Raw genomic sequence first — 72,089 nt, 5'->3', positions numbered from 1 at the left:
ACATGGCAAATTGCGCTGTTCACAAAACGTTGCTGTTTTCAGCACTTCCACTACTTCGATCCTCTTGAAACTCACCTGGACAGTCACTTGTTCCAGCGATTCACAAGAATCTCAGCAAGGCAGAACAAAATCGAACCACTGCACTCTTTGAAGAAGAAGAAGAAGAAGATGGTCTACGACTAGTTTTCACCCAAACACATGCGCCCGCAAATCACCCAAAAAGGCCAAATTTCTACTAATTCTGGACCAAACCTTGCCAACATCATTATGAACGAGCCTGCATCGGGCTCGAGCCCTAGACTCAGCGTGAACCATACCAACTTAAACCCAAAAACCCTAGTAAATTGCACTAAACCCTAGATATGCTTTGTCTGTCTGTGTCAAAGAGCCTAGTTATGCTACATCAGGAGGATGCTTGACTCAGTGGTGCCTGCCTTGACCGTCTGTATGGCCCTGCCGCAAGCATGGGCCAAAAATCCGTTCCGCTCAAGAATTTGTGATTTTTCGGTAACTTTGGGAGATTTGCGAAATATCGGAAAACAGCAAATTTTCCAAACATAACGGATGTTTGGCCCAAGCTTGAGGCAGTGCCATGCAGACGGTCAAGGCAAGCACCACCGAGTGAAGCAACCTGATGTAGCACACCTAGGCTTTTTGTCAGACAGACAAAGCATATCTAATTGTATGCAGAAAGCCACATAGCCCCAATTTTACATGAACTGCTGTCTAGAGTGGACTCTGCCTGGCATAACAACAACAGTACACTGCCTCGCCCTCGACCACTACATACCACGAATAGACAGACATGTAGTTCTGCTGTAGTAGTTGTTGTAGACTGGTTTACCTGTTTGCCACTCATGAATTGGCCATAGTTGTTCCGTAAACCGACGCAGATGATCCATCCATCCCAGTGAGTGACTGTAAAGAAAAAAGATATATTATTTAATCAATCATCATGGTATATTGGAAAGTGAGTCCGCTCCAAGGACATTTTGCATATTGTGAAATGCAACATAGTGGCCCCTGAATTTGTAGTAAGATTTGGATTAAACAAGGTAAAAATAACAGAGTAGTTGACATGAGTTACAATTACTGTGTAAAAGATTAAATAATAACTAAGACAAGACATATGATTCATCATTTCATGCACAAAAAACAAACAGCAATTGGTTTCATCAGAGCCAGATAGCCATTGCTGTCCACTGCATGCCATCTTCTTAATTATTCATTACCTGTTCTACTTTGTGTCTGCATCTTCTTCGGAAAGTGAGGGTCCACAGGGCAGACTCTCCTGTCAATATCAGAAGTAACTCTGTCAGCAATCAGCAAGCATGTAGTCAGTCAGTAATTTCAGTCCCACTTGAGGGGACTCGTCGTAATCCATCCATCTGCCTTGAGTGAAATGGATGGGGGGAGTCTGTAGGAGGAGTATAGAGGAGCATGATTGAGTTGTGAACTTGTGAACCTCAGGAATGCAGACTGTGGCACCTTCAAATCAATAAGGAATATAAGATGAAGACAGTGCTGCTGATGGACTTGTTGTGATGAGGTGATTAGAGTTTTGTTGTGGTAAAAGTTGCAAAACAAAGAAAGACACACAGGAATAAAAGTGAATAAGGATGAAAAAAGAAAATAATTTTCATGCCTCGGTGTCAGGGAAGTAGAGCTCGTCCTCAAACTCCATGAATTGGGACGGGAGTAGGTCAGGTAAGAGAGAAGAACTTCCGTCACCTAAGTCGGTGTCCTCTTCTTCCTGCGTGCAAGACAAATTATTTAGAGCCAGGTTGGTGATCAGTGGCCAAAAAGGCATTTTCCTGTACCAATACAGCAATGGGTTCTTATTAACAAAAACCTCAATTGGGTCTTCCAGATAGGCCTGCACCATCGACTCAATGTTCTCCACGGTTGCTCCACTTTGCATACCATCTGTGGCCTTTGCAGCACTGGAACGAGCAAACCCTTGATGAGTTAGCCAATCCGCTTCTGACAATAATATGGCTCGGCCCGGTGCAGATGAGGATGATGATACAGTTGCTGCTGGTGTCGTTAACGGCTGTGAGGAAAAGTGACTCCCTTCGCCCACAGATTCAGAAGTGGAACTTGGACCCAGATGGCCTTCTGATTCAGTTGGACTTCTGCCGGCTCCTTGAATTTTCTGCCGATCTCTTTTTTAACCGAGTGTCTGACACAGCTAGCCAATGTTTGTACTTTGAAACATCTGCTTCATCAAAAGGAATGAATGCTTTGCTGGCCACTGCCTTTCTGTACCGTGGATCCAAAATAGTGGAACAAATGTAATGTTGTTCTGTATGTATGTTTTTAAGCCTTTCATTGTCAACTAGGTGGCTTAATAAACTCTCTGCCAAATGATATGCGTCTTGCTTTTCACCATCATCTCTGAACGTTGAAGACACCGCCTTCAGTTGGTGCTCTAGCATGACCACCAAATGGATAGCTTTGCCCAAAGAACAGTCCTCCCTGCTGACTTCACGCGTGAAGACCTCAAAAGGACGAAGTATGTCTGTCAGGCTTTTAACTAGCTTCCATTCCTCCAACTCTAGCCTCATGTCTTTCATAGTAGGACCCTGTCGAAAGACATACTCATTGATTACCATGCACTGCTCAGACAGACGCTTAAGCATGTAAAAGGTTGAGTTCCAACGTTTTGCCACTTCCTGGATGAGTCCTTTGACTGGCAGTCTACGTTCATATTGAATGCCCCTCAGCTGCTTCCGGGCCTTAAAAGAATGGCTGAAATGTGTGCAGATACTTCGGCAGGTGGTCAGTAACTTCCTGACTGTGCTTTCATTTTTCAAGAAATCTTGCACTGCGATGTTAATACTGTACGCCAAACACGGCACTCTGAAATAGTCACCTTGCAGCATGGCCTTAACTATATTACTGCCATTATCCGTGGAAAAGTAACCAACTATGCGATTTCTTGGATGCAGCCATTCAGAGACCTTACTGTTAAACTCCTTCAAAATGTTTTTTGTAGTATGAGATTTCTCCATGGCAAACATGGCTAATGTTGCATGTTTCCGAGTAGCTTGAAAAAGTGTGTCTGGGTCAACACCTGCACTTGACTTGTCTCTAACCCCTGCAAAAGAGACCCAGTGTGCAGTGATGCACATGTAATCAAGGGCTTGGCAACTGTTCCACATGTCTGTTGTCAAGGGGATAGTGTGAACAGCACTCTTCTGCAAAGCTGCCCCAATCACCTCCAGCACATCTTGATGTAGTGCTGGAACTAGATCATAATTCTAGAAACCCCACCCCTTCCACGAAATAAAAAGGGAGAAGGTCCAGCGCTAGCATTTTAGCCAGCTTTGCGTTATACAGACGTACCGTTGGCTGGTTGCGTTCAATTGGCGCCTCCGACTAAAGCATGCTTCTAATGGTGGGCTGGACTGTTTTACGTGATGATGATGATGATGATGCCGACTTCAAACCAGTTAGGCTCATTGATGGAGTTTTCTGCATTGGTGTCTGTCCCAGACTCTTAGTGTGCCTCATACATGTTGCAGGGGTAGAGGGTGTGGGCGCTACCACTGCAGTGCTGATGCCAGGGGTAATGGGTGTACCAGAAAAAATGTTGCTCGATTCTTGACTTCCCCCTTGAACAATCAGCCCCTCATCAGCATCAGATGCAATGTGAATGGATACATTTGGATCAGTTCTACTTTGTTGGGCTTCCTCGATCTTACTTAGTTGCGAATACCACTGGATAGGGTGGTGTTTTTTGAGTTGACCTCTCTGGCCTCCGGTAACATAGTTGGTACCAAGCTTACCCTGACTAACGGATACTTTACAAATCAAACAAACAACCATGTTTTCCGCCTTTGCGCTAACAGTAAAGAAGTCCCAGACTGGTGTCTGCTGGTGGTGGAGATGCTACTTTGACTTTTAATGCCAGATAAAGTGGAGGATGGGCGTGGCTGAATTTGTTTCTGTTTTTCACTTACAGCACCACTACTTGAGGTTAAGCTGGATAGAGGTCACTGCCGGCCCTTCTGACTAAAAAAGATGGAAGCTGTAGGTCGTGTTGGTGTTGTAGTTAACTGCGTTGGTGGTGGTACCAGTGCCACGCCGCCCATATCCCGCTCAGCAGCCATTCGGGATATGGTCAAAATGTCTGTCTGCTGCATGCCCGCTGGGGCTGGAGTGACGACTGTGATGACTGGGTCGTCGTCAGACTGTTCATCAGCAGAAGAAATCATCATAAACAAAAGGAATCCACTAGGTGGACGGCGGTTGTTACCACAATGGTGGGGAGCAACCAGTGTTGTTAAAATACCCCTCACACACCAACAGGCCCCTTGGTGTCATGCTTCATCATCGGGGTCTTCGCAAACCTCTACGGAATGCGGCGTGCTACGACTTCACGACTACGCAGGAGCACTTTATGAGTGAACTATGTGTTTGGTGTGTGAAGGTACCAATAATGTGAGTGGTGAGGTGAAAAGTGAGGAATTAAAAAATACCTGGCACGTGAGTGCTGAAAAAAATTTTTATTTAGTCTCCGGCTGGTATTATTAAAAAAAGTGCTAGAGTGGTTGTGGTTTACTAATTAGGGTAACCCAACCAAATTAGTGCGTCGACATGTTTCGGAGTACTGGAACTCCTTCTTCAGGACGGGAATATGCACTACTTATCCCCACCTTACTCACATGTGTGTAGATATTAAAAATTGTGCTCTACAAAAATAGATATGGTGAATAATGTACCTATCTATGTTGGATGTACGGTCCGTTGCGCCCAGTTGGCGGTTCAGGATACCTGTAAACAGAAAGGTTATGTAAAACAAGATGGCACATATTGTTGTGTCCATACTGTGCTAAAAAACACAGAAGGGTCATAAGGAACAAAAGTGAAGGTCCAGGAACCCTAAAAAAATTTTTACTACTAAGCAAGATAATACATATTTTTATGTTACTACTGTGTAAATACACAGAAGGGTAACAAGGAACAAAAGTGAAGGTCCAGGAACCCTAAAAAGAAAAAAACGAACTACATATAGATTGAGACACACACACACATTCAAAATATCAGATAGGTCTTAGAGGGTATGGTTTGTGACCCAAATGCGTAGCTTACTTATTAATAGAGGTCCAATGGCCTCATGAGCCACAGCGTGTTGGGGCGTGGTCCGTTCTACCCGATATGGCAACCTGTGAGGTATTTAAGGGAATGGATCAAAAGGTAGTAATACCTCGGTAAAAATAGATCACACACCTTCAGGTTTGTTCATACATCCATACACACTCACGGTTCTGCACAGGGCTGTCTGGCTTGTTCCCCCTCCACGCGGCTCCGACGAGTGAGGTGGTGAACTAGGGAGCGAGTTTAAATAGTCTCAAAAGACCTCAATTAGCCCCTAATGGAAAACGGAAAAAGCCCATACTTGGTCCGGTCCCCTGGTTTGCTATCCGCATTTGCGTGCACCGGGAAGGGTGTTCCCGTGTGAATGCGCATGTGCGGAGGAGCAGTGTTGCGCATGCGCCCATGCTCTTTCGGTTAGTGGCAGCACTGAGTCGCTTCGCGCATGCGCGAAATCTAGATCCAGTGTCTGCCACCGCGCGCATGCGCAGTGACGGTGTTGTGGCCTGTAATCGACTCGATTTTGCTGAGAAACCTCATGTATTACCAAGGGGCGAGTTGTGATCCCTATGGTGACAGCGAAAAGTATAAGCCGCCTATACCCGGGGGTCCTGATAAAATTATGACCACATGCATTTGGGGTAAAACAGCAAATATTTAAGAAATATTAAGAAAAGCCTGCAAGCCATGAGGTAGGCAAGATTAAAAGGCAAAAACCTGAACCCCTATCAGCCAAATAGGAACATCATGGTTTTACCTGGATGTCCTCCAGTGGAATGAATAAATGGTATGGGGAACTGATTGAAGGGCAAGATGGTTTACAGATCTAAGGGTGCTGGTTTTATTAAACGCAGTTTGCTTCTGAGCTCAGATGTGACCGGGTTGAATGACTCCATTCCATGGAGCCAATTACGCTAAATAATAACCCCCTTTTTCTGCTCAAAAAAATCAGAGACCTTTCAACCATCAACTCCATTGCATGAAGCAAACTGCGTTTAATAAAACCAGCACCCTTAGATCTGTAAACCATCTTGCCCTTCAATCAGTTCCCCATACCATTTATTCATTCCACTGGAGGACATCCAGGTAAAACCATGATGTTCCTATTTGGCTGATAGGGGTTCAGGTTTTTGCCTTTTAATCTTGCCTACCTCATGGCTTGCAGGCTTTTCTTAATATTTCTTAAATATTTGCTGTTTTACCCCAAATGCATGTGGTCATAATTTTATCAGGACCCCCGGGTATAGGCGGCTTATACTTTTCGCTGTCACCATAGGGATCACAACTCGCCCCTTGGTAATACATGAGGTTTCTCAGCAAAATCGAGTCGATTACAGGCCACAACACCGTCACTGCGCATGCGCGCGGTGGCAGACACTGGATCTAGATTTCGCGCATGCGCGAAGCGACTCAGTGCTGCCACTAACCGAAAGAGCATGGGCGCATGCGCAACACTGCTCCTCCGCACATGCGCATTCACACGGGAACACCCTTCCCGGTGCACGCAAATGCGGATAGCAAACCAGGGGACCGGACCAAGTATGGGCTTTTTCCGTTTTCCATTAGGGGCTAATTGAGGTCTTTTGAGACTATTTAAACTCGCTCCCTAGTTCACCACCTCACTCGTCGGAGCCGCGTGGAGGGGGAACAAGCCAGACAGCCCTGTGCAGAACCGTGAGTGTGTATGGATGTATGAACAAACCTGAAGGTGTGTGATCTATTTTTACCGAGGTATTACTACCTTTTGATCCATTCCCTTAAATACCTCACAGGTTGCCATATCGGGTAGAACGGACCACGCCCCAACACGCTGTGGCTCATGAGGCCATTGGACCTCTATTAATAAGTAAGCTACGCATTTGGGTCACAAACCATACCCTCTAAGACCTATCTGATATTTTGAATGTGTGTGTGTGTCTCAATCTATATGTAGTTCGTTTTTTTCTTTTTAGGGTTCCTGGACCTTCACTTTTGTTCCTTGTTACCCTTCTGTGTATTTACACAGTAGTAACATAAAAATATGTATTATCTTGCTTAGTAGTAAAAATTTTTTTAGGGTTCCTGGACCTTCACTTTTGTTCCTTATGACCCTTCTGTGTTTTTTAGCACAGTATGGACACAACAATATGTGCCATCTTGTTTTACATAACCTTTCTGTTTACAGGTATCCTGAACCGCCAACTGGGCGCAACGGACCGTACATCCAACATAGATAGGTACATTATTCACCATATCTATTTTTGTAGAGCACAATTTTTAATATCTACACACATGTGAGTAAGGTGGGGATAAGTAGTGCATATTCCCGTCCTGAAGAAGGAGTTCCAGTACTCCGAAACATGTCGACGCACTAATTTGGTTGGGTTACCCTAATTAGTAAACCACAACCACTCTAGCACTTTTTTTAATAATACCAGCCGGAGACTAAATAAAAATTTTTTTCAGCACTCACGTGCCAGGTATTTTTTAATTCCTCACTTTTCACCTCACCACTCACATTATTGGTACCTTCACACACCAAACACATAGTTCACTCATAAAGTGCTCCTGCGTAGTCGTGAAGTCGTAGCACGCCGCATTCCGTAGAGGTTTGCGAAGACCCCGATGATGAAGCATGACACCAAGGGGCCTGTTGGTGTGTGAGGGGTATTTTAACAACACTGGTTGCTCCCCACCATTGTGGTAACAACCGCCGTCCACCTAGTGGATTCCTTTTGTTTATGATAGTTGCCAGGGGAGACAGAATCCACTTTTCCCTCTCCATCCCTCCTTTGTTAAAAATCATCAGCAGAAGAAGACACCACTTCTTGTTCGTCGTCATCACACATAAGTCGAAGCCTTGCGGGAACCTTCCTTTTAGGCTTAGCTACCTTTGTCGGCTCATGGCAAGCCTCACTCTCAGACTGCATTTGTGGGTTCCAATCAGGATCAAGGTTATCAGAATGAAGGGTGCTTGAAGTAGAACTTGTAGTAGTAGTAGCCCTCCTTGGCCTTTTTCTTGCTGGGGATCTGGAAGACAATGGACCATCCTCAGGAGTAGTGGCTTCCTCAGATGATAACGCTTGAATAACAATTTCCTGATGTGCCCCTCCTTCTGGAAGAACAAGCGTTGTAGGCAGTTGTGCCGCTCCATGAACCCCTAGTTGCACCTCTCCATGCACCTGTCCATGCGCCTCTCCTTGCGCCTCTCCTTGCGACTCTACTTGCACCTCTCCTTGCGCCTCTCCTTGCCCATGTACTTGCGCTTGTACTAGTTGCACCTGTGGTTGTCGTTGCGGCTGTGGTTGTTGAAAACTCGTCAGCTGAGTTACACCCGGCGTTGATTGGATGGTACTTTCTTGTGATGAGCCAAGATCACTGGTCGATGGTGATTGAACAGCAGCACTCATGTTCTTGGACCTAACTTGGCGTGGTGGCACTGAGCCCAATGAAGCGGAGGTGCTGCTTCCATCTTGGTCCCCGGCGGACACCGCTGCTGCTGCAGGTGTAGGTTTTTTTCCCCCAAAAAAGGTGTCGGTGGGCACACCAGTCTCCTTGGTAGGTGGTGCCACTTGCTTCTTCTGCTCCTTCTTACTGGCAGTGGCACTGGCAACATTTTTTCGCTGAGGCGCCACTGCCACCTTTCTTTGGGGCCATCTTCTTCAGATGTCAGAACAGCAGGCCGCAGTTGCACGAGTTGCAGAGTTGTCTTGTCTGTGGCCACACGTGATGTCATGTGACATAGTGCTGCACACACCGCTGCAGGACTTCTTCCTGGCACTGGTGGTTCTCTTGTGCACCTAAAAGCAATGGAAGCCAGAGGAACATCAGTTATACACCCCAAAAAGTCAATAAACACACAAAAATCACCACAATCCCATGCCATCCATGCCCTCAATGATGTTTAAATTCAAGACACCCCACAGAAAGACTAGGCACATGCACCACTGTGTACCCCTGGGCATAATGGTTGAAAGCAAGGCAAACTGGGAGCAGGCCTGAGCACACTGACTGGCTTCAAAATGGCCCCTCGACCCCCACCACATGACCAGGCCCTGCCTGTCCCAGGCCTCAAAATGGCCCCCACCCACATGGCCAGGCCCCAACAACAGCCCAAAAAGTCGGTAAACACTCAAAAATCACCACAATCCCATGACATCCATGCCCTCAATGATGTTCAAATTCAAGACACCCCACAGAAAGACTAGGCCCATGCACCACTGAGTACCCCTGGGCATAATGGTTGAAAGCAAGGCAAACTGGGTGCAGGCCTGAGCACACTGCCTGGCTTCAAAACAGCCCCTTGACCCCCACCACATGGCCAGGACCTGCCTGTCCCAGGCCGCAAAATGGCCCCCACTCACATGGCTAGGCCCCAACAACACCACAAAAGTCGAAAAACACACAAAAATCACCACAATCACATGCCATCCATGCCCTCAATGATGTTTAAATTCAAAACACCCCACAGAAAGACTAGGCCCATGCACCACTGAGTACCCCTGGGCATAATGGTTTAAAGCAAAGCAAACTGGGTGCAGGTCTGAGCACACTGCCTGGCTTCAAAATGGCCACTCGACCCCCACCACATGACCAGGCCCTCCCTGTCCCAGGCCTCAAATGGCCCCCACCCACATGGCCAGGCCCCAACAACACCCCAAAAAGTCGAAAAACACACAAAAAACACCACAATCCCATGCCATCCATGCCCTCAATGATGTTTAAATTCAACACACCACACAGAAAGACTAGGCCCTTGCACCACTGAGTACCCCTGGGCATAATGGTTGAAAGCAATGCAAACTAGGTGCAGGCCTGAGCACACTGCCTGGCTTCAAAATGGCCCCTTGACCCCCACCACATGGCCAGGCCCTGCCTGTCCCAGGCCTCAAATGGCCCCCACCCACATGGCCAGGCCCCAACAACACCCCAAAAAGTCGAAAAACACACAAAAATCACCACAATCCCATGCCATCCATGCCCTCAATGATGTTTAAATTCTGACACCCCAAAGAAAGACTAGGCCCATGCACCACTGAGTACCCCTGGGCATAATGGTTGAAAGCACGGCAAACTAGGTGCAGGCCTGAGCACACTGCCTGGCTTCAAACTGGCCCCTTGACCCCACCACATGTCCAGGCCCTGCCTGTCCCAGGCATCAAAATGGCCCCCACCCACATGGCCAGGCCCCAACAACACCCCAAAAAGTCGAAAAACACACAAAAAACACCACAATCCCATGCCATCCATGCCCTCAATAATGTTTAAATTCAAGACACCCCACAGAAAGACTAGGCCCAGGCACCACTGAGTACCCCTGGCCATAATGGTTGAAAGCAAGGCAAACTGGGCGCAGTCCTGAGCACACTGCCTGGCTTCAAAATGGCCCTTAGACCCCCACCAGATGGCCAGGCCCTGCCTTTCCCAGGCCTCAAAATGGCCTCCACCCACATGGCCAGGCCCCAACAACTCTCCAAAACGTCGAAAAACACTCAAAAATCACCACAATCCAATGCCACCCATGCCCTCAATTATGTTTAAATTCAAGACACCCCACAGAAAGACTAGGCCCATGCACCACTGAGTACCCCTGGGCATAATGGTTGAAAGCAAGGCAAACTGGGTGCAGGCCTGAGCACACTGCCTGGCTTCAAAATGGCCCCTTGACCCCTACCACATGGCCAGGCCCTGCCCGTCCAGGCCTCAAAATGGTCCCCACCCACATGGCCAGGCCCCAAAAACACCCCAAAAAGTCGAAAAATATACAACAATCACCACATTCCCATGCCATCCATGCCCTCAATGATGTTTAAATTCTGACACCCCAAAGAAAGACTAGGCCCATGCACCACTGAGTACCCCTGGGCATAATGGTTGAAAGCACGGCAAACTAGGTGCAGGCCTGAGCACACTGCCTGGCTTCAAACTGGCCCCTTGACCCCACCACATGGCCAGGCCCTGCCTGTCCCAGGCATCAAAATGGCCCCCACCCACATGGCCAGGCCCCAACAACACCCCAAAAAGTCGAAAAACACACAAAAATCACCACAATCCCAAGCCATCCATGCCCTCAATAATGTTTAAATTCAAGACACCCCACAGAAAGACTAGGCCCATGCACCACTGAGTACCCCTGGCCATAATGGTTGAAAGCAAGGCAAACTGGGCGCAGGCCTGAGCACACTGCCTGGCTTCAAAATGGCCCTTAGACCCCCACCAGATGGCCAGGCCCTGCCTTTCCCAGGCCTCAAAATGGCCTCCACCCACATGGCCAGGCCCCAACAACTCTCCAAAACGTCGAAAAACACTCAAAAATCCCCACAATCCAATGCCATCCATGCCCTCAATGATGTTTAAATTCAAGACACCCCACAGAAAGACTAGGCCCATGCACCACTGAGTACCCCTGGGCATAATGGTTGAAAGCAAGGCAAACTGGGTGCAGGCCTGAGCACACTGCCTGGCTTCAAAATGGCCCCTTGACCCCTACCACATGGCCAGGCCCTGCCCGTCCAGGCCTCAAAATGGTCCCCACCCACATGGCCAGGCCCCCAAAACACCCCAAAAAGTCGAAAAATATACAACAATCACCACATTCCCATGCCATCCATGCCCTCAATGATGTTTAAATTCTGACACCCCAAAGAAAGACTAGGCCCATGCACCACTGAGTACCCCTGGGCATAATGGTTGAAAGCACGGCAAACTAGGTGCAGGCCTGAGCACACTGCCTGGCTTCAAACTGGCCCCTTGACCCCACCACATGGTCAGGCCCTGCCTGTCCCAGGCATCAAAATGGCCCCCACCCACATGGCCAGGCCCCAACAACACCCCAAAAAGTCGAAAAACACACAAAAATCACCACAATCCCAAGCCATCCATGCCCTCAATAATGTTTAAATTCAAGACACCCCACAGAAAGACTAGGCCCATGCACCACTGAGTACCCCTGGCCATAATGGTTGAAAGCAAGGCAAACTGGGCGCAGGCCTGAGCACACTGCCTGGCTTCAAAATGGCCCTTAGACCCCCACCAGATGGCCAGGCCCTGCCTTTCCCAGGCCTCAAAATGGCCTCCACCCACATGGCCAGGCCCCAACAACTCTCCAAAACGTCGAAAAACACTCAAAAATCCCCACAATCCAATGCCATCCATGCCCTCAATGATGTTTAAATTCAAGACACCCCACAGAAAGACTAGGACCATGCACCACTGAGTACCCCTGGGCATAATGGTTGAAAGCACGGCAAACTAGGTGCAGGCCTGAGCACACTGCCTGGCTTCAAACTGGCCCCTTGACCCCACCACATGGCCAGGCCCTGCCTGTCCCAGGCATCAAAATGGCCCCCACCCACATGGCCAGGCCCCAACAACACCCCAAAAAATCGAAAAACACACAAAAATCACCACAATCCCATGCCATCCATGCCCTCAATAATGTTTAAATTCAAGACACCCCACAGAAAGACTAGGCCCATGCACCACTGAGTACCCCTGGCCATAATGGTTGAAAGCAAGGCAAACTGGGCGCAGGCCTGAGCACACTGCCTGGCTTCAAAATGGCCCTTAGACCCCCACCAGATGGCCAGGCCCTGCCTTTCCCAGGCCTCAAAATGGCCTCCACCCACATGGCCAGGCCCCAACAACTCTCCAAAACGTCGAAAAACACTCAAAAATCACCACAATCCAATGCCATCCATGCCCTCAATGATGTTTAAATTCAAGACACCCCACAGAAAGACTAGGCCCATGCACCACTGAGTACCCCTGGGCATAATGGTTGAAAGCAAGGCAAACTGGGTGCAGGCCTGAGCACACTGCCTGGCTTCAAAATGGCCCCTTGACCCCTACCACATGGCCAGGCCCTGCCCGTCCAGGCCTCAAAATGGTCCCCACCCACATGGCCAGGCCCCAAAAACACCCCAAAAAGTCGAAAAATATACAACAATCACCACATTCCCATGCCATCCATGCCCTCAATGATGTTTAAATTCTGACACCCCAAAGAAAGACTAGGCCCATGCACCACTGAGTACCCCTGGGCATAATGGTTGAAAGCACGGCAAACTAGGTGCAGGCCTGAGCACACTGCCTGGCTTCAAACTGGCCCCTTGACCCCACCACATGGCCAGGCCCTGCCTGTCCCAGGCATCAAAATGGCCCCCACCCACATGGCCAGGCCCCAACAACACCCCAAAAAGTCGAAAAACACACAAAAATCACCACAATCCCAAGCCATCCATGCCCTCAATAATGTTTAAATTCAAGACACCCCACAGAAAGACTAGGCCCATGCACCACTGAGTACCCCTGGCCATAATGGTTGAAAGCAAGGCAAACTGGGCGCAGGCCTGAGCACACTGCCTGGCTTCAAAATGGCCCTTAGACCCCCACCAGATGGCCAGGCCCTGCCTTTCCCAGGCCTCAAAATGGCCTCCACCCACATGGCCAGGCCCCAACAACTCTCCAAAACGTCGAAAAACACTCAAAAATCCCCACAATCCAATGCCATCCATGCCCTCAATGATGTTTAAATTCAAGACACCCCACAGAAAGACTAGGCCCATGCACCACTGAGTACCCCTGGGCATAATGGTTGAAAGCAAGGCAAACTGGGTGCAGGCCTGAGCACACTGCCTGGCTTCAAAATGGCCCCTTGACCCCTACCACATGGCCAGGCCCTGCCCGTCCAGGCCTCAAAATGGTCCCCACCCACATGGCCAGGCCCCAAAAACACCCCAAAAAGTCGAAAAATATACAACAATCACCACATTCCCATGCCATCCATGCCCTCAATGATGTTTAAATTCTGACACCCCAAAGAAAGACTAGGCCCATGCACGACTGAGTACACCTGGGCATAATGGTTGAAAGCACGGCAAACTAGGTGCAGGCCTGAGCACACTGCCTGGCTTCAAAATGGCCCCTTGACCCCACCACATGGCCAGGCCCTGCCTGTCCCAGGCATCAAAATGGCCCCCACCCACATGGCCAGGCCCCAACAACACCCCAAAAAGTCGAAAAACACACAAAAATCACCACAATCCCATGCCATCCATGCCCTCAATAATGTTTAAATTCAAGACACCCCACAGAAAGACTAGGCCCATGCACCACTGAGTACCCCTGGCCATAATGGTTGAAAGCAAGGCAAACTGGACGCAGGCCTGAGCACACTGCCTGGCTTCAAAATGGCCCTTTGACCCCCACCAGATGGCCAGGCCCTGCCTTTCCCAGGCCTCAAAATGGCCTCCACCCACATGGCCAGGCCCCAACAACTCCCCAAAACGTCGAAAAACACTCAAAAATCACCACAATCCAATGCCATCCATGCCCTCAATGATGTTTAAATTCAAGACACCCCACAGAAAGACTAGGCCCATGCACCACTGAGTACCCCTGGGCATAATGGTTGAAAGCAAGGCAAACTGGGTGCAGGCCTGAGCACACTGCCTGGCTTCAAAATGGCCCCTTGACCCCTACCACATGGCCAGGCCCTGCCCGTCCAGGCCTCAAAATGGTCCCCACCCACATGGCCAGGCCCCAAAAACACCCCAAAAAGTAGAAAAACACACAACAATCACCACAATCCCATGCCATCCATGCGCTCAATGATGTTTAAATTCTAAACACCCCACAGAAAGACTAGGCCCATGCACCACTGAGTATCCCTGGGCATAATGGTTGAAAGCAGGGCAAACTAGGTGCAGGCCTCAGCACACTGCCTGGCTTCAAAATGGCCCCTTGATCCCCACCACATGGCCAGGCCCTGCCTGTCCCAGGCCTCAAAACGGCCCCCACCTACATGACAAGGCCCCACCCAACACCCCAAAAAGTAGAAAACACACAAAAATCACCACAATCCCCACTGTCATCCATGCCCTCAATGATGTTTAAATTCAAGACACCCCACAGAAAGACTAGGCCCATTCACCCCTGAGTACCCCTGGCCATAATGGTTGAAAGCAAGGCAAACTTGGTGCAGGCCTGAGCACACTGCCTGGCTTCAAAACGGCCCTTTGATCCCCACCACATGGCCAGGCCCTGCCTGTCCCAGGCCTCAAAATGGCCCCCACCCACATGGCCAGGCCCCAACAATACCCCAAAAAGTTAAAAAACACTAATAAATCACCACATTCCAGTGCCATCCATGCCCTCAATGATGTTTAAATTCAAGACACCCCCCAGAAAAACTAGGTCCATGCACCACTGAGTACCCCTGGGCATAATGGTTGAAAGCAATGCAAGCTAGCCCCTTGACCCCCACCACATGGCCAGACCCTGTCTGTACCAGGCCTCAAAATGGCCCCCACCCACATGGCCAGGCCCCAACACCACCCCAAAAAGTCGAAAAACACTCATAAATCACCACAATCCAATGCCATCCATGCCCTCAATTATGTTTAAATTCAAGACACCCCACAGAAAGACTAGGCCCATGCACCACTGAGTACCCCTGGGCATAATGGTTGAAAGCAAGGCAAACTGGGTGCAGGCCTGAGCACACTGCCTGGCTTCAAAATGGCCCCTTGACCCCCACCACATGGCCAGGCCCTGCCCATCCAGGCCTCAAAATGGTCCCCACCCACATGGCGAGGCCCCAAAAAGACCCCAAAAAGTCAAAAAACACACAACAATCATCACAACCCCATGCCATCCATGCCCTCAATGATGTTTAAATTCTAGATACCTCACAGAAAGACTAGGCCCATGCACCACTGAGTACCCCTGGGCATAATGGTTGAAAGCAAGGCAAACTAGGTGCAGGCCTGAGCACACTGCCTGGCTTCAAAATGGGCCCTTGACCCCCACCACATGGCCAGGCCCTGCCTGTCCCAGGCCTCAAAATGGCCCCCACCCACATGGCCAGGCCCCAACAACACCCCAAAAAGTCAAGAAACACACATAAATCACCACAATCCCATGCCATCCATGCCTTCAATGATGTTTAAATTCAAGACACCCCACAGAAAGACTAGGCCCATGCACCACTGAGTACCCCTGGCCATAATGGTTGAAAGCAAGGCAAACTGAGTGCAGGCCTGAGCACACTGCCTGGCTTCACAATGGCCCTTTGACCCCCACCACATGGACAGGCCCTGCCTTCCCACGTCTCAAAATGGCCCCAACCCACATGGCCAGGCCCCAACAACACCCCAAAAAGTCGAAAATTACTCACAAATCACAACAATCCACTGCCATCCATGCCGTCAATGATGTTTAAATTCAAGACACCCCACAGAAAGACTAGGCCCATGCACCACTGTGTACCCCTGGGCATAATGGTTTAAAGCAAGGCAAACTGGGTGCAGGCCTGAGCACACTGCCTGGCTTCAAAATGGCCCTATAATCCCCACCACATGGCCAGGCACTGCCTGTCCGAGGCCTCAAAATGGCCCCCACCCACATGGCCAGGCCCCAACAACACACCAAAAAGTTAAAAAAAACCACTCAAAAATCACCACAATCTAATGCCATCCATGCCCTCAATGATGTTTAAATTCAAGAAACCCACCAGAAAGACTAGGTCCATGCACCACTGAGTACCCCTGGGCATAATGGTTGAAAGCAATGCAAACTAGCCCCTTGACCCCCACCACATGGCCAGGCCCTGTCTGTACCAGGCCTCAAAATGGCCCTCGCCCACATGGCCAGGCCACAACACCACCCCAAAAAATAAAAAAACACTCAAAAACCACCACAATCCAATGCCATCCATGCCCTCAATTATGTTTAAATTCAAGACACCCCACAGAAAGACTAGGCCCATGCACCACTGCGTACCCCTGGGCATAATGGTTGAAATCAAGGTAAAATGGGTGCAGGCCTGAGCACACTGCCTGGCTTCAAAATGGCCCCTTGACCCCCACCACATGGCCAGGCCCTGCCCGTCTAGGCCTCAAAATGGTCCCCACCCACATGGCCAGGCCCCAAAAACACCTCAAAAAGTCAAAAAACACAGAACAATCACCACAACCCCATGCCATCCATGCCCTCAATGATGTTTAAATTCTAGACACCCCACATAAAGACTAGGCCCATGCACCACTGAGTACCCCTGGGCATAATGGTTAAAAGCAAGGCAAACTGGGTGCAGGCATGAGCACACTGCCTGGCTTCAAAATGGCCCTTTGACCCCCACCACATGGCCAGGCCCTGCCTGGCCCAGGCCTCAAAATGACCCCCACCCACATGGCCAGGCCCCAACAACACCCCAAAAAGTTGAAAAACACTCACAAATCACCACAATCCAATGCCATCCATGCCCTCAATGATGTTTAAATTCACGACACCCCACAGAAAGACTAGGCCCATGCACCACTGAGTACCACTGGGCATAATGGATGAAAGCAAGGCAACCTGGGTGCAGGCCTGGGCAAACTGCCTGGCTTCAAAATGGCCCCTTGACCCCCATCACATGGCCAGGTCCTGCCTGTCCCAGGCCTCAAAATGGCCCCCACCCACATGGCCAGGCCCCAACAACACCCCAAAAAGTCGAAAAACACACAAAAATCACCACAATCCCATGCCATCCATGCCCTCAATGATGTTTAAATTTAAGACACCCCTCAGAAAGACTAGGCACATGCACCTCTGAGTACCCCTGGGCATAATGGTTGAAAGCAAGGCAAACTGGGTGCAGGCCTGAGCACACTGACTGGCTTCAAAATGGCCCCTCAACCCCCACCACATGACCAGGCCCTGCCTGTCCCAGGCCTCAAAATGGCCCCCACCTGCATGGCCAGGCCCCAACAACAGCCCAAAAAGTCAGTAAACACTCAAAAATCACCACAATCCCATGCCATCCATGCCCTCAATGATGTTTAAATTCAAGACACCCCACAGAAAGACTAGGCCCATGCACCACTGAGTATCCCTGGGCATATTGGTTGATAGCAATGCAAACTGGGTGCAGGCCTGAGCACACTGCCTAGCTTCAAAACAGCCCCTTGACCCCCACCACATGGCCAGGCCCTGCCTGTCCCAGGCCGCAAAATGGCCCCCACCCACATGGCTAGGCCCCAACACCACCACAAAAAGTCGAAAAACACACAAAAATCACCACAATCACATGTCATCCACGCCCTCAATGATGTTTAAATTCAAGACACCCCACAGAAAGTCTAGGCCCATGCACCACTGAGTACCCCTGGGCATAATGGTTTAAAGCAAAGCAAACTGGGTGCAGGCCTGAGCACACTGCCTGGCTTCAAAATGGCCCCTTGACCCCCACCACATGGCCAGGCCCTGCCCGTCCAGGCCTCAAAATAGTCCCCACCCACATGGCCAGGCCCCCAAAACACCCCAAAAAGTAAAAAAACACACAACAATCACCACAACCCCATGCCATCCATGCCCTCAATGATGTTTAAATTCAAGACACCCCACAGAAAGACTAGGTCCATGCACCACTTACTACACCTGGGCCTACTGGCTAGTGAGGCTTTTTAGGCACTCCAAAATGTAAAAAAAAATCAACATATAACTGTGAGCTAAAATTCCATGACATAAATCAGAATTAGGTTAAAAGAAAAAATCACAGAAACAGTTGTATCTTGCACCCATAACTATCCCTGGGCCTACTGGATACTGTGGCTACCCTCAATAAATATTTTTTTTAAGTTGTGAAAAAGTTTTAAAATTGTAGTTGTAGCTACTGCAATGCCCAAAACAAACAGCACCAACTTACTTGTAAAATCTCAAATCCAAAAGTGATCCAAACTCCAAAGTCCAAAAAGTCCTCAAATACAAATATCTAGCAGCAGCCACAAAAAGTAATCCTTCCAGCTCCAGATCCAAATCAAAAGTGACCAGGACATGGACTAAGCACTGGGAGGAGACTGCTGGACAGGAACAGGAAGTTGGAGACTCTGGGGCACTTCCTTCCTCCCACTCCCCCAAAAAAATGGACTCCTGCACCAAAATGTACAGCCAAATGTCAATCTGAGGAGTTATTCTGATCAAAATCATCATTTTCACAAGGTGTATGCTTCCTGCTGTGGATTTCTTGTGCAGAATTGCAATTTTTGCAATTTCGGGAACGCGAGCCGTTCAAATCTCACGCCGGAAGTCAGCTGCGCGCCGCATCTGCGTGTTCGGCATTGTTTACTCCCACAATGCGTGATCGCGGGCCATTATGACGTACTCGCGTTGTCAAACTCTCGATGTGCAAGATGGCGAGCCGCGATAACGTAATTGCGTTCGAAAAACTCTTGCGCGATCACGCAGCGAGATCGAAAATGGCGCAGCACACTCAAACCGGGAGAAAAACAACTCGGCGGACTCAGATTCATGGTAAGTCAATGCCGCGAGCGCAATATTGGATTTTTCGAGCGCGACCACTCAAAATAATTCGCAGCTTGCGAATATGCGGATTTTTGGCCAAATTTGCGTGATTCGCGGATCGCGAAATCGTCAAAAATCAGCAAATTCGCCCACGAAACGGATTTTAGGCCCATGCTTACTTTTAATGAACAAATCTTTTCCCTGAACCCACAAAGTCATTCTCTGGTACAGATATGCCCAGCTGTTCTGCAATCAGGGCTTACACACCGTCTATGTACTGGTTTATAACTCAATGTCCCACTCCTGATTGCAACGGACATCGTCATCGTTTGTTTCTTGGTTATCTATTTTCTACTTATTTAACTAATTTGTAAAGCACTCTGATATCCTCTAGGGTCAAGTTTGTGCTATATAAAACTTTATAAATAAATAAACTAGGATGGAAGCTTTATCATAGCGGCCCAAGGGAAAGCAAATCATGGGTCTAATAGTTCCCAGCCAAAATTTGGCTAAAAGGGATGTTTCCTGAGGGATCAAGACCCACATCAAGTATGGCCCTCAGCTTGATGGCATTTGAATGATACCATGTTCATGCAGCAAAGGTTTCCTCAGCACCTCTTGCACCCTAGCTGTCACGCTATGACTTACAAAGAGCTTATTAACTCTGAAACTATCAGCTTTAGTCAAGCAGTGGGGTGATGTAATGATGTAGTCATTTTCAACCAATTTAGGGCTTTAGAGCTGGGTTGACCATAATTTAACCAATGCGATGATAGTACACTTCGAACAGTTCATGTAATCTCTACTAATCTCCCAATTGAAAATAGTTACAGCTAAACACGTTCTAGGTCTCCTCTCTGACATCTCTTGGAGTAAAGATATGACACTGGTAACTTTGGACATAACTGTCCTGTATACCAGTATAAGAAGGGAGTGTGGAGTGAGATCTATAAGAAACATTTTGATTACACGGTCAGCAAGCACATGGGAACATACAGAGGTGCTCAAATCAATGATAGAACTGATTCTTGACAATAATGTCTTTCTTTTTCAAAACAGATTGTACATACAAAAACAGGGTGTGGCCATATGTTCCAGATTCTTGCTCTCGTACGCCAACCTTTTCATGGGTTGGCTGGAGGAGAGATGGATCCAGGGCCCACCTGGCTCTAGGTGGTCTGACTCCATCTTATTTTGGGGCAGATACATAGATGATTGCTTGATGATCTGGACAGGAGACATCACAAAACTGACAGACTTTGTCAACCATCTCAACAACAATATGTCAAACTTCAGGTTTACCTATGAACATAGCAAAGAAAAGATAGCTTTCCTTGATATAGAATTATATATAAAAAAACGATCAAATATATAGCAGACTATACCGAAAAAACATGGCTAGCAATGCTATTCTGCAAACCTCGAATGCCCATCCTAGACATCAAATTGACGTGATCCCCTTTGGAGAATACGTACGAGCAAGACGCAACTGCAGCTCAGAAATATACTTCAAAGCTTGTACGGCTTCAATGACACAACGCTTTAAACAACGAGGTTACTTCAAAGGTACTCTAAATAAAGCACTAAAGAGGATTGAACAGACTGATAGAAAAGATACCTTGAGCGAACACACGAGAAAAAGACAAACAGTCACCAAAATCAGAATGATCACCAACTACAAGAATCTGTCTAATGTCATTAGCAAAAGTATGAATAGTTACTGGCACATTCTGAAAGAGGACAGCACACTGACTGGTGCAATTGGGAATAGACCGTAGATTACTTATAGGAGAGGAATGTGCCTCAGGAACATCCTCAGTCCCAGTTATCCACCACCAAGAAGGGACTCCAATTGGTTGACCAACCTCTCAAATGGATTTTATAAGTGTGGTCGCTGCTCAATGTGTAAATGGGCGCCTAACAAAAAACTTGAGTTTAATGGCCCAGAAGGAAAATGGTACTCAATCACTACTAATATCAACTGCAACACACACTTTGTTGTCTATATAATAGTGTGTAGATGGCACAAAATATATGTGGGGAGTACTATCAGGCCATTACGTTATAGAATTCGGGAACATATGCGGGGAGTCAAACAGGGTGACGCTAGATATCCAATTGCAACACACACTGCTGACGACTGCCAATCACAAGGACCACATAAGGATTTTTCTTTCTTTGGGATTGAGCACTTGCCCAGACACCCGAGGGGGGGCAACAGGGAACTACAATTACGTAAGAAAGAAGCTTCCTGGATACTCAGATTACGAGCGACTGAACTAGGGATGAACATTGACCACAAGATGCATTATTTTTTGGGCAGATAATCTACCTCGCTGGGTATTTTAATGTATGAAAACTGTACTGAGCAAGATGAAATCAAATGGTAATCTGATGTCACAAATTTTAATTATGTATACGTTCCACCTAATTATAACAATCATAGTTAATCTGATGTCACAATATCTTAAAATCATGAATATATATCACCAAATGTAGACTGTGATATGCACAATGTGATTATGTCACTCACATTGCATAGTCATTGTCCTTGTAGTTACTTATCGGACAGAACATACACATAATCAACAATTAAGAACTTAGTGGGAAGAACTTAGTGAGAAAACCTGTTTACTATAAAAGTGGTATGTAAATGTAAGGAACTAGAGAGTTTTCTTTAGGGTTATAATTACCCATTGCCACGTCAAACTTAATAGGACCTATCGCTAGTTTACCAACTTCAGAATCTCAATTGGAATTGGGGTAAAAAATCTATTACTAAAACTTTTAGTTGGTAAATACTTACAATTTTAATGCCCTAATCGGATTAGTAATTTTCGAACACATTTTTAAATAACATTCCATACTGAAAACTACATTCAAAGATAGCGCCTACATTAGTTAAACACATGACCATGTATACATGGTCATTTGATCCTCCAATGTAACTACATACTCGGGAATATCGCGCGCATACCGAGACTTGCACTCGAGAACTTGGCGTGAGGAAAGTGGACGAGAGACCAGCGCCTGTCATCCGGAATGAAGGTAAGGGGAATGGGCTGTGCGGTTACACCGCGTTCCGTGTAAACGGCATACTATTGTTGTGGTTAAAGCCATCATAGCGTTCTGTGTGGTTGAAACCGCGTACATTGGATATTAGATACCATCCATTAGTTTAATTAAGCGGTTACAACCATGGCATTTACAGGGCAGTACACGATAACCGAAGACTGCTCCTCTTTTCATACATTATGTGGGAATTTACTCACTTTACGAACAGGACTATTCTTTCCTGTTTTCAGATTACGCTTGGCCAAAACACAAAGCGGTTTAATAATCTGGCATTATTTATTATATATGATACTGGCACATTAGAATCTACTTTGTACTGATGTAGAGTACATTTCTTTGCTGCCCAAGTACTATTCAAGATGGTTTTTTTTTTTTCTTCAGTTTGCTGTATTTTTGAACGATGACGGTGTTTGGGATGACATATTCAGTAATACTGGGCATTTGAATTTTGTGTTTAGATTCTGGACTTATGGCTATTGTCCTTTGAATAATATTTCCTGCACCTTTTTGGGAACCCCCATAAAAAGTTTAAACTCACGCCAATGGACCATGTGGCCTGGAATTATTGCTATATGAGAGGTATTTGTCCATTTTAAAAACACCTATTATAATTGTATAATGATTAGAAATCTCTTGGTATAATAGTTATTTACACAGATACAATTTTTGTCCTTTGAATTTTCAGAAGATAAATATGATCATACGTACAGGTCAGTGTATGGTTTTTGTCCTTTGAGTGACTGGAGTTACACTATGCTATCTCCACTTGCTTTCGGTGTTTGATTTAGGTAGTATAAGGATTTGGTACTACTTTGTTTTGTGAATGTCCCTTTAATGGGTATATGAGAATGCTTCTGGTGATGTATTGATAATGCCTAACACATAACCAACCTATTTTCTCATGAGCACTTTCTGATTGCTGACAACCCTAATCTTGTCAGCATGTAATGTTGCACTGCATGCGTATCTAAAACCTCTTCTTGAAATGTAATTTAACCTTTTGGATTAAATTAATAGCGCTGGGTGTATGTCCCTGGGACGCACTATTGTCAGTACTTACACACAATTTGTGCTTCTAAAGTGTAATTCATTATATGAAATTCTTACAATATATCATATATGTTTTAACCTAGCTGTGAACAAGTTGCATGCTCTAATTTGTACAAGAAGCAACAAAACACGTGTTGGCTTGGCTTGGAAAGATGTGAAACCCGAAATTCGGGAAGTCTGTGTAAAAGAGAAGAAAAGAACTGATACAGACCATCAACTGTGTTGTGTCATTTACTAATTTCTGAAAAGATTGTATTTAATGATTACGTGTGCTAGGGTGTCCTAATTTGAAAATAGTTAGATATTTGGCCTAAACAGAAACCCAGAGCAATAATGGTGTGACCTTGATTAGATCAGAAGCATAGGCCTAACCCAGCTCCACACCAGAAGTAAAAAAAGGTGCGGTGTTTATGAGGTTGAATTGGCTTGTTGCTTACTCTGTTGGCAAAATCAGATAGGGCCTCAACAGAATGATTGAAGTGTAATCTTTGGTTTGCTACCTGTGGCAACCACAAACATGTGAAGTCAAATGTAATTCCTGAGTGAAGGAAGTTAGTAATCTGCTTGATACACCTAACCCTGATCCAAAAAGAACCTGCTTTGACTGCTCTTGAGCTACATATCATGCATTTGGTCTTGGAAATATTAGTTTGCAAATCTAAATTATCCCTGAAAGCAACAACGCTATTAATTAGGGACCTCAATCTATTGGGACTATGAGACAACAAAAAAACATTGTTAGCATACAGCAGAGCAGGTACTAAAGTGGACTTGATCTTAGGCAGATCCTTTCCTGAGGTTTACAGGCATTCATTTAGACCATTGATGTACAGGAGGAACATGATGATTGCCAGGATACAGACTTGGCGAAAACCTCACTGTTACTTGAAAGAATCTGTGCAATCGCCTCCTGGCCCATACCTTACAGTTACACTCACTCCACACTGTGGTGCCATAGAGCAACAACAAACTTATCGTCAGGCCCTAGGTCTGACAGAATTTTCTATAATTTACTGCAATTAACTCTGTCAAAGGTGCTGCTTATGTCCATACACCAAAGAAGCAGTGCCCCCCCTTTGGCAGTCATGTATTTGTAGATGACTAGTGAAAGATCAAGACATTGTTCCATGGTTCCCGAGTCCCTCTCTATAACACATATTGCACTGGAAAGATCACATGATTACAGCCAGCCCAACTCTCAATCGTACTGAGGACAATATGTCCAGTGTTTTTGACCATGGAGTCTAACAGAGAAATGAGTCTATAGCATTGGAGGTCTTGTCTACATTCTTTTTTGTAAATGGGAATGATCAGAGCTGTATGTTAAGAACCTACTAATAGCAGCGCCAGGCGTGGCTAGTACAGGTAAGAGCAGTGGGGCAGGGCGGGAAGAGAGTCAACATATGGCTGGTAAGTGGTTTTATTTATTTACTTTTCCTTTACTGTCATATGTCGGCTCCTCCCCCCCACCACTCACTCACTAATACAGCCACTGACATATCCATTAATAAACCTATACAGTTATTTACCCCTAAAGCTTCTCACACACCTACTCACTCACCCATTTCTTCAATTACACAGCAACTTACTCACCTATACAGTTACACACACTCACTCACTCATACATATACTAACGCATACTCACTCACCTATACAGTCACTGTCACTGACACAAGCACACACTCACCCATACAGCCACTCTCACACTCACTCACTCACCCATACAGTCACTCATATACCCCATCACTCACCTATACTACTTTTCACATACCCAGTTGCTCAACCGTACACTACTAAGACATGCACTCACTCACCAACACAATCATACACACAAACACTCACCCATACAGAAACTCAAACACCCACTCAAGACACCCATACAGCCACTGAGACACAACTGACAAACACATACAGATGTTCACACAACCACTCACTCACCCATACATTCACTGGGACACCTAATCACTCACTTATACTGTTAGACAGGCACATACTGAATCATCCAATCAGGCACTAATACACCCACTGATTAACCAATACACCTTGATATATAATTGAACACTCAAACTTTTAAAAACATTTGCAGTCACCAGATGATGTCATTAGTGATTTAATTTGAGTTGTTATCAGTGATGTCATCAATGATGTCACTGACCATGCATGTCATGAGTGATGTAATATGTGAGGTCATAAACTGTGCATTGCAAGGGGAACACGTTATAGTTAGCTCGCTAACTATTACGGCTGAATTTCTCTGGTTTTGTGCGAGTGAAATCTGACTCTAATTATAATGTCCCTGTAACCTTTGGTTTTTTCTAGGCCTTGGCGGTAAATTCCGTTCCGCTCGAGGAATTTGTGGAATTTTGATAATTTCGCGTTCCGTGGAGAAATTGTCCAAAATTCTGCGTTCCACGACTTCACAACATTTTTTACTTGCTCGCGTTCTCAAAATGTGTGTTTGCAAGATATTTCCCCTCGAGCACACAAACAGCAATTGCGAACAGGAAAAAAGCATCACGAACAAGCAATTCCGCGTGTTCGCAAAATTTCTGCGTGTTCACTGAGATTTTTTACTGTTTCGCGGAGATTTGCGTACCGCCAATATGCAAATTCCTCCCACCCCTAGTTTTTTCAGTGAATTTCCAAGATCTTTTCAATTCCATTTCCTAACTATAACGTCCCTGAAACCTTTGGTTTTTATGTGAATTTCCAAGGTTTTTTACATGCTAATTCCTAAAAATAACATCTCTGTAATCTTTGTTTTTTTCATTGAATTGCTATGGTTTTTAACTAGTAGTAGTGGTTGCAGATTGGTGGAGAAAGGGGGATGGGCCTCCACCCAGCTCTGAGGAATCCAGCTTTGTAGAACTTCAAGGTAGGCTCTTCCCCCCAAGGTCTCTCAGGAGGAAAGTGGACTTCATGTGTCAGCCAGCAGTGCATCATGAATAACATTTGCAGAGTGGGGAGAAAGGGGCATGGCCTCCAGAGACCTCTTAGCAATTCCACTGTATGGGACTTACTGGAGATAAAAGGAGGGGTAGTTGGCCTCCAAAGATGTCCTTGGGGACAACTACTCCTCCTGTCACCTCCAGTAAGTCCCACATAGCGGGATTGCTGAAATCTGGTAGGAGGCCATGCCCCCTTTCTCCACCAGTCAGCAAACGTGCCTCCTGATGCACTACTAGTTGGGGGATAAAGTCCCCTTGGCTCTTGAATGTCCTTGGAAGCCAACTAGCCCTCCTGTTACCTCCAGTAAGACCCACCCAGGTAGATTGCTGAGAGGTCATCAGAGGCCAGGCCCCCTTTATTCACCATTCTGCAAAAATGCCTCCTGGTCCACTACTCAGAGGAAGAAGTCCACTTTAGCCCTGAGGCCCTCAGGAGGAAAAGGGACCTCATCCCCCCACCAGCAGTGCACTGAGTGATGCATTTGCAGAGTGTTTGAGAAAGGAGGCGTGACCTTCAACCCCCTCCTAGTAAACCCCACTGAGTGGGGCTTACTGGAGGTAACAGGAGATATTGTTGGCCCCTACGCACCCTCAACAGACAAGGGGACTTCATCCCCCAACAAGGAGCATGCCAGGAGTCACGTTTGCAGAGTAGTGGAGAAAGGGTACAGAGCCTCCAGCGAGTTGCAGGCTTTTTTGTGTGCTTTTTGTCTTACTATTTTTTAGGAAGGAGGGGGCACATGGCTGCATTTCCCTGGACCATATTGGGCCCCAGGGACTGAACCTTGTTTTATTAAATTAAAAAAATGAGAGGGGGATAGTGCACCCCACTCCCGAGCAGATTTCAGACCTGGGTATACCACCCCCCAGGGCCCGGTCTTTATTTCTTTTATTTATAATAGGAAGAGAGGGGGGTCAGGCGGCCCTCCTTCCAGGCTATTTTCGGCCCCAGGGACCCATCCCCCGGGGCTTCCACATTTTAAAAAAAATTGGGAGGGGGCCACGCAGCATCCCTCTAGGGCATATTTTGGCTCCAGGAACCCCATGCCCCAGGGCCCTGCCTTTCTTTTTTTTTTAATTAGTATGAGAAAGGGGGTCGTGCAGCCCCTCCCAGGCTATTTTTGGCCCTGGGGACCTCCTCCTCCGGGGCATGTCTCATTTTTATATTTTAAAAATGATGGGAGAGAGGCTTTGCGGCCCTCCTCCCAGGCTGATTTAACCCCGGGGACCTCATCCTCCTGGGCCGACCTGTAGTGTGGGTGCCCTGGACCCAACCCAGGACACCTACATTTCCACATTAGGGAACACAGGGGGAGCCTCAAAGGCCCCCATGGTCCCTACCAGCTCCCCGCCTCCTGCGGGAGCTGGCATTGCTTTGGGATCCAGGGAGTTGCTGACATACAGCTCCCAGGATCTGAAAGCAATGTCTGTTTCCCTGCTCACTTCACAGTCAGCAGGGAAACAGACACCGCTGTTTTTTTCTGTAAACTAGAGCATTTTTGGTCTGACTTTCTGAAAGCAAAACAGGTTTGCTAAGGCCTACCAGGAGTGGTGCGCCCACCAAGCAATAGCAAACTGCAATGTCTTGGGCGTGGGCACCCTTGGTCAATGCTCGCACCAGCCCTGGAGGGGGGTGTCCCCAGGGCTATCTTCAAATACTTCAATGTGTAGAGGGGAGCTGAATCAGACAAGAAAACACAAGAAGTATGGCAGTCAACGCAACACAATGCAGAGTAGAAGTGCCTCCAGAAATAAGTTGAATTTTGAAGTCATCAAAACCAGTGAAATCTTGTCATAGAAATTGCTTGATGAAAGGGTGGTTCTCCGTAAGATATGCATTTTTCATAAGATGAATAAAGAAATGCTATCCTATTGCAGCAGCTTTGTATATGTCCACACAAACATAACTTTTGTCTTTTATTTTATGCAGGTCAATCTTGCTGCGCAGAAGCTTGTTATTCACCCTACATAGCAGTGAAAAACTGCTGCACCTTTCACCTTATATTATAGTCATGTGTTTAAGTGTAAGTTCTGAATGTGTAATTGGTGAGCAATGCGGGTATTATTATAAGAAATGACATGGTCACAATAGGAACATTTAGAATGCCTCTAAAGTAGTTTCAGGAACAATGCTTTCAGTCACCAATTGATTATTGTGGTGTTCATAGCACGCTGCTTATTTGGGTTTAGGTTGCTAGATGAAATAAAATGGTGGGCACGATTCCTGACAGGAAGAATGCACCGGTCCAAGTGCTAAAAGAATGCGGTGTTCACCACTTACAGTGTCAAGTTGGAGCCACCTCTGGAGTCATGAGACATTCCTGCACCATATACCCTTGTTTTGGAGGATTTCGGGGAAGCACCATCTGAAAGAAGGCAAACGGCCCTCCCAAACCGTCGTGCAGTTGTGTTAACAGGCAGCCATTCTCTGCAGCATCAAGCCAAACCCACTCTCCTCCCCCAGTGCAGAGATTCCTAATACCACCAACACCAACAGAAAGGAATGTGGGGAACAATGCAAAATTATGTTATTTGTTTTTATCATCTAACTTGGTCTACTCAACAAACAGATTGCCAGGATCAAAATACTTCAGAACAAGACAGCCAGAATATGCCTTAACATTTGCAAAGAGGACCATATCAAACCCGCCCTTAAAGGTCTTCATTGGTTTCCAGTAGATGTCAGAATGAAATGTCGGATCATGTGATCCACCCATAAGGCATGCTGGGTAAAGACCATGTATACCTGAGGAATTTGTACCTCGCTGCACGCCAATCAAAATCCTTTTACTCAAAGCCCTCTTATCTGATTAAACAACTGTCATTCAAATGACAAATCTGAGAGACAGATCACTGGGTATGGAAGGACCTAAGCCTAGGAACATGCTTAATCCACACTTGAGGTATGAACCAGAAACATTTATTTTAGGATATCTCTGAAATTGACATATTCAGACTGACTTCTAACCCAACTCAGTCCTGGAGAGGGCGCATAATAAATAGTTTTGGACCTGTTCCATTTACCTTGTTCATTGAACTCTCATTGCGAAGTTATATTTGCATAACTTAATGCCCTAAGAAGGTACAGAAAGGCACCACAGGGAGTTTTATAAAACTCTTTAATAAACTGATTACCATGTAAAGAAATTAAATGAAATTAGATTCATTTAATATGTAAGTGTTAGAAACTCCAGTGCAAGAATTTTCAGAGCCCTGGGCAAAACAAAATTTTGCCATTGCGAGTCTGTAATTCCTATAATATGTCGGGCATTTGTTACAATCTGGCTCCCCTTTGTAACCATTTGGAAGGAGGACATAAGGTACCTGTCTTCTGGGGCCTTAATTGTAGAAATGTGCCAATGCCTGATATGTGACTTGCTGCTTATATGTTTGGTGTTTTAAGATGATGCCATGAAAACAGAGAGCACATACAGAGCAGTGTTAATAATTCCGTCCATCAATTGTGTGTCTTTTGCTTTCTCGCACTGCGTGCGCCGGGTTTGCCCAGATGTGGCTCCAGGCCTCAGTGTGCCACTGGATTCGAGCTATCTTGGCTGATGAGGGGTGAAACCCCGAAACTGGTCCTTGGATGCCTGTTTCTGGTCCAGGGAGGACCTGGCTTCGCAGTTTGGGCTGGTCTGTTCCCATGAGGCACAGTGTCAAGACTGATTTGCATGTGGCCAGGTCTAAACTGGGCCAGCATGGTGAGCAAAAGAGTGATGGATTTAACCCAGATCTCTTGACTGGGGTGTGAATGTTTTGATTTGTTCTGCATTCCATTCATCAATTGTGTGTCTTTTGTTTTCTCGCACAACGAGTGCCGGATATGCCCAGACGAGGGTCGGGGTCTCACTGTGCCACTGGATTAAAGCTATCTTGACTCGTGAGGGGTGAAACCCCAAAACCGGTCCTATGATGCTTGTTTCCGGGTCAGGGAGGACCTGGCTTGGCAATTCGGGCAGAACAGTTCCCATGAGGCACAGGGTCAAGACTGATTTGCATATGGCCAGGTCTAAACTGGGGTGGCATGGTGAGAGAACGAATGATGGATTTAAACCAGATCTCTTGACTGGGGGTGAATGTTTTGATTTGTTCTGCATTCCATCCATCAATTGTGTGTTTTTTGCGTATATATAAATCACATTCTCCCTATTGTTTTAACTAACCACCCACAAAAAAATTACTGTGTGAATGGAGGCATAACAATTTCTGAGTTCTTGCTTAACATATAAACACATTTTTCTTGGTGTCTTAGGATGATGCCATGAAAACAGAGAGCACATACAGAGCAGTGCTGATATTATTTGGATAGGAAAGCTGAGCCTGCATGACTTGAGCAATTGAAGCTACACATTACAGCAGATACCCCAGGATATTACAATTATCTTGACCCAATCTAATCCACAAAGTGACTAAAAGTAGACTAAATAAAGATTTATTGCTTTTACAACAATCGGTAAGTAGGCAAGTGGAAAAGTCATATGAAAATAAGAAAAAACATATGGAAAGTGCACATGAACATGTCTAAAAAACTTTAAAATCATTAGCCTTAAATACTAATGAGAGTATTAAAACCGGTTTATTACCGCACCAGGCATGCAGAATTCACTTCCCATGGACATTACTTGAAGATAAAGTTTATTCACTCCAAACCAGATGTTTGGAAGCAAACGTGAGGCTTTTTTAATTATGGCGCAAAACATGTAAATTATTGAATTCGACTCAACGTGCCAGGCAGGAGACTGGCACAGTTCTCAGGGGTTTTGACTTGTGTACCTTGGACATTCTCTGGATGCAGTAAAACTCACAACACGTTAATGCTCTCATAACTCAAATTCATGAAATCTATTATTTTCTCATAATATTGAGCCGATCGCTACACTCTTTTTGTAAAGCTTGTTTTTTTGGAGGTAGTGAAGCCTCAGCAGTCACAGGTTTTATGTGCATTCTCTCAGCCACCCTGAAACACAGGAGGCCTGAACATCTGGCTTTGCATTTGCATTTTTACCCTGAAGGTGGGAGTGTGCCCAGGAGAGGGTAGGCTGTTTGAAATGAAGAATAGTTCGCATAATTACACAAATTAAAAAATCACAACATGATTTAAAGCTAATAGGAAAGGTTCTAATGAGCGCTATCACATTCAGATACAAGACCACCATGTTTGTAAATATATTGTTCCTCATGGTCGTTTTCATAAAACGTTTTTAACAAGTAGATTCATCGCTACGAAGGCCCCTGCAGCTCAGAGGGGCCCCTCCGCACACCAGAGGACCACCTAGTCAGCCAAAGATGAATGAATATCTATCTCTAAGATATAGGAGACTCTGGGGCCTTCAGAATGTTTTGCAGGTGGCCCCTTTCTTTTTGTGTTACACCGATTTTGCAAATAGGATGTATGTGTACAGTGTGGTTCTAAAATACAGTTAATAAGCAATGGTGCAGCACGTATTTGCACACCCTTTGCAGTCACACATATGTTAAAACTTGATAACAGATACGTGACTTGAATGTGCATTTAGCACATGATTCTTATAAGGTCTAACGATATTGAAATTATGTGTAGCACCTGACATTATTACTGAAGTGCATTTACAGTAGAACTAGTGAATTTATTCAAATTAAGTGTTTAACCGTGTTACATGACAACAACAAAAATATCTGTACTTAGTAGATATGTACTCGCTTCAAAGATGACATTTAACTTTAATAACGTGTGCCATAATACATTGAATAACACTTACTGTTTAGAATACTGGATAGAAACCATCCCCACATATGTAAAATGTGATTACACTAGAAACGACAAAACGTTCATGAAATGTGTGAATTATATTTGATATATTTTATTTTATTGTAGTTCTTAGGCATACTTACATATGATTACTCCAAAGAATTTACTGTATGCTCTATGTAATGTAAACTTGATGTTCTGATCATTATTAAAAAAAAAAATGTGCACACGCATATTAAATGTGCACCCTTGGTAATACTTGAAGATGACAATTTATGCCTATAATTCTTCATGATGCATAAATACTGGTTTTCATTGTCTGCGAATGTGACATTTCTTGCAGGTACAAACAGAAAAAGTGATAGACAGAATGCAAAACAATGTCATTCGTTCACCCCAGGAAAGAGATCTGGGCCTAAATCCATAGTTGTTTTGCTCACCATGCCATTCCAGGTTGAACCATATGCAAATCGGTCTTGACACTGTACCCAATGGGAACAGACCAGCCCAAACTGCCATGCCAAGTCCTCCTTGGACTGAAACCAAGCATCCTGGGACCAGTTTAGGGGGTTTCACCCTTTATCAACCACGATAGCTTTACTCCAGTGGCATGCAGAGCACAGGACCCATGTCTGGGCATACCCGTCCCACTCGGGTTGACAGATGAAAAAAGAACAATTGATGGACAGAATACAGAACAATGTCATACATTCATCCCAGTACAGAGATCTGTGCCTAAATCCATTGTTTTTGTTTGCTCACCAGGCCATTCCAATTAGAACCCAGCCATATGCAAATCGGTCTTGACCCTGTGCCCAATGGGAACAATCCAGCCGGAACTGCCATGCCAGATCCTCCCTGGACTAGAACCAAGCATCCTGGGACTGGTTTTAGGGTTTCACTCCTCATCAGCCAGCATAGCTTGACTCCAGTGGCATGAAGAGAATGGACCCCACGTCTGGGCATACCCATCACACTCGGGGTGACAATTGCAAAAAGAGCACTTGATGGACAGAATGCAGAACAATGTCATACTTTCACCCCAGTACAGCGATCTGGGGCTAAATCCATTGTTTTTTGTTCACCATGCCTTTCCAGTTTTAACCCAGCCATATGCAAATCGGTCTTGACCCTGTGCCTAATGGGAACAGTCCAGCCCGAAATGCCATGGCAGGTCCTTCCTGGACTGGAACCAAGCATCCTAGGACTCGTTTCGAGGTTTCACCCCTCATCAGCCAGGATAGCTAGACTCCAGTGGTATGGAGAGCATGGAGAGCATGGAACCCACCAATTAATGGACAGAATGCAGAACAATGTTATACATTCACCCCAGGACAGAGATCTGTAACTAAATCCATTGTTTTCTTTGCTCAGCACGTCATTGCAATTTGAACCCAGCCATATACCAATTGGTCTTGACCCTGTGCTCAATGGGAACAGTCCAGCCCGAAATGCCATTTCAGGTCCTCCCTGGACTGGGACCAAACATCCTAGTACCCGTTGTGGGGTTTCACCCCTCATCAGCCAGGATAGCTTGACTCCAGCAACATGAAGAGCACGGGACCCACATCTGGGCATACCCGTCCCACTTGGGGTGACAATTGCAAAAAGAGAAATTGATGGAAAGAATGCAGAACAATGTCATACTTTCACCCCAGTACAGAGATCTGGGCCAAATCCATTGTTTTTTTGTTCACCATGCCATTCCAGTTTGAAGTCAGCCCTATGCAAATCGGTCTTAACCCTGTGCCCAATGGGAACAATCCATCCCGAACTGCCAGGCCAGGTCCCCCTGGACTGGAACCAAGCATCCTAGGATCTGTTTTGGGGATTCACCCCTCATTAGCCAGGATAGCTTGACTCCAGTGGCATGGAGAGTACAAGACCCACGTCTTAGCATACCTATCCCACTCTGGGTGACAAATGCAAAAATAATAATTGATGACAGAGTGCAGAACAATGCTGATGAGGGGTATTACCCCAAAACCGCTCCCAGAATGCACCACAAGAGTAAGTCATAGAAAAATTGTGAAACAAGCCATGAGTATTTTTGTACCATCATGGTTATATAAGTGCACAAAGTAGCCATTCAAATACAGATGTTAAAGTCCTTCTTAACAGAATTTATGTAACAATATGGTCAGAGTTGAATCTTAATCGGGAGTGTACGAGTTCCTTGTGAACAAGTTCCTGTTATCTCAATGAAGTGGCAGTGCTCAATGTAAAATATACGCCCTCTGCTATTGTGGCGAATTTTGGATATTACCTGCATCATCACATAAATCTGTCATCTGCTACAGGTATGCAGTAGGGTGTCTGGCCCATCTCCAGAACCCCCCAATGAAGACCACAGAGTGCAAAGGACAAAACAACCATGAACTGGTTTGTGAATAACAACAGGACATAAAAGGATCCACCTCAGACCCTGAATTTACATCTCTCCAGCATCAGTACATTAATGGATGGGCGCCTTTGCCCCAACTACACTTGGGAATCTGAAAATATCTCAGCCACTGGGTTCGCTGTTAGCACTTTATCAAACAACCAGTCACCAGTGTGAGAAGTGCCCAATACGACTGCTAAATGACCATGGAGGATGGTAAATCCTAAGGCAAGTGGCCCTGCATTAACAAAAAGGGAGCTTAGGTGGTGGGAGGTGGGAGGAGTTTGGGTGGGACCACTACACAATGGAACACAAAGATAGGGCAGAGTAGCAGGCCCAGAAAAAGGCTAAATAATTGAAGTTTTCATAAGCGCTCAAGTGGGTCCATGATGAATTTTAGTGTATCAGGGTCTGCCGGGATCAAGGCAATATCAAATAAATTTTCCTGGAAGATTATAGTTTATTTTTGGAGCAGCTGCTCTAGTGTACGGCCCGCTTGTGGCACAAAGGGCATGTAATCTTTAATGAATGTTATGGTGGAGAGTCACCTTGGAGTTTGCACTGCATGCAAAATGTACTTACAGTCCCCAGAGTATACCTGGATCTTTAATTTGAAGCTGAGAAGGTCTTCTAGAAAACCCATTGGCTTGACACCATCATACAAACTTAAATAACCTTTTGTTACTCTTCCCATCTCTGCGCAATGACAATGGAGTGCCGGTATTTCACCCTCCTTCATGTTAAATTCAGCTTGTTGCTGGATGCAGTTGATGGTTCAATGGCCAGAGACAGCATGTCCTTTGAAAATGGAGTGATTGGTGTCTAGATGTAAGGTGATGGTTAGAAACATTGGAGCAAATTCACAAATTGCATTTTGTTGTACAATATTACTATTAACATACTGTTGCAAGGATCCTGCTCATACACAGAACTGTGCACAGAGACCTAGGATGTCAGTGAATTGTGGGGTACCAGAAACTCACCTCCGTACCTAGAAAAACCCCAACCAGCTAGCATCAGTGTCACATTAGCTCTTCATCCTATAGCAAAGTAACCAATGATCAGACAACCTAGAACATGAGACTTAGGACCATCTCAGGAATGGTGGGAAGTGAGAACACTCTTTTGTTATACTCTCATACCAGTACACAACAGGAGTAAATAAGAGACATGGTAAGGTTAAAATATTTATTTTAACAACGTGATCTCATGTGCAGTATCTTATCCAACATAACTAGACATATGATTAAAAATAATATGGTCAGCATTGTTACAATTCCATAAAATAGAAAAGGAGAAATCATATTACAATGATGGTGAAAACAGGTCCTATAGCGCCTCGTTTAAACACCCTCCCTCTATAGGTACTATGTATTATAAACTACAGAAGGTCTCTTGGGCTTGGTTTTGGGGACCCCATTACCTTTCCGCTCAGTAAGAGGAAATTACAACTGGAGCAGCATAGATTCTCTGAATCCCTGGAAACGGAAATCTTCAAAGTGCCTGAATTCATGGCTAGTGTGTGATAATAAGGACGCCAGAATCTTATTTGGCTCACAGCTGCCAAAATCTTGTGTCTAGAAAACATTACCCGAACATGTAAAAAAACAACTAACATGTTTCGATAACCTTGACGGCTTTAGCACTCACTGTGCAGACTAGTGGCACGATGTAAGTCTAGAGATGTCGAAAACAAACCATTTCTCATGTTTAGACCTTCGTGAAGGCTAACTTAAAAAAACAGCTATGCAGTGTTGTGTGCAAAAGCAGCAAAAGGTAAATTGGTGTTTACACTTCTAATAAGCCATGCTAACATAACATGCACGCCAAGCAGGCCCTAGGCCAAACTACAATACTACAAAATATTCACAAACCTACGTGCAGAGTTTTATGCTCCACATCTTCAATCTTTTCTGTTAGGAGATCACCAACTTGAGTGAGGAGATCTCTGCAAATATAAGTATATATTTTTGTAGTACATATGGGAGGGATAAAGGGGTTTGGCTGAAAAATGAGGAATGCGTAGTACTAAGTGTGGAGTTACCCAAACAGTCACATGGTACTCCAGTTCATACTTGGTGCCGCACCATACATGGCCAACCACTGCCATTGCAACACCATCTGCTAAAAAATATTGGAGGTAGGGACAACATATAGAAACCAATACAAACTAATCTTAAAATAAATTATATTTTTAAGTTTTTTCAAAATATAAATATCATAGGGTAGGTATCCGAATCCACTGCGTCCATAGATATATAAATGACTTTAACTGTCATTTTCTCAGGAACTACTGAACAGATTTACACCAAATAGGCAAAAGGCACGATTCTGAACCAAGGACTACCTCTTTGCCAAATTTGGTGTAATTCCATTTAGCAAGAAAAGTTTGTGCATATCCGTCAATCATCGCCAAAGTTATTGTAAATAGAAAGTTGTGGATTTCTAATGGATAATAGGTCCTACTATAACTACCTACTGGCAACCACCAGTAGGTAATTCTGATACTCAAAAACACAACTAATAACCCATATAGACACTCATGTAGCTACTCACCAACCCATGAAGCCACTTATAGACAAAGTGAGACACTGATACAGATATTTACATATTTAAACATTACTCGCTAAGACATGTATTCACTAAGATACACTTAATAAGTCCATTATACCATCAATTTTACAAAAAAAACATCCAGTTAGACACTTATTCACCTATTTATTCTTCCATCGACCTTTAGATAAACATATATAAAAAATATTTATTTTTTGGAAAGACACACATTCACTGGATGATGTCATCAGTGATGTCATTTGAGATGTCATGAGTGATGTCATGAGTGATGTCACTGACCATGTCATGAGTGATGTAGTAAGTGACGTCATCAGCAGTGCATTGCGGGCGCGCGAGTTATCGTTAGCTGAAATAACTATAACGGGGGAATTTCAATGGTTTTGTATGAGTGAAATGTCCAGCTAACTATAATATGTGTGAAACCTATGTTTTTTTCATTGAATTTCTAAGGTTTTTTAAATGCTTATTCCTAACTATAAGGTGTTTGAAACCGATGGTTTTTTCAGTGAATATATATATATATTAGTCAACCCAGATCATGCTACTTAGATTACCTCAAGTAAGGTGGATAAAAAGAGCACTCTTTCATTATAGTCTTACAGCAGTCCAAAACAAGGAGTAAATAAAGACACGTGCAAGCTTGAAATGTTTATTTCTAACGCCGTAATCTCATGCGCAGTACCTTAGATAATACAACCAAACATATTATCAGAAACAAGGTTGTCAGCATTGTTACTATTCCATAAAATACAAAGGGAGAAAGCATCTTATATTGCTAACGGGAAACAGGTTTAAAATATACCTACATTTCACCCTCCCTACCTATCAGGTTAGTTTATAACTACAGAAGGTCTCCTAGAATTACATGGACGGCTCCATACCTCTGGTACTCAGCAGTAGTGGATTACATTGAGTTCTGCACAAACTGTCAGGATACGAATGTTCTCCAACTGTGTGTAAGTATGCCTCCACAATACATTATTAAATGCGCCAGTATCAGACATGACCACAGCTGCATATATGTTATAGGTCGAACGTCCGAGGATCATTCCGAATAACAGACACAGTATCCAAGATAACCTTGATGTTCCATGCTCTCACTATACACACTAAACTAGCGAGGCAGTCTAGAAATATAGCATAACAAGTTATTCTCATGTGAAACAAAATAATCGGCATTCTCTAAACAATATCACAAGTGCGTGTCGTGTGCAAAGCAGAGCAGGAAAGTAAAAATGGTGTTTAACCTTCTAATAAACCCATGCTAACTTAACACGGTGTGAATGCAAGGCTCAGCCCACGACACCCTCCCTCGATCGAAACGAGTGATACAAACGTGGGCGAATTAGGAACCCAGAGTCCAAGCCTGAAAAGCAGAGTCAAGTTCAAATTTGCATAATAAATTATTCGCTGTTTGACAGAAAACAGTAACTAAATAATAAAGAACAGGTAGAAAAATCAAAGAGTCTTAATCCAAAAGCGTATAAGCACAGTATGTAGCAACAGCCTCCAAGAGGAAGTCATTGTTCTCATCGGAAAACATTTCAGCCATCCAATTCAATAGTGAGAATGAACATACATGTTCCTAAACGACCGGAGCCTCTATCACCATCGGAGGAAAACTTGGGTCATCTTCAATGTAACTGCGTGCCAAGAAGTCATGCGCCACTGCAAAAACATTCCAACGTCCCATTATTCCATGTATCGCTGCTAAGGCCATAATCGCACTTCCAGAACAGAGCAAGTCATGAACCACTAAGGGGCTCATCAGCTGGTCATAATCCGCGTTGGGAGACACTGTACTGCAGAGACACAAACCCATGGCCCAGTCGAAATTCCAGCTCAGGCAAAGGAAAACAGGTTGAACGCTTGTGAAAAAGGAAAATCGAAACGATAATCCATAAGCTGCCCTCAATATAACCAGAGGCAGCGCTCCGTAATAACTAAGCATTCGATTGCGGAGCAGCAACAGCCGGGACATATTGTCGTGTGCTGCAGGATGTGCATCCATATTTAAGTAAACAAATTAATAAAAGCACACCAATGCGAGAATTAAGCAGAATTCACCAAAGATGCTGGAAAACATCGAATGAAAAAATGCTGAGAAGACACCAAATATACTTTGAAAAGAAGTCACAAGGCCACTGCTTCTAACTTTGAAAAAGTAAGGTAACCCCGTAGTCAAGGACGCATTAAAGATACTCTGAATTAACTCCCCAAAATACAGAGGCATGTCTGTATTTAATAAATCATACACTTCTGTGCAGGTGTTTGCTACATGAAGGGCAAATGTTTCTCTAGCAGATGTAAGAGCGACCTCTTTTTGAGACAATATTGCTCTTATACGGCTCATTTGGGTGACTCTTCTTGCAAGGTCGGAATTGACGGCCTTATGGAAACATCCAGCTTCCCATGCAGAGGAGTAAACACAACTTTTTTATAGCAAACCACAAGCTCAGTTACCGTAATCTGCATTATTTCAAATTAAATAACTCACGTTTCCAGTAAACAGAACGTTGGTATGATAGCAGGTGTCAGAGTGCCTTTCAAAAATTAGGCGCATCTTGATTACAAGAGCCATTCAATTGTATGTGTCTACAAATTAAGGAGTGATCTGGTGCTATTGTGCAATCCTCGCCATTCACATAGACTTCTTTTCCCGCCCTCAGGCACCTACATGTAAATGATAATACCCAAGCTTCATGCAGATAAGCGCTGCCTAAAGATCCATATCTGCCTACATTATAGTATTTCATGCAAACCTCAAACTTAAACAGGCTAAAAAGTAACGTTGTGATACCGTGGATAAACCACACAGCTGAATCGTATCTCCAATGAGTGATCACTTCTAACCATTCTCATAGAGCGCCCTGTGCTCTGATTTGACAGTGAGTGATCGTACCATAGTTTGTACTGCTAATCATTCTCAGCATACGCTACGAATACGCTTTCACGTTACATGTCACATCAAAGCTTCCGTGTGATGTTATGTACGGCGCCCCGTACGCAAAGACGCAAATGTTTTTAATTGTTTAAAAACATATATTTATGTATTTATTGAACATACTAACAGAAGACATTATCTAGGATAATTATTAAAACATTTTTTTTAAGTTCCAATGATCCTATATTACTTTTAAAAGCAATTACACAAATCACGGTAAAACGTCATGCGTACTCGTATCGGAAGAGCACCGTAATCACAACGTAAGCATACGCAAAGCCATATGACTTTAAAAGAAGAGATTTGATTGGTTCATAACACTTCCTATTACAACTGTTGAAACTTCCGTCCCAATTTAATAATTCTACTTTGACTTTCTAAGAAGAAGCATCTCTTCTGAGAATCTTGTCAAATACAACGAAGTTTACCATATTAACAGCTATGGACTCATCTTCCAGCCATTCTTCAGAGGAATATTTAATTCCTAAAGAACCTCCACGAAGAGGAAAGAAGCTCTAATTTGGCAGTTTTTTACTTTTCCAGATGTACAAAAAAAGGTTAATGCTCCAAAAGTAGCCTGTAAAATTTTCTAAACTCTTTCAAGGGGTGATCCATCTCAAAAATACTCCCTTGGCACAGAAAATATGGAGCGACACGTGAAGAACTTACATCCCAACAACTTTGCTCAAGCTGCAACACAGCGGTTCAAGGACAACCTACCTGCTGCTGCACCAAGGACATCAACTGCTGCACCAGCATTTTCAGCAAGCAGTCCACACCCACAAATTCATCCTGATTTTACTCAAGTTAAAATTCTATACATTTATTGCAATAAACTTTTGTGTTATGAGAAACAGTCTATTGACCTGATAAAACGCAGGAAGCAGGCGCATCGCTGTCCTCAACAATATTTTTTTTCCATTCTTTTGTTCCTGTTGGACACTTCCAAGCACCCCATTATAGAAAACATTTTCCCCAGGATTTGGCCCCCCCCAGGAGCTAATTAAGAATAAAACGAACTTCTAGTTTTTTTTTCCTTTTCCATCGCATACGAGTACAATACGCATAGAACGCATTTTTTTTACTAAAAAAAGGAAATACATTTTGTGCCTAAAGATCCATGTGGGACCCCCTGAGCAGACCTAGAGGGTCAACATGTTTCTACCCTGCCCCCTTTCCTTATTTTTCAACTTTATTTAACTGTTTTCTTGTGACTCGGTGCTACCGAGGTACAAGATGGCTGCCAACACTTCCTGGTTTGGAGTGTTGACAGACAGTTGACATCCAATCAGCATGCAGCTCGGGCTCATAATTGTACGGATTTTGGTACGCGTGCTGTACTTCGTCTCTAGATATCACTATGATTTTACTTTTGATTTCCTCAGGAACAACTGAACGGATTTACACCATTTAACGAAAAACACAATCTGCGAACCGAACTCTACCAGCGTGGCAAATTTTGTGCAATTCCGTTCAGCCGTTCGAGCTGTAGCCCCGGCTATAAGTCCCTATGGAAAATTGCATGTGGAAAACACGTTTTGGGACCCCCCTTTTTCTCAGCCCCCACTTGACGAATCACCCCCAAACTTTCAAGAAAGGAGGAGAGCGGAGTAGGCCATTTTCTTGGAGAAATTCACGAAGATTCGTCCACAATCGTCCTAGTTATTCCAAATCGAATGTTATGTATTTCCTATGGAAACTAGGTCCTAACTATAACTACCTACTGGCGACTGCCAGTAGGTAATATATATATATATATATATATATATACAAAGCTCCAACGTTCGACTCATGCAGACTCGCTGATGAGTGCCGCTTGCTGCAATCTGGACACGGGCCCAAGGTATGTGCATCCAAGGTATTTTATTCCTTTTCTGTCAAGACGCATTTCGCAGCCACAGCCGCTTGTTCACTCGACAATGAGTGTTGCCTTGATAGTGCATTTTAAAGTGACAGTGCATAATTATCATATTTGCCATCTTAATAAAACTGGAAAACATACTGCTCGCCCTGTACACATTACATGTATAATACATTCGGTAAAATATTAAAAATAAATATAATTGTCACCGAAAGAATAATAAAAGTGTAATGTAATACAAGCACTCACATTTTCATTTTAGGGCTAAGGATGACAAACGTCTCAAAAAATGTTTTTGTTTGATTTGTCTCACGTGGACTAATACCAAAGTGGAAATGTGCAAATTAAGTGCTAAAGTGCAAATTCAATCTTTGTTAAAATCTGCTTCTGCTTACATCACAGCTGTAGTGTTATCCAATAATAGAATGTTCAGATTATCGTCAAATACTGCCCAGAGGTAAATTCATATTATGAAAGTTGCAATCCATATACAAGGATGTCATCAGTAAAATACTGCTAGGTAACTTCTCCTTCTGGTGTACTGAATGGTGTAGTGAATACATGTCAGAAGTTGGACTGAAATGGACTGCAGTGTATAACCATTTGTGTCTAATCCCATCTTGACCCCTATGTCAGTCAATTGCTTAAAATCTAGTTGTTCACAAGTTGAAACTTTAAATGTAAAGTGCTGAAATGTGCCCTACATACAAACATACATGAATAAATGAATAAATAAATGAGTTATGCATATGTTCTGTACATTTACCGATACCGGAGCATTACATGTGCATTCAAATGATAGGCTAAATCCAAGACCGTAACTTGCCAACCGACTACCCTCCTCCTATTGTACACATAGGTTGTCAATAAGATTTCAATATATCAATTGTCCAATAAATAAATAAATAAATATATAGACCTCCATATAAATAAATGCATATATAAATATATGATACGCTACATATAAATATATGTAAAATGTTCAGATAAATTTGACATCTAAGATGACAATTAAAATGATACTCCTGTGTACTCCCTGGAGGGGTATCAACATGATCGCGTTACAATTGGTACCTAAAGCTACCTAGTAGTGAGTATGAAAATGGATAAAAATATTCTAATGCACATAAAAAGGGGTAATCAGAAACTAATATGGACCAAATTGCACTAAAAGTAAATCGCTAGATGTTTAAAAATGTGTAGCTGATTGCAAAAAACTGAAATACTGGGGGAAAAAAGGATTTATATTAGAGGGTTCAATAAAAGATGGTTAAAGACATGTGTATAAATCTTCTCTAATGTTCAATCCATTCGGATGTTTAGTGTCCAGTTGGAGAATATACCTGCTCTCTAACCTCCTGAGTTTAATTTCTCGATCTCCGCTCCTTCTGCTCGGTGGTATAGCATCTATCAGAAAGTAGCTGAGGATCTTATTGTTGGATTGATGGAATTCCTTGAAGTGCCTCGCTACTGGATATGTATTGTCTGCATTAGCTATGGCGCGGAGATGTTGGAGGATTCTTTTATGGGCCTGGAGTTTCGTGCTATCAATATAGCAGAGGCCACAAGGACATGACAGAACATATAAAGTATACTCTGTCTTGCAAGTCAATAGTTTAGTTATTTTGTAAGCCCTGTGACTGAATGGAGTTGTGTAAGATGTGGTGTTGACTCCATGTACACATGCTTTGCAAGTCTAACAACGTATGAGCCCTTTGTGTGTCTGCAACTATGAGGTGTTCTCAATAATTTCCGGACTTGTGGTGACCAAACAATCTCTCATGGAGGGTGCTTAGCTATGGGTAATGGACACCCTCTGGGGTAGCAGTGGTCCAATTACAAGATCATTTAGAACATGGGGCCACCTGGTCTGCACTATTTTCTTGATCTCTTTATGTTGACTACTATACCCCATTATCAGGCGGAACACCTAAGTGTTGTCTGTTACAAGACCTGAATTGGAGCTGGCATTGGTTTGGCCAGGTATTTTGTCACTAAGAAGTATGTTACGGTCAAGCAATCTAGTCTTAGCAATTGCTTGTTCCAATATTTTGGGCGTATATCCTCTTTCCAAAAAACGCTGCCTGCTCTGTTCCTGTGCTACTTTCAGGTCAATTTCTGTACTACAAATACGCTTCAGTCTAAGCATTTCCCCATAGGGGATGCTATTTACAAGGTGGCGTGGGTGAGCACTAGTGGCATGCAAAACGGAATTGCCTGCCGTTTCCTTACGATGAAGGCGGGTTTCCAACTTGCTGTTCTGCACAAAAACTTGTGTATCCAAAAAATTGACCATCGTCTCACTAATAGTAACTGTGAACTGTAAATTCAAAGAGTTCTGATTGATGTTATTTACAAAGTGTTCGGTCTGATCTCTGGTTCCCTGCCATACTATAAATAAATTGTCAATAGAACGGAGCCAAACTTTATTGTTGGTCTCCATAATCACAGTGTATTGCACCCTGAGGACCAGCTCCTCCCACCAGCCCATGTGAAGGCATGCAGAGCTGGGGGAGAAGCTGGCCCCCATCGCATCTCCTTGGATCTGTTGAAAAAGTAAGTTGTTAAACGTAAAAATATTATTGCGCAAGCAAAAAACGATTATTGCAATCAACATTTCACTGTGTGGACGATGAATGTCTGACTAAATATCGAAATCAAAAATATCGACATACAAAAATATCGGGACAAAAATATCGAAGTCAAAAATATCGGAATCCTATCCCTAACAAGGTAAGTACAAAAATATCGAAAAAATAATATCGTAGTACAAAAATATCGGAATTAAAAATATCGTTTTTTTAAATGTATTAATAATAATGTTAAAATAATTATAAAATACATATAATGTTACAAATATTAAATAAAAATATTAAAACATAATTAAAAAATTTAAACTAATACATATACATTTAAAATAAATTAAAAACGTAATAATTTAATGTAATTTTATATTTTGTAATTTCATTTAATTGATTTAATTTAAATTTATTTAATTTTTACCCTGTACGACTGTACCCCAAAAACCCAAAACTGACCCTGAACCCTAAAAATACCCCTTAACCCAAATACTGAAAACTGACACTGAACCCTAAAAATACCCCTTTACCCATGAACTGAAAACTGACCCTGAACCCTAAAAATACCCCTTTACCCACAAACTGAAAACTGACCCTGAACCCTAAAAATACCCCTTTACCCACAAACTGAAAACTGACCCTGAACCCTAAAAATACCCCTTTACCCATGAACTGAAAACTGACCCAGAACCCTAAAAATACCCCTTTACCCAAAAACTAAAAACTGACCCTGAACCCTAAAAATACCCCTTTACCCATGAACTGAAAACTGACCCTGAACCCTAAAAATACTCCATTACCCATGAACTGAAAACTGACCCTGAACCCTAAAAATACCCCTGTACCCATGAACTGAAAACTGACCCTGAACCCTAAAAATACCCCTTTACCCATGAACTGAAAACTGACCCTGAACCCTAAAAATACCCCTGTACCCATGAACTGAAAACTGACCCTGAACCCTAAAAATACCCCTTTACCCATGAACTGAAAACTGACCCTGAACCCTAAAAATACCCCTGTACCCATGAACTAAAAACTGACCCTGAACCCTAAAAATACCCCTGTACCCATGAACTGAAAACTGACCCTGAACCCTAAAAATACCCCTTTACCCATGAACTGAAAACTGACCCTGAACCCTAAAAATACCCCTGTACCCATGAACTAAAAACTGACCCTGAACCCTAAAAATACCCCTTTACCCATGAACTGAAAACTGACCCTGAACCCTAAAAATACCCCTGTACCCATGAACTGAAAACTGACACTGAACCCTAAAAATACCCCTTTACCCATGAACTGAAAACTGACCCTGAACCCTAAAAATACCCCTGTACCCATGAACTGAAAACTGACCCTGAACCCTAAAAATACCCCTTTACCCATGAACTGAAAACTGACCCTGAACCCTAAAAATACCCCTGTACCCAAAATTAATTAATAATATTTAATTACCAATTAATTATTAATTAACAATAACAATAAAGTAAATATATTAGCACAATTGCTGTAATTAATTTAATTTAATAATTAATATTATTTTGCACAATTAATTAATTAATAACAATAAATAATACATATAAAAATTACTTTAATTAATTTAATTAAATAATTAATAATAATTGATTACCAACTAATTAATAATTATAAATATGATAAAAAATTATAATAATTAATTAACTAATTAATAGAAATTAATTACCAATTAATTATTTAAAATATGTACAAACATATATCAATTAATTAATTATTATTAAATTACTTCCCACCCTATTCCCCTATAAACCCATAACCCGCTACAGAACATATTTATCAATTAATAAATTAATTTAAAATTATTTAAAATTAATTCTCAATTAATTAATTAATAATTCCTACTAATTAATAATTAATTTAACATAATTAAATTACTTCCCACCCTATTCCCCTATAAACCCACAACCCGCTACAGTAGTAAAAGACAATATTTAATAAAATAACATTAAAAATAAATAATAAAACATAATAAATACAATATAATATACACTAAATTTATTTAAAAATTGATATTAGTAACATCAAAGTTATTAATTTCGATATTATTAACATCGATATTTACAACTTCGATATTACTGATATCATACCAATATCGATATTTAGACTGTCGATATTACTTACCTTCGATATTTTTGTATATCGATATTTAAACTTCGATATTTTTGCATATCGATATTTAAAAATCGATATTTTGTCTGTGTACCGTGGACGATGTAGTATGAGTCTTTGGGCCAAGTAGAATTGTATAGCATTTACACCATCATCATGTAAGATACTTGTATATAACGCTGTTACATCCAGTGCGATAAGTAAAAAGTCCTGACCCCATTCAGTGTCCTTGATTTTGTTGATAAAGTCACTGGTATCGCACACATATGATGGAAGTGCTTTTACAAATACCTGTAAAAAGAAATCAACATAAATAGAAGTGTTCTCTAATACACTGTCACGAGCAGTAATTATGGGACGGCCTGGAGTTTTCTTAGTGTTCATATGTATTTTAGGGATAAAGTATATTGATGGAATGGTGGGGTTGTCCTTTCTCAGATATTTGTATTCATCATCACAAATAAGATTCCTTTTGCGCCATCTAGACAATTTGTCATAATAAGCCTTGTAAGTTGCCTTCAAGATGGTAATGTTGGTGCGTACATAATATCCTCGATCATTTAATTGGCCGAAGGCTTCTGCCTTATAATCCTGCTGAGACAATAAGACTATGTTGCCCCCCTTATCACTGTTCCGTATGACAACTTCTTTGTTGGATTTTAGTTTAGTCATAAGTTGTTGGTATTTCATGTAATGAACGTGATAATGTTTTTTTGTCATATTGACCTTCCTATTCAATTTTTTGATTGTGTTGGTCACTACCTCATGGAAGGTATCTATTGAGTCATGTACAGCAATAGGCATAAAGGTAGATTTTGGTTTGAAATTAGTCAATCCTGTGGGTTTGGAGGTCGTGGCAGTTGTTACTGGGGTTGAGGGTTGGGCTTCATGAATGCCTTGACTGGATGTGTCATTGCATAACTCCTCCAGCTCATTGATGAGGTTTGTATCAGTCATGGATTCGGGTATCTGGCTTGATGGAATAATTGCATGGGTCAGGTTGCCTTTACTGCTTTGTGCATTTTTTAATGTGTGGAATTTTTTCAGTTTTAATTTTCGCACTCCTTTATAAATCTCCATTCTGGCATTAGCATAATCAAAATTATGGGTGGGACAATATGAAAAACCAAGGCTCAAGATTTTAGTTTCTTCTGCTGTTATGATGACAGTAGATAAGTCAACAACCGTTTGGTTTATCTTTTCCTCCAATATCCTCTCATTTTCTTTTTGTAATTTCCTTCGGTGTTTTCTGTTTGCTTTACGACTTTGGCCACTTTTGTAGTTTTTCCACTTGCGGTTGTGTTGCACTGGTCCCTGGGTCTGAGTGTTGCCAGCCTCTCTTCGCATAAAAAATCCCTTTCTTCACCTGGAGATGGTTTCTTTTTTGTGGCTCTGTAGTATGTACTTCATATTGTTATATCATTTTGTTATACTTGCTCTTTAAGGAATGTTGTGCTTAGGTTCCTGTTCCATGTTCTTAGAATGCTATGTGCATGTCATGACCATTGCATACCTGTTATTCTACTTTACTGGTCGTGGGTTGATTTACTCTAACCATTAAATCTTAATGGTGAAACCACAACTCGGACTTCATCTCTTATTTACATTACAAAGCTATACTACATCTATTGGCGACGATTGGAAAATAATTTGGAGCTTGTTTTATTCAAACCCACCGACGTGAGCCGATCAGCTGTTGAACTGTTGAGCCTTCAAGCCATTGCGTCTCAACCGAATCTGGCAATTTGGATATTTTTGCCTGTGTTAGTGCGTTCTCATTTAACGAGACTACAGAAACTGTAAGTTATTTTATTTTAATTTCTCAAATTACCTGAAGGCAATCATTTTTAAGCAGGCCTGACATCACCGTTTGATTCAAACCGGAGAAGCATTCCAACCTCGCGCATATTCCCGACTTGTTGTTCTTCAAGCGGCGCTCACGCATGCGCTGCACGTCTTTCAATCAGACGTCATCACGGAATCGCTGCCATAGCAACCTGCCTTGCCGCTCACACACGCGCTACACGTCTATCAATAAGACGTCATCACGGAGTCGCTACCATGGTAACCTGTCTCATTTGTGTTTCCTGCGCGTAGCGTCATCAACACGAGTGTGTCAAAGGGCATTTTGCTTATTTTAACGGTGAATTTGTCAGTGCAACGCGACTATCGAAATTATAGTCGATTGTTTCTTTGAACAGGTAATTATAAAAAGAAAAAAGAAGAGATCGCCTAAGCTTAATTAAGACTGACAAGTAAGAACATTATTTTTTTTATTATTTAAAATTGTCATTTGATTTACTTCATTATGGCAACTTCTGGAAATAACAACAATGGTATTGTAGCACCTCCTTCATTTTTAATTGTTCCTGGCAAGCCTCCTACACCATGGCACAAATGGCTACGTGTGTTTACTAACTATTTGGAAGCTATAGATGCTTTAGATTATCCTGCATCCAGAAAAAGAGCTATCCTTTTCAATCACTTAGGAGATGCTGGCCAACAATTATTTGACAATTTAGCAGTTGTACAAGCGCCTGCTGATGATGACTCATGGAATGTATACACTGAGGCATTAACACGTCTTGGCAAACAATTTAAAGATGATCCATCAGTGATGGTTGAGAGACATATGTTCTTTAAAAGAAAACAGTTACAGGAGGAGTCTATAGAAGACTATGTTGCTACTCTACGAGTTCTTGCATCAAAATGCGAATTTGGTACTTATCTGGAGACTGCTCTACGTGATCAGTTAGTCTTTAATTGCTTTAATAAGAAGATCCAAGAGCGAATTTTGACATGTAAAAATCCAACTTTAGATGAAGTTATTGTAATTGCGAAAAGTATTGAGTGTTCTGTTGTTTCCTCAAAAATTTTAGCTGAACATGCCTCTTCTTCAAGCGTTTGCAATGTTTCGCAGGCATCAGGGGACAATTGTAATGTTAATGTTGTTTCTAACCGCAATATTGGGAAAAAAGTTTTTGAATCTAAAGCTAATGTATTTTGTTACAGGTGCGGTTCAAAGTTTCATGTTGCAAATAATCCAAAGTGTCCTGCACAAGGTAAAAGGTGTTCTAATTGTAAACGTGTAGGTCACTTTGCTGCATCGTGTCGTTTACCCAAAGATAAGTCTAAAGTTAATATGGTTTATTCTGAGGAAGAAATTTGTGATGCGTTAAATCTTTCTTCTATTTCATTCATTCAGGTAAATGCTTTATGTGATTTCAGTATCAAGGGTCCTATTTGCACCATTTCAATTGGGATTCAGACCATACAGGTTATGGCTGACTCCGGATCCCCTATTACCATTTTGGATAAAACTACTTTTCAGTGCTCTTGGAATGACAAAGAATTATTTACTACTGATGTTAATCCCAAAGCTTTCGGTGGTTTTGACATAACCATGCGATAATATTTTCCAGACAACATTGATTTTAAAGGTCGTGTTATCTATACTAAAATATACGTTGCACACAATGGCCGTGATATTATAGGTTGGCAAGACCAGGCCAGACTGGGCATTATTTTAAAACCTGGTCATCCTGAACCTGTTGCTTTGGGTGATCTTCCTATACTGTCTGTTTTTGATTATTGTAATGACCCCATTCTTTGCAATGTTTTAGAGAAATACAAAGTTGTTTTTGAAGATAAGATTGGGTTGGTGAAGAATTTCGAGCATGATATTAAGTTAAAAGACAACGCTTGTCCTGTTATTCAAAAGGTACGGCCTGTTCCCCTGTCTGTGAGAGAGGACTTGAGAAAGCACATTGAATCTCTTATTGCTCAAGACATTATTTGTCCAATTGAGTCTTCAGAATGGGTTTCTGCTGCCGTCGTAGCACGAAAACCTTCTGGGGAAATTCGTTTATGTGCAGACCTGCGAGTACTCAATCGCAACATTGTCATTGATGTACATCCCTTGCCTAAAATCCATGATATGCTGGCCAACATCGGTAGTAGCAAATATTTCTCCACTATCGATTTGCGCTCAGCGTACCACCAAATTCCTTTATCTTTAGAATCTCAACCTCTCACAACATTTGTTACACCTTTTGGTGTGTATATGTATAAAAGGTTACCATTTGGGCTTGCCTCCGCAGCCAGTATATTTCAAAGATTAATGGACTCCATTTTTTATAATTGTCCTGGAATTCAGGCATTCCAGGATGACATTTTGGTTCATTCTGAATCCCTGGATCAACATTACATATTGATGGAGTATGTTTTAAAATCTCTACAAAATAATGGTCTTACCGTCAACAAGAAGAAATGTAAATTTTTGGCTAGTGAAGTTGATTACTTAGGCCACAACCTCTCAAAGGATGGCATTAAACCCAAATCTTCTTTGTTGGAAGCTATTAAAAATGCTCCTCCTCCTCTAGATAAAGACTCGCTCAGAGCATTTTTGGGGTTGAGTGAATATTACGCTCGTTTTGTTAGGAGCTATGCTCTTGTAGTTCAACCTCTTAGAGATCTGTTAAAAAAACATGCTAAATTTGTGTGGTCCTCTGAATCTCAATCTGCTTTTGACTCCGTCAAAGATTTGATACTCTCTGCTCCTGCCATCAAGCCCTTTTCCCATGGTGTTCAAAGCATCATTACTGTTGATGCTAGTTCCCGTGGCCTAGGAGCTGTTCTTAGTCAAGTGATTAAGGGTGAGGAATGCACCATTGCATTCGCTTCTCGTTCGTTAACTTCAGCTGAAGCAAATTACAGTACCATAGAGCGAGAAGCCTTAGCTTGTTCATGGTCTGTTGAAAAATTTAAAATGTACATTTGGGGCACCAGATTTCTTTTATACACAGACCACAAGCCGTTAATTTACATGCTTGGTGAGAGTTCCTCCAATAGAGCTTCTTCTCGCTTAGTTAGACTATTGGCACGTCTTCAAGAATTTAATTTTGAGATAAAATACTTACCTGGTGGCAAAAACATTCGTGCGGATTGTTTGTCACGCATTCCTTTATCCACATTTAATTTAGTCAACTCTGACTTAGAGTATGTCTTTGCTGTTGATGATGCCCTTCAAGGTACAAAACTTACTAAACAAGACTGGTTAAAGGGTATGGATAACGATTCTTGTTTACTCAATGTTAAGAAATTTTTGATTAAAGGTTGGCCCAGGGATAGAAGCATGTCAACGGAGGAAAATCATTATGCACAGGTTGCATCTGAATTGTCGGTGTCTGGTGACATTTTATTCAGGCAAGACAAATTTGTCCCACCCGTTGGCATCCGACAATCCATTATTTCTCTGGCCCATGAATCTCATCCTGGTATCACTGGTACCACCAATAAGATTAAAACCACTTATTGGTGGCCGGGTATTGATAACCAGGTTAAATCCTTTGTCAACCAATGTCCACAGTGTCTTTGCTCGGATAAACACTGGAAGTTGTCCAATTCACCACTTGTTCCTGTAGAGTGGCCTGAGTCTCCTTGGCAGAAAATTGCTATAGATTTTTCTGGTCCATTTTCTGTTTTCAATGATGACTTCAAATTCTTAATAGTGGCCATTGATTACTTTTCTAAATGGATCTATTTTTCTTTGGTCAAGAACCCTAATTCTGTTGCTGTAGTTTCATTTTTAAAGGGTTTGTTTGTCATCGACGGTACTCCACATGAAATTGTTTCCGATAACGGTTCGCACTTTGTCTCACAGGAGATGAATTTGTTTTTAAACAATTTAGACATTAAGCACATGTTAGTTCCCCTTTACAGTCCTGCTTCTAATGGCCTTGTAGAAAGAGCTAACCGTTTGTTGAAGGAAGCTATTCAAACAGCCTGTGCTAATAAACTTGATGTTGCCGAATTTCTTAGCGAGAAAATCTGGAACTATAATTGTACCCCGCACAGTACGACAGGAGTGTCCCCTTTTGTTTTACTGCGGGGTAGAATTCCCACTTCTAGATTGAACCCGTCTTGGTTGATGAAAAGTTCTCTTGTCAACGTGGATTTAGCTAAAATTCGTGAACATGTCAAGAGCAAACAGGAGAGTTACAAAAATAATTATGACAAACGCATGCATGTCACAGAAAAACCTCTTATTTCCGGTGATTGGGTCATCATTAAGAAACCTGTTAAAATAACTAAGGGGCAATCCAAATTTTCTGCTCCTGTTAAAGTTTTAAAAGTTTCTCGTTCTGCAGCTCTTTTATTTGAAAGGGGTTGGTGGAACAAGAATGCTCTCATTAAGATCTCTGATCAACAAGCTAAGATCATTTCTTCCAACAAGCAGTCCTCGGATTTGTCTGAGGATCGCGGTTCTGACTGGTTCGGTGTTGGAGAATCCTCTATGTCTCCATCTGTTCCTTCAGTTCCTATTATTCGCCCTGACCTTGATTCTTCCCTGTTAGCACATGGTGATTCAAACGATCTTACGCCTCCTCCCAATTTACAGCCTGTTTCCAATTCCATTGGTGCAGGGGATGGTAGGGATCTCAGTCGCAGAATCAGATCTGTTCCTGTGCGACTCCATGATTATGTTTTGAATTAATCTTGTTTTTTTTCATGTATGCATTTTTGTTACATTACTGTTACATTACTGTGTTTCCTTTTATCTGTTATTCTTCTTTATTTATTAGGGGAAGGATGTGTAGTATGTACTTCATATTGTTATATCATTTTGTTATACTTGCTCTTTAAGGAATGTTGTGCTTAGGTTCCTGTTCCATGTTCTTAGAATGCTATGTGCATGTCATGACCATTGCATACCTGTTATTCTACTTTACTGGTCGTGGGTTGATTTACTCTAACCATTAAATCTTAATGGTGAAACCACAACTCGGACTTCATCTCTTATTTACATTACAAAGCTATACTACAGGCTCCAGCACTGAGATCACGCATATCAGTTTCTGATTCACTGCCTGTTGAGGAGCATTGACCCATTGAAGATGTCTCACTATAACCATCATTCCTCCTTTGGTTACTGTTAATACTTGTTGTCACTTTCTTGGAGTGAGACTTGCACATGGCATCATATTTTTCAGCGAACGTGAACATTTGCCCAAGTTCATAATCATTCTTCTCGTTGGAATTTTTGGGTTTTCCGTTCTTTTATCTTTTCCTCTTCTCTTTTAATACGAATCAGCATATCTTTGCGAAGTTTAGTTATTTCCTCAGCTGCTCCCATGGGTTCTAGCTCCTCATTAATGTGTCAATCTCGGTGAGTAAGCGCGCCCTATCTATTTCAGCGTATTTAATCAAAATAAGCGTTAGCTCGCGTGATGAGTCCAGGTTACAGTCAGCCTATTCCCGCATTAAGTCGGGGTTTGGTTCCTCATATGTGGGGGCCGTTAGTATCCGCAGCCCAAGTGGAATGCACTCCACTTCAATGTAACATTAAAGCGAGCGCGATTCCCACCATTTACTCTGCTCCAACTTAATTTTTTTCTCCAGTATTGTCATTTTCTATTGTATTGAGCTGGTGTTAGCAGTGCTCATTGGTTCCTTATTCCTTGTGCTCTGTGTAGCCTGAGGTGTATCGGAGAACATCTCCATAGCAGCCGCCTCCCTCTCACGCAACATGTCGGATGACTTTTCAGGAATTATACACACTGTCATCCGATCCCGGTCCTGATACACTTTCACAATTGTGGCTGTGCCAGAGATCAGAGCACTCTCCTCCACCCCAGAATACCCCCGTGATCCTACCTGGTATCAACCAGTAACGCTTCCTCATCAGCCGACTCGGGCAGGTTCTGGTTGTGTCCAGGAAACTTTTGGGTTCAGGGGGGTTAGGCGTCCAGTTCCTTCTTCGGGCAAAAGTTACCACCAGGTTGCTCCGGAAGTGCTGTTCCGCTGTGGGATATATATATATATCCAACAACAGTCACCTGATACTTGAGAGGCCTGCACAGGAGAAATATCGCCAGGATTCTTTCCTCGCACCAGCAGTGTTACTTCCATCAAAGCGGGGCAAAGCTTTTTCCGCCTGACATTGTAAGCCACAAGCCCATGAAGAAGCGCTAGGAAGTACGAAATGCGTTGGGCTTTACTTTAGAATTTTATGTGCAGGCAACTGTTTGTGTCTTATGCCAGAACCTCCATAAAAATTCCTGGCGATATTTTTCATGTGTGGGCCTCTCCAGTATCAGGTGACTGTTGTTGGATTTATAGCGGCCGGACCTGGGGCCGCGGATAGAGCCCCTCTTTGATGGAAGTAACCCTGCTGGTACGAGGAAAAACGTGTCAGCCCTTGGGACAGTAGGCCATTAATGGGGGCACTAATGAGCTGGTATGTGGTCGGACAGTGTCACACAACCCACTTGGAAAATTAATTTATTTTTCATGCACAAGTTTGGGGCACAGCATCTCACTTGAGAAGTACATGTACTGCAAGTACCATCAGGCCACAGGGTGGCCACGCCCACTGAGGCGGGTACTAAGTCAGTGCTATTAATTGCTATTGCCGCCTGACATTGTAAGCCACAAGCCTAAGAAGAAGTGCTAGGAAGCACGAAACGCGTTGGGCTTTACTTTTGAAATTTATGTGCAGGCAGATCTTTGTGTCTCATGCCAGAACCTCCATTAAAATTCCTGGCGATATTTCTCCTGTGTGGGCAACTCCAGGTGACTGTTGTTGGATATATATATATATCCATATATTACCCACGGGTTGTCGCCAGTAGGTAGTTATAGTTAGGACCTATTTTCCATTGGAAATCCGCAATATTCTATTTGCAATAACTTTGGCACCGTTTGACTAATCTTCGCAAAATTTTCGAAACTCGTGGGGTGCTCTGGTCTGCTGCTATCCAGAAAGTTTGGGGTGATTTGTCAAGCAGGGGCCGAGAAAAAAGGGGAGTCCCTAAATGTGTTTTCCCCATGCAATTTTCCATAGGAAACTTTAATCACAGCTACAGCATGAACTGCTGAACGGAATTACACCAAATTTGGCAAAGAGGTAGTCCTTGGTTCACACTCATGCCTTTTGGTTGAATTGTGTAAATCTTTAAGTGTTTTTTTAGATTGTAGCAGGTAATCTGCTCCTACACAGAACTGTGCATAGAGACTAGGAACCTCAGTGAATTAGGGTGTGCCAAAACTCACCTTAGTACCCAACATACCCTACCCGACAAGCATCAGTGTCTCATTGGCTCTTCCATAACAGCAATGATTAGACAACCCAGAACATGGAACTTAGATTACCTCAGGAAAGGTGGAACACATGAACACTCTTTCGTTATACTATCATGCCAGTCCAAGATAGAGAGTAAAAGACGAAAGATGCAGGTTTGAAATATTTATTTCTAATGCCGTTTTCTCATGTGCAGTATCTTAGCCAATACAAGCAGACATATTATAAGCAACAAGATTATCAGCATAGTTAATATTCCAAAAAATACAAAGGGAGAAAGCATGTTATAATGCTAAATGGAAAAAGGTTTAAAATATACCTGTATTTCACCCTCCCTTTTTAGTAGGTTATTTTATATCTACAGAAGGTCTCTTGGGATTACATAGGTGACCCATACCTCTGGTATTTAGCAGAAGTGGATCACATCAGACTCTGCACCAGCTCTCAGCATAGGAATGTTCTCCAAGTGTGTCTGAGCATTCCTATGCAGTGCATTATTAAATGCGTCAAAATCAGAGGTGGCCACAGCTGCATATATGTTATGTCTAGAACGTGCACTGATCAGTCCGAACAACAACTACTGTGTTGAGTAACCTTGAAGGCCTCAGCACTCACTGTTCAGACAAAGCTTACCAAGCAAGGCTGCTAATATAGAAAAACATATTATTCAAGTGTGAAGCAAAACGCTCTGCTAGACTCTTAACATTTGTTATAATGTGTGCCGTGTGCAAAAAGGCAGCAGAAAGGAAAAATGGTGTTTAAACTTCTAATAAGCTCATGTCAACTTAACACAATGTGAATGCAAGGCTCAGCCACACAACAAGATATTAAAGGTAAAAAATACATATATATCTGGGCGGAGATTAACAACACATCTCATCGTTAGATCTGATTGGCTGTCAACACTTCATCCAAGTAGTGTTGGCAGCCGTCTTGGAACCAATATACATGATAACACCTCATTAAAAAGTAATGCAGTTAATAGAACGTTTTAAGACTTTAGTTATATTATAAATCATTTGTTGATTGTACCATACTCGTTTTAGGAACTGTGGTGTGTTCAAAGGTAATTTTACTATGTGAAAAATCCTTCTGCTGGGATATCATGAATCATGTTTGAGAGAAAACTATTTTCTCAGGCTTTTCCCACAGAGGTTTGGAAGGTGATCCTTAAGCTAAACTGAGAGCATATTTTCTGTAAATTCACCTTATCTGTCTCAGTCATGTGAGAATGAAGTCTGACATTCTCAGTAAAACATGTACATCCAACAAGGGCAGAGACTGTCAGTTGATTCCTTTGTGTTCTTCTGCAGCTTCCCAGAGTGTTCTAAAGACCAACTAGAGTGCTAACAGCCTTAGGACTTATGACAAAAGTGTAGCACACCTGAAGCCATCTTGATTGGAATAAAGTGGTAACTCTTGAAACATTTAATTTAAAAAGGAACAAAATGAGGGGGTTTGTTTTGCCATAGAAAGTATGATTAGTGCTGCAGAAAGATAAATGATGACACATTTTGAGTGACTTCTCAAATCCTCTTCCATTTCGTTAAAAGAAATTCTGACATGCAGACTGAAACATGTACTTTCAATACCAGCAGCAGACTTCCCTGGTGAGCAGTAGCTTTACTACAGTGCTCTAATGAGCAACTAGACTGCTAACATCCCAGCTGATTTGTTCAAATCAAACACTGTTCTATGGGTTCCATATATAACAAACATTGCTAACGCCATAGCAAAGGGTGCTTGTATTCCCAAAACATGGAAGGGGGCAGAGATTCTTCCCATATATAAAAAAGGGGACAGATCCAACCCGGGCAATTATCACCCGATTAGTTTGATTGACTGCCTCCAAAAGGTCATCGCCCGTATGATCCTGGCCAGAGTGCAGGGGTGGATGGAAACAGAAAATATTCTATCTCCCATGCAAGCGGGTTTTAGAAGTGGTACGAGCACCATCGACCAGGTGCTTCGGTTCTGTATGATCTTCTGGAAGGTGGTCTTGTTGGGCGGTGGTACCATTTTTGCCGCATTCATAGATTTGAAGGCAGCCTTCGATCTGGTACCAAGGGGCAAACTGTGGCAGGTATTGAGGGATCTGGGAATGCCTAGGGCCCTGCTGGAGCTGATTATTAGATTGCATGAAGAGAACTATGCTAGGGTAAGGTGGGGAGCACCGGGTCAACATACGGACTCTTTTCCTGTAACCAGAGGAGTTCGAGAGGGGTGCGTTCTCGCGCCCACTCTCTTCCTGCTCTTCATTGACCAAGTAGTAAAGTTCTTTTCGGCTACCCATACTGATGCTCCGACCTTGGCAGGGACCAAATTCCCCATGCTTATCTTTGCCGACGACACCCTACTCATATCCAAGACCCGGGCAGGCCTACAGCGGGCCTTGAACCGTTTTGAGGAGTTTTGTGCGAAGAATAACCTCCAGGTAAATGTGGGTAAAACAAAGTTTATGGTTTTAACCAGGAATAACATCACACGTAGTAACGTTCAAATGAGCGGGGTCAACTTGGAACAAGTTGAAACCATGACTTATCTGGGGGTTACTCTGGATCGCCGATTGTCGTGGAAAGACCAAGTTGCGACGCAACAGTTAAAATTCGCACAGTTGACTGGCTGTCTCCTGCGTGAGCAGAAGAAATCTATCGCCAAACGGGTCATCCCTGCCCTGAGTATTTATGACACTAAGATAAACGCTGCCATACTCTATGGGGCTGAGTTATGGGGATATATGGACCTTTCCAGTCTTTATAAAATTCAGTGCAAATTTTTTCGGAATTTGGTAGGGTTACCGCAGTCCTCCCCATCGATACCCCTTTGTCATGATATGGGTTGTTTAGCAATTTCAGAAATGGCAAGATTCCGAGTGGTGGCTACTTGGAGGCGCCTATGGGCCTGCCCAGACCTCACATCATTTGCCAAAGAGTTAGCTGAGGTAAGGTCTTTGGGGGGCTCAGAACGAATCCCTTGGCTTCGCTCGGTGAAAAAGAGCCTGTATGATATGGGCCTAAAACATCTGTGGGTTTCCCCAGGAACTAACACTTTTCCAACAAAAAAAGAATTCAAGGAATTATTCTGGGCTTCAACCCGTCACTCTCTGGTAACTGCCTCCAGCTCTAGTAACCTCACAGGGCGATTCCTAAGCTTTAAGCTGGACCCTTCCCGCGAGGCTTACTGGGATATCATTACCAGGCCACAGGACAAGAAACTCTATCACCAGTTTCGTGTGGGTGCCCTACCTTTGAATTCATTTACATCATCCTGGGGAAAAAAACTCTTCTAGTTTCTGCACAAGATGCCCAGATCAAAAAGAAACCGAAGGTCATTTATTTTTTGTATGTCCACAGTATACAGAGCCCCGCTCCATATGGCTAAAACCCCTGTTTAAACGTCTTCCGTGTAGAAGATCCTCTGAGGCAATATGGATGCTGAAAACTAATACCTCGGAAATCTTTGTGACATGCTTGGCTAAATTTCTAGGATGGGCATGGGCTATTAGGGTTAGAAGGAATCCATCTTAATTGTACTATGTAAGATTTTTTTTTAAAAAACTCTGTTTTTAGTCCTGGGTTTAAATATGTCTTGTAAATTATAAAACTTACTAATATGTTTTAGATTGTAAAATGTGTGATTTGTTTATTAGTTTTTCTTTTTTGCTTTGTAATATGTTATACCTTTGTCTTTTATGATTTTATTATCGAAATAAAGACATTAAAAACCTGAAACCTGAAAACCTGCTAACATTCAGAATTAATGGAAAATGTGTGACACATCTGAATGCCTTCTTGATGGAACCACAGTGAAACACTGAAAGTATTTCCTACTGAGGAGACCGTAGTAAATGAGGAAATTTGGAAACTTCATAACAAATAAGTCTCCCAAGATGGCCAGCAGAGACAAAAGAGCTCAAATGTAGCCCAATTATCACCCAGATGTAGCCCAAGTATAGCCCAATGACAGAATGTCCCAGAGTGTTCTAAATAACAAGTAGGACACTAACAGTCTTACTTATGCCAAAAGTATGGAACACCTGAAGCCATCTTGATTGGAATAAAGTGGTAACACTTAAAACATTTGATTTTCAAAGGAACAAAATGAGGGTCTTCATTTTGCAATAGAAATTATGATTAGTGTTGCAGGAAGAAAAATTAGGGCACATTTTGACTTCTCAAATCCTCTTATATTTCATTAAAAAATTCTAACATGCAGACTGAAACATGCACTTTGAATACCAGCAGCATACTTCCCTGGTGAACAATAGCTTTATTACAGTCATCTAATGAGCAACTAGAGTGCTAACATTAAGAATTTATGGCAAATGTGTGACACATCTGAATGCCCTCTTGATGGAACCAAAGTAAACAAGCATTGAAAATGAGATAGGTCTCGCCCTCGTTTAAGTTAAAGTAATTCTGTTTGTAATTAGGTGGCTTTTTATCTTTGCTTTTATTAGGGTTTTTTAAACTTTCATGTACATAACATGCATATGTATGCATTTATGTATATGTATATGTATGCATGCATTTATATTTGTATTTATATAGATATGCAGATTATATATATGTTCATATATGTATGTGTATATATACACATACATATATATAAATGCATATATATGCATATATATATATATATATATATATATATTTGCATATGTGTGCGTGTAGAGAGAGGTAGAGAGGCTAGAGGTGTAGAGGTGTAGAGGTAGCAGTGTAGAGGAAGAGAGGAAAAGGTAGAGAGGTAGAGAGTAATAGAGAGAGAGGTAGAGTGAGGTAGAGAGGTAGAGAGTAGAGAGTGAGTAATAGAGAGTAGAGAGTGAGTAGTAGTGAGACGTAGAGAGAGCTGCATAGTGAGTAGTGGAGAGTGGTAGAGTGAGTAGTAGAGAGTGAGTAGTAGAGAGTGAGTAGTGGAGAGTAGTGGAGAGTGAGTAGTAGAAAGTGAGTAGTAGGGATTGAGTAGTAGAGAGTGAGTAGTAGAGTGAGTAATAGAGAACAGTACAGAATGAGTAGTAGAGAGTAGTAGAGAGTGAGTAGTAGAGAGTGAGTAGCAGAGAGAGTAATAGAGAGTGAATAGTAGAGTGAGTAGTAGATAGTAGAGAGAGAGAGAGTAGGAGAGACTGAGTAGTAGAGAGTAGTAGGGAGTGTGTAGTAGAGAGTGAATAGTAGTGTGAGTTGTAGAGTGAGTAGTAGAGAGTGAGTAGTAGAGAGTGTGTAGTAGAGAGTAGTAGAGAGTGAGTAGTAGAGAGAAAGTAGTAGAGAGTGAGAAGTAAAGAGCAGTAAAGAGTAAGTAGTAGAGAGTGAGTAAGAGAGAGTGAGTAGTAGAGAGAGAGAAGTAGAGAGTAGTAGAGAGAGGGTAGTAGAGAGTAGTGGAGTAGTAGAGAGTAGTGGATTAGTAGAGAGTATTAGAGAGTGAGTAGTAGAGTGAGTAGTAGAGAGTAGTAGAGAGTGAGTAGTAGAGTGAGTACTAGAGAGTAGTAAAGAGCAAAGAGTAGAGAGCAAGTAGTAGAGAGTGCGTAGTAAAGAGTGTGTAGGAGAGAGTAGTAGAGAGTGAGTAGTAGAGAAGTGAGTAGTAGAGTAGTAGAGAGTGAGTAGTAGAGAGTAGTAGAGAGTGAGTAGTGGAGAGTGAGTAGTATAGAGTAGTAGAGGGCGAGTAGTGGAGAGTGGGTAGGAGAGAGTGAGTAGCAGAGGGTAGTAGAGAGAGTAGTAGAGAGAGAGTGGTAGAGAGTAGTAGAGAGTAAGTAGTAGAGTAGTAGAGAGTGAGTAGTAGAGAGAGTAGTAGAGAAGTAGAGAGTGATAAGTAGAGTGAGTAGTATAGAGTGAGTAGTAGAGAGAGTAGTAGAGAGTAGTAGAGTAGTAGAGAGTAACAGAGAGCGAGTAGTAGGAAGTGAGTAGTGGAGACTGAGTAGTAGAGAGTGAGTAGTAGCGGTTGAGTAGTAGAGAGTGAATAGTAGAGTGTGAGTAGTAGAGAGTGAGTAGTAGAGTGAGTAGTAGAGAGTGAGTAGTAGAGAGAGAGTAGTAGAGAGTGAGTAGTAGAGAAGTAGAGAGTGAGTGATGCAGAGTAGCAGAGAGTAGTAGAGTAAGTAGTAGAGAGTAGTAGAAAGTGAGTAGTAGAGAGTGAGTAGTGGAGAGTAGTAGTAGAGAGTAGTAGAGAGTAAGTAGTAGAGAGTGAGTAGTAGAGAGTAGTAGCGAGTGAGTTGTAGAGAATGAGTAGAAGAGAGTAGTAGAGAGTGAGTAGTAGAGAGTGAATAGTAGAGAGTAGTAGAGAGTGAGTAGTAGAGAGTAGTAGAGAGTGAGTAGTAAAGAGTAGTAGAGAGTGAGTAGTGGGGAGTGAGTAGTACAGAGTAGTAGAGGGCAAGTAGTAGGGAGTGAGTAGGAGAGGGTGAGTAGTAGAGAGTAGTAGAGAGTGAGTAGTAGAGAGAGAGAGGTAGAGTAGTAGAGAGTGGGTGGTAGAGAGTAGTAGAGTGAGTAGAAGAGAGTAGTAGAGAGTGAGTAGTAGAGAGAGTAGTAGAGAGTAGTAGAGAGTGAATAGTAGAGAGTTAGTATAGCGTGAGTAGTAGAGAGATTAGTAGAGAGTAGTAGAGTAGTAGAGAGTAGCAAAGAGCGAGTAGTAGAGAGTGAGTAGTGGAGACTGAGTAGTAGAGAGTGAGTAGTAGCGAGTGAGTAGTAGAGAGTGAATAGTAGAGACTGAGTAGTAGAGAGAGTAGTAGAGAGTGAGTAGTAGAGAGTAGTAGGGTGAGTAGTACAGAGTGAGTAGTAGAGAGAGAGAGTAGTAGAGAGTGAGTAGTAGAGAAGTAGAGAGTGAGTGATAGAGAGTAGTAGATTAAGTAGTAGAGAGTAGTAGAAAGTGAGTAGTAGAGAGTGAGTAGTAGAGAGTAGTAGTAGAGAGTGTGTAGTGGAGAGTGAGTAGTAGAGAGTAGTAGCGAGTGAGTAGTAGAGAATGAGTAGAAGAGAAAGAGTAGTAGAGAGTGAGTAGTAGAGAGTGAATAGTAAAGAGTAGTAGAGAGTGAGTAGTAGAGAGTAGTAGAGAGTGAGTAGTGAAGATTGAGTAGTATAGAGTAGTAGAGGGCGAGTAGTAGAGAGTGAGTAGGAGAGATAGTAGTAGAGAGTAGTAGAGAGTGAGTAGTAGAGAGAGAGTGGTACAGAGTAGTAGAGAGTAAGTAGTAGAGTAGTAGAGAGTGAGTGGTAGAGAGTAGTAGAGAGTAGTAGAGTGAGTAAAAGAGAGTAGTAGAGAGTGAGTAGTAGAGAGAGTAGTAGAGAGTAGTAGAGTAGTAGAGAGTGAATAGTAGAAGGTTAGTATAGAGTGAGTAGTAGAGAGAATAGTAGAAAGTAGTAGAGTAGTAGAGAGTAGCAGAGAGCGAGTAGCAGAAAGTGAGTAGTGGAGACTAAGTAGTAGAGAGTGAGTAGTAGCGAGTGAGTAGTAGAGAGTGAATAGTAGAGAGTGAGTAGTAGAGAAGTAGAGAGTGAGTGATAGAGAGTAGCAGAGAGTAGTAGAGTAAGTAGTAGAGAGTAGTAGAAAGTGAGTAGTAGAGAGAGAGAGTAGTGGAGAGTAGAAGTGGAGAGTAGTAGAGGGTAAGTAGTAGTAGAGAGTAGTAGCAAGTGAGTAGTAAAGAATGAGTAGAAGAGAGAGAGAGTAGTAGAGAGTGAGTAGTAGAGAGTGAATAGTGGAGAATAGTATAGAGTGAGCAGTAGAGAGTAGTAGAGAGTGAGTAGTGGAGAGTGAGTAGTATAGAGTTGTAAAGAGCAAGTAGTAGAGAGTGAGTAGGAGAGAGTGAGTAGTAGAGAGTAGTAGAGAGTAAGTAGTAGAGAGTGGGAGGTAGAGAGTAGTAGAGTGAGCAATAGAGAGTAGTAGAGAGTGAGTAGAAGAGAGAGTAGTAGAGAGTAGTAGAGCAGTAGAGAGTGAATAGTAGAGAGTTAGTATAGAGTGAGTAGTAGAGAGATTAGTAGAGAGTAGCAGAGTAGTAGAGAGTAGCAGAGAGCGAGTAGTAGAAAGTGAGTAGTGGAGACTGAGCAGTAGAGAGTGAGTAGTAGCGAGTGAGTAGTAGAGAGTGAATAGTAGAGAGTGAGTAGTAGAGAGAGTAGTAGAGAGTGAGTAGTAGAGTAGTAGAGTGCGTAGTAGAGAGTGAGTAGTAGAAAGAGAGAGTAGTAGAGAGTGAGTAGTGTAGAAGTAGAGAGTGAGTAATAGAGAGTAGCAGAGAGTAGTAGAGTAAGTAGTAGAGAGTAGTAGAAAGTGAGTAGTAGAGAGTGAGTAGTAGAGAGTAGTAGTAGAGAGTGAGTAGTGGAGAGTGAGTAGTAGAGAGTGAGTGGTGGAGATTGAGTAGTATAGAGTAGTAGAGGGCGAGTAGTAGAGCGTGAGTAGGAGAGAGTGAGTAGTAGAGAGTAGTAGAGATTGAGTAGTAGAGAGAGAGAGTGGTACAGAGTAGTAGAGAGTAAGTAGTAGAGTAGTAAAGAGTGAGTGGTAGAGAGTATTAGAGAGTAGTAGAGTGAGTAGAAGAGAGTAGTAGAGAGTGAGTAGTAGAGAGAGTAGTAGAGAGTAGTAGAGTATTAGGGAGTGAATAGTAGAGAGTTAGTATAGAGTGAGTAGTAGAGAGAATAGTAGAGAGTAGTAGAGTAGTAGAGAGTAGCAGAGAGCGAGTAGTAGAAAATGAGTAGTGGAGACTGAGTAGTAGAGAGTGAGTAGTAGTGAGTGAATAGTAGAGAGTGAATAGTAGAGAGTGAGTAGTAGAGAGAGTAGTAGAGAGTAAGTAGTAGAGAGTAGTAGAGTGAGTAGTAGAGAGTGAGTAGTAGAGAGAGAGAGTAGTGGAGAGGGAGTAGTAGAGAAGTAGAGAGTGAGTGATAGAGAGTAGAAGAGAGTAGTAGAGTAAGTAGTAGAGAGTAGTAGAAAGTAAGTAGTAGAGAGAGAGAGTAGTAGAGAGTGAGTAGTAGAGAAGTAGAGAGTGAGTGATAGAGAGTAGTAGATTAAGTAGTAGAGAGTGGTAGAAAGTGAGTAGTAGAGAGTGAGTAGTAGAGAGTAGTACTAGAGAGTAGTAGAGAGTGTGTAGTGGAGAGTGAGTAGTAGAGAGTAGTAGCGAGTGAGTAGTAGAGAATGAGTAGAAGAGAAAGAGTAGTAGAGAGTGAGTAGTAGAGAGTGAATAGTAAAGAGTAGTAGAGAGTGAGTAGTAGAGAGTAGTAGAGAGTGAGTAGTGAAGATTGAGTAGTATAGAGTAGTAGAGGGCGAGTAGTAGAGAGTGAGTAGGAGAGATAGTAGTAGAGAGTAGTAGAGAGTGAGTAGTAGAGAGAGAGTGGTACAGAGTAGTAGAGAGTAAGTAGTAGAGTAGTAGAGAGTGAGTGGTAGAGAGTAGTAGAGAGTAGTAGAGTGAGTAAAAGAGAGTAGTAGAGAGTGAGTAGTAGAGAGAGTAGTAGAGAGTAGTAGAGTAGTAGAGAGTGAATAGTAGAAGGTTAGTATAGAGTGAGTAGTAGAGAGAATAGTAGAGAGTAGTAGAGTAGTAGAGAGTAGCAGAGAGCGAGTAGCAGAAAGTGAGTAGTGGAGACTGAGTAGTAGAGAGTGAGTAGTAGCGAGTGAGTAGTAGAGAGTGAATAGTAGAGAGTGAGTAGTAGAGAAGTAGAGAGTGAGTGATAGAGAGTAGCAGAGAGTAGTAGAGTAAGTAGTAGAGAGTAGTAGAAAGTGAGTAGTAGAGAGAGAGAGTAGTGGAGAGTAGAAGTGGAGAGTAGTAGAGGGTAAGTAGTAGTAGAGAGTGAGTAGTAGAGAGTAGTAGCGAGTGAGTAGTAAAGAATGAGTAGAAGAGAGAGAGAGTAGTAGAGAGTGAGTAGTAGAGAGTGAATAGTGGAGAGTAGTATAGAGTGAGCAGTAGAGAGTAGTAGAGAGTGAGTAGTGGAGAGTGAGTAGTATAGAGTAGTAGAGAGCAAGTAGTAGAGAGTGAGTAGGAGAGAGTGAGTAGTAGAGAGTAGTAGAGAGTAAGTAGTAGAGAGTGGGAGGTAGAGAGTAGTAGAGTGAGCAATAGAGAGTAGTAGAGAGTGAGTAGAAGAGAGAGTAGTAGAGAGTAGTAGAGCAGTAGAGAGTGAATAGTAGAGAGTTAGTATAGAGTGAGTAGTAGAGAGATTAGTAGAGAGTAGCAGAGTAGTAGAGAGTAGCAGAGAGCGAGTAGTAGAAAGTGAGTAGTGGAGACTGAGCAGTAGAGAGTGAGTAGTAGCGAGTGAGTAGTAGAGAGTGAATAGTAGAGAGTGAGTAGTAGAGGGAGTAGTAGAGAGTGAGTAGTAGAGTAGTAGAGTGCGTAGTAGAGAGTGAGTAGTAGAAAGAGAGAGTAGTAGAGAGTGAGTAGTGTAGAAGTAGAGAGTGAGTAATAGAGAGTAGCAGAGAGTAGTAGAGTAAGTAGTAGAGAGTAGTAGAAAGTGAGTAGTAGAGAGTGAGTAGTAGAGAGTAGTAGTAGAGAGTGAGTAGTGGAGAGTGAGTAGTAGAGAGTGAGTGGTGGAGATTGAGTAGTATAGAGTAGTAGAGGGCGAGTAGTAGAGCGTGAGTAGGAGAGAGTGAGTAGTAGAGAGTAGTAGAGAGTGAGTAGTAGAGAGAGAGAGTGGTACAGAGTAGTAGAGAGTAAGTAGTAGAGTAGTAAAGAGTGAGTGGTAGAGAGTAGTAGAGAGTAGTAGAGTGAGTAGAAGAGAGTAGTAGAGAGTGAGTAGTAGAGAGAGTAGTAGAGAGTAGTAGAGTATTAGGGAGTGAATAGTAGAGAGTTAGTATAGAGTGAGTAGTAGAGAGAATAGTAGAGAGTAGTAGAGTAGTAGAGAGTAGCAGAGAGCGAGTAGTAGAAAATGAGTAGTGGAGACTGAGTAGTAGAGAGTGAGTAGTAGTGAGTGAATAGTAGAGAGTGAATAGTAGAGAGTGAGTAGTAGAGAGAGTAGTAGAGAGTAAGTAGTAGAGAGTAGTAGAGTGAGTAGTAGAGAGTGAGTAGTAGAGAGAGAGAGTAGTGGAGAGGGAGTAGTAGAGAAGTAGAGAGTGAGTGATAGAGAGTAGAAGAGAGTAGTAGAGTAAGTAGTAGAGAGTAGTAGAAAGTAAGTAGTAGAGAGTGAGTAGTAGAGAGTAGTAGTAGAGAGTAGTAGAGAGTGAGTACTAGAGAGTGAGTAGCAGAGAATGAGTTGAAGAGAGAGAGAGTAGTAGAAAGTGAGTAGTAGAGAGTGAATAGTAGAGAGTAGTAGAGAGATAGTAGTAGAGAGTAGTAGTAGTAGAGAGTGAGTAGTAGAAAGTAAGAAGTAGAGAGAGAGTAGTAGAGAGTAGTAGAAAGTGAGTAATAGAGTAGTTAAGAGTAGTCAGTCAGTGTAAGTCAGTGTCAGCCAGTGTCAGTCAGTGTCAGTCAGTCAGTGTCAGTCAATCAGTGTCAGTCAGTGTCAGTCAGTTTCAGTCAGTCAGTGTCAGTCAGTCAGTGTCAGCTAGAGCAGCTGTGCCGACCTGGTACTCTGGCTCTAAAGCAGCTCTGCTGACCTAGTTCTCTGGCTCTAAAGCAGCTCTGCTGACCTGGTTCTCTGGCTCTAAAGCAGCTCAGCTGGCCTGGTTTCTCCGGCTCTACAGCAGGTCTGCTGACCTGGTTCTCTGGCTCTAGAGGAGCTCTGCTTACCTAGTTGTTAGGCAATAGACCAGCGCTGCTGATCTGGTTCTCTGGCTCTACAGCAGCTCTGCTGAACTGGTTCTCTTGCTCTAAAGCCACTCTGCTGACCCAGTTCTATGGCTCTAAAGCAGTTCTGCTGACATGGTTCTCTGGCTCTAGAGCAGCTCTGCTGACCTGGTTCGCTCCCTCTAGAGCAGCTCTGCTGACCTGGTTCTCTCCCTCTAAAGCAACTCTACTGACCTGGTTTCTCTGGCTCTACAGCAGCTCTGCTGACCTGGTTCTCTGGTTCTAGAGCAGCTCTGCTGACCTAGTTCTTAGGCTTTAGAGCAGCTCTGCTGACTTTGTTCTCTGGCTCTAGAGCAGCTCTGCTGACCTGGTTCTCTGGCCCTAAAGCCGCTCTGCTGACCTGGTTCTCTCCCCCTAAAGCAGTTCTACTAACATGGCTCTCTGCCTCTAGAGCAGCTCTGCTGACCTGGTTCTCTGGCTCTAAAGCAGCTCTGCTGACCTTGTTCTATGGCTCTAAAGCAGCTCTGCTGACCTAGTTCTCTGGCTCTAGATCAGCTCTGTTGACCTGTTTCTCTGGCTCTAAAGCAGCTCTGCTGACCTGATTCTCTCCATCTAAAGAGCTCTGCTGACCTGGTTCTCTGGTTCTAAAGCAGTTCTGCTGACCTGATTCTCTCCCTCTAAAGCAGCTCTGCTGACCTGGTTTCAGTGGCTCTACAGCAGCTATATTGACCTGGTTCTCGGCCTCTAGAGCAGCTCTGCTGACCTGGGTCCCTGGCTCTAGAGCAGCTCTGCTGACCTGCTTCTTAGGCTCTAGAGCAGTTACAACTCTGTTCACCATGCTAATCACATGGTAAATGGACTGCGTGTGTTTACTGTCATTGTATGCCTTTAAGATAAGGCCTCCGTGAACGGTAAGAGGCACTTCGCTGGTTAAATGTTAACATGTGCACACGTGTGTGCACACATGTGTGCGCAGCGTTGGGAGACTACTGTCGTGCACAGCCTTAAAGCACACAGGTAGCCTTGCACATTGGAGATTCTGCAGGGTTAGGTATTCACCTGGGGATAGGACTCATGCAGTTAGTGTACACTAGTAAGGAAAGTTAGTGCTTTACTCTTTTAACTATGGTGACATGCCATTATACACATAGGGAGAGAACTGTCTTATTATGTAGCTGTCTTGAATTGAAATGCAACCTGTGTGTGAAAACCAAATATGTAACCTCCAACATGATATTAGTGCACCTTATGGGTCAGCCAGAGCTTCCATATATTCCTGGCTCAGCTCAGGTTCAAAGTCCAGGCCTTTTGTCACCATGCTGTGTACGGGTAATTACATTTCGCTCCAGCACCAGGAATAAAGGCCACCAGACACAAAAGGAACAATTAGCAGCACTTCTTCCAGTTCCTGAGGAAGAAAGTGGTGTGGTGGAATGATATACATCAATCACTCAGATGTCACGCTATACTAAAATGGACCTGTCCAAGCCCACTGAACAAAGGTGAGTGCCCAGACAACTGGAGTTAACCCAGATGGGGGGGCTCTTTGAAGTTCTAGTGTGAAAGTACCTGGAAGTGATGCAAACCTGTGGGCTGAGACCCCAGGAGCTGATGAGATCAGTGACTCGTGGATGAGGCAATTTTGGATTGTCCTGGTATCCTGTGCTAGAAGTTTGGGACAGGGATGAAGACGTGATGTGGCACCTTAGGATTGGCCAGGGGTTCCTCTTTTCTGGATTCTTTCTCTCCCTTTCAAAACTCTTGCACAAGGGGAAGGCTGTTTTGCCTGTGGATGTTTCTACGCTTTGCTGCTGGATTCTGGGACCACCATGGAGAACTGAAAGAAGGAACCCCATGATCATCAGGACCAAGAACTCTGCCCAGCTGACTCTAGAATCAATGGGTCTCCCCTTATGACAGTGGTGCTGGCCCCCCTAAACTCCACGATGACCAGCTGGGGGCAAGCATAGACCTTTTGCACCCAGCAACCAAGATCAGAAGGAGAGCTGGTACAGGGAGACAGGAGAACCAGCTCCTTGAGGACTGCCTTATTTCTGGGGTGACTAGGGTGTCTGCAACTTCATCTGGTGGATGGAGCTCATCACCAGAAGTAAAAGAGGCCCAATATCATCCAAATCAGGCCAACAGAGCCCTAGTTACAGCATTGTTAAGTTTAGCAACATTTGACCTTTCTTGCCTCGCAGAGTGTGGGACTCCACGGCTGTTTGCTCGATTTCCCCCAGGGTGGACCAAGGCCCAGGAGACGGCATAAGAAGGCAGCGTCTACAACATTGGGGGAGAGGGCGTGTGTGGGGCCTCTCCCAGTGTTACTATATAGCCCCTGGCAAATTCATATTACAGTGGCTGGGACCTGCTTCCTAAACCCCATTACTTTTAGTTACAGGGAAGCACCATTGCGCTTCCCCGGGAGGAGTCAGGAGGGCCCAAGAACCCATCCCTGTGCCCTGGGATGAAGCAGGAGGTAGCAACAACCACACATGTCTACCCGCTGGAGTAGGCAAGTTCTGCAAAGTCTCCTGTAGGTCCCGCGACCGCATGCTGGAGTGCTGGCCAAAGAGGGTAGCTAGACTTGGGATCCCTGTGCTGCCTTCCAGTGGATGCAACCCTTGGGGTACCTGGAAGGCACAGAGGAACCCCCATGAGAAAGGAAAAGCACAGCCACATACTTGGAAATCGGCCAGAAAAACATCACCACAGCTCTCCCTGGCACAGCTGGAGAGCCACTTCCACAATATTCACTGCTTGCCACAAAATCGCCCCTTAATGCTTTGCGGGCCCCTTGGTTTCATTCACATTTTTGCCCGTTTCTTAGCCAGCTGTGGCCCTAGGGGGATGGGAGGACCACCACCAGATTGTTTAGCACAATGTGTTCTTGCTCCCCAGGTCATCTTCTGGGCTCTCACCCTAAGCTGGGGGATCCCAAAATCATTACATTCTCTGTTTCTGCTTTTTCAGGCATGTGCAAGCTTTCTCCTGGTTGAAGCATTTGCTCTACAGCTTTTAGTACTTCGTTCTCTAGATGTCCTCTGTATGGTAACATTTTAGTAGACCTAGCCAGCTTAAAATTGTGCAATGTACTGTTCATATGTTATCCTCTATAGGGGCTGATTATATGGTGGTAATACAAATTTTGTTTATCTTGATGTTCTACTCTGAAGCTCTCTTGCTGTTGTTCTGATCATTATAGTTTAATGCCAAGGATATGAAAGGACGCCCAAACACAAAGTTAAATCCTGATAAATGTTTTATTGAATTTTCATGATGATTGCATATGTTTTAATGATCCCTCATTATCATAACTATCAAAAGGATTCACATCAGAGTAACCTAGTTATTACACCATGACTGTTGAAACTCACTACATATGTTTGGGTGACAATGTCATCTATGGTATGCTGCATCTGCCAATGTATATTTGTAAATTATTTAGTAGTCCATGTGTAATAAATGTACTTTTCCTTTTTCTAAAGCAAACGTACCGACTGGACAATCATTTATTAAGTGTAATTATTGCATGCCATTGAGTGGTGATTACCAGCCCACGCCACCTCCCTTGAGTATACCTTTAACTGCTCCACCTCCTTACCTTGTGTGAGTCACGCACTGCAATGGGGTGTTTGATTCCTATTAAGGAGTATTGAGGAGCTATTACTTGTGCTGGCCACACAATTAATAACCCAGTTTCTAACAAATGAGGTCATTTGGCCTCATTGACATGTCTTGGAAATATTCCTCCGTCCTTTCCAAGACAGAGGTCTGCTTGACAATCATCTGAGGAATTTCCTGTATTCCTTGAAGTGAGTCTGAAATATCAGATAGAGTAGCTCCTATGGCACAAATGTCCTGCATTATTTCAGCCTGTGGGAAAAATTAATCCTACCACTTGCCACCATGACCAACTGCCAGCCCCCTCCGCATGTGACGACCTCTGATATGACAGTCGGGTCCACCAGCATGGGGAGAAGTGGCACATAGGGGACTGAGGGGAGGAGATTCCTGCCTAGGGGATACATGCTCTTCAGTAGGGGTGTTAGGTCCCTCAAATACTCAAGAAAAGGCCAAGGATCATGGGAGAAGTGTGCAGGAGAAGCATCACATCTACTTTGGACGTTGAGACTTTGAGGAGGTGATAGCTGTGTTGGGGTAGGTGAATGTGTTGGCTGGTTAGATGACTGCTAGGAATAGGCAATCCTTGGCGGTGAACTTGGAGGTACAATGCTGGCTGAATCTGAAATAGGCTTTAGTGTTTTTGCCAGAGAGACAAAAATGCACTAGTTCTGATCCAAGATCTCCTCCACTACCAGCACCAGATCATCTTCCTCCTCATCCTCCTCTTCTTGAGTGATGCTAGCAGCTGACATTGCTGCTTAGAGGAGGATTGGGTTCTCTCCTCATATTGCCCACTGCCCTCTACTGGTGGATGGGTTAGTTTCATCAAGCGACTCATTGTTGTGAGCAACTGCAAGGCAGAGGTTGCAACAAGATAAGTATTTGCCATAGTATATCATGCTACAACACAATGGGTTATACCCATTTTTCTTTGCATCTCTCTGAAGTTCCACGTTTGATCTGGTGTGTGTAAACCTACATGCGACAATTCATGCTGTAGCATTGAGGTGCTCAATGCAGATGTGCAATGCAAAATCACACTCACCAGCTCCAGCCACAGCTCTGTGTGTTATTGAGATCCCCTCTGATGTCAGCTGCAGAACTTACCCCCTTTATT

The sequence above is a fragment of the Lissotriton vulgaris genome, chromosome 1_1, assembly GCF_964263255.1.
Source record: "Lissotriton vulgaris chromosome 1_1, aLisVul1.2, whole genome shotgun sequence".
Taxonomy (NCBI): Eukaryota; Metazoa; Chordata; class Amphibia; order Caudata; family Salamandridae; genus Lissotriton; species Lissotriton vulgaris.
This window is presented reverse-complemented; position numbering follows the sequence as displayed.